The following is a 71,919-nucleotide window of genomic DNA, read 5'->3' as shown; positions in this document are numbered from 1 at the left end:
CATGTGGCAGGAAATTCTTAGCAATCTTTTCTGTTTCCCATATATTATTGGTTTATAATTGCTGCTATCCATCATAATTTTTTTTAGCTACTGACTACTGCCCTTGCGTTGTTTTTTTTCCAAAGAGTTTTGCAGGTGTTTAGATGAAACCCAGGCCCAGCAAGCTGAGCTAGTTTTGCATCTGTCTCCGTGGTGAGAGGTTCAACTAGTCATTTAACATTAGCTTAAAGGGACCCTTATTGGAAAAATCCAGTGTAAACAAGGTACTGAATATGAATATCGCATTGCCTCCAGAAGAGTAGCATGCAGCTCCTGACAAGCAATTCTGCCATTTCCCTGAAAACTGATTTAATTAAGGGGAAGATTACTTAGCAATGTTTCAGACATTTTCTTTTGTTTAACCTAAAAGGCTGATTTTTACATGGAAAAGAGGAGGCCTAAGACAGTGTGATAAACAGTATGCAGGACCAAGTGTGTAGCATAATAGGCTCTTTTGGTCCAAGATTAAGCTTAAACATGCACAGCCAGGACTAAGATGCTTTAGCTGTTGGATGAAAATTCACACATGAATTTGTGCGCTTTAGTCTGAGCCACGTGAAAAGCGCACTCAAAAACAAGTGACTACGCCAATGTATATAATAATCATAATAAATAGATGACTCCACATTTTCCAACTTTCATGATTGTATTGCAAGTTTCACAATATTTTGGTGTTTTTTTCATGAGGCCACAGCTGCTGCAATCAAGAGAATCTCACCTTTCATTCAAAAGACTAAGTACATTTCTAGCCCTTGAGGTTGCGGAGACAAGCTTGAAAATGTGAAGCGTGTGCCTCCTGACGTCTCAGAAACCAGAAGGCAAAGAATAACCCCCCCAAAATTTAATATATATTTTAAAAATCTCATGATTTTTCTGCCATCGTCATAATTTCTTTGGTCCAGACTCATGCTTCCTGAGCACTGGGGTTGGCAATGCTGTGACACAATCATTTCACTCAGCCTAATGGAAGGTTTTCGAAATCAAAGCAAAGAACCCCCAAAGAGGTCAGAAAATGAACACAATTCAGGCTTGACTGAACCTACCTGTATTTTTTCCTCAGCTTCTATCTTTGTGAGAAAGTGCCAGCTCTTCAGGGATAAGAAAAGGGAAACTACGAGAGTTAAGGACCAGCTCAAGAAGAAGGAGGGCAATGAAGGAGATGCAGCAAGAAACAGACCTTTGCAAAATGGTGGGTAAGATTCTGTGCTGAATTTCTAAGAACCATCTTTGCACCAATCTAGCCCTGGGAGCTTGCCTTAGTTACAGTAACCTCCCCAAGCTACCGCATGGGCTGCAAAGCTGGGGGGCAGCCTTAAAGCTGTCTTCCACAGTTCCTGTATTGCAGGACTCCTCCCGCCTTTTCTGCAACCTTTACACCACTCCAGCTTTTTTACCAATCAGTATAAAGGGGCCAGAGCAGGAAAGAGGATCTCACCTGGCCACCTGAAAGCTGATGCTACTTGACAATGCTAAATATGGAAGGACAGACCCAGAAATACATGCTGGGAAAATGTCTATATAAGAGGTCAACTATTCACTGAAGAGAGTTGGTAGATGCTAAGCAGCCACAAAGATTGATGCCTCTATGCATTACTGCAATATCGCAATTATTTTGTATAAGATGTATTATGACGCTGCTAGAAGAGATACGGTACAGTGCTAACTTCCTCTCTTTGAAACAAAAATCAATCACAAAGGCTTGAAGTGTTTGGGTCCATGTTATTTTTCTAATCACTTAACTCTAAAGTTCAGTGCTGTATTGACTTGTAATTGAGTCAGTGTAGCTCTTACAAATCATTCTCAGTCAACTGATTTGGCTAAAAAGTGAATTAGGCAATTGGGAGTGTTTTTAAACTTGCCAGAATCTTTAGTCCTTCAAGTCCTTGGAGTTTTGTGTGATTTATTGCTTATAGTCAAAGTTTCTCCCTCATCAGATTAGTGGTGATGACTACTTGATATTGATTTTTTTTTCTCATCTACCTCATCTGCTTTATGGACACTTTGCAGAGGCCAAGTTAGGTGTGACAATAACAATTTTTTTAATTGAGAATAATTTTAGAGCTCATTCAAATGAGCGACTGTGCACACTAGACAGCAGTAGCTATAGTTGTACTGTACAAATCTGGCTACAAAGCTCTGCTAATGCATCTTATATCTGACTTGTGCAATGGGCCTATTATTCTAGTCTTGGATCTCTCTGAAGCATAGATTGCCAATCATCTTTAACTGTGTGGTGTGTTTGTGATGCACAGAGAGGAGAACTAGGATCATCCATTTAGCTACTTCCACTTTCAATTTCCAGCCACACGGATCAAAATCTCATTAACCTATAGACAATGAGTAATGCTCAACAAAATACTGCTGGTTTCACACCATTTTGGGTTGGAATAAATCTAAACTTTTAAAGAAAACTCAAGTGGTACAAGCCCATGAGAATCAAAATAGACCAAAAAAGTTAATTTCACACTGTAGAAGAACAAAACTAGTAAGATACATGCAGTCCCAGTCTAGCACTCAGTCCCCTGATCTCAATTACTAGCCTTTATCCTCCCTGTATGTATCTCTGTGTGTGAAACTGACAGAGAGTATTCTCCTTTTGTTAGCTGTTTCACATAGCAGATTGTACTTAGCTCAGGAAATGAACAGTATTTTTCAAGAATATATTACAAAAAATTCTACCCTTTCCTTTTCTTAGAAGGCAACTATCACAGCAGGGCCAACATTTAGTGCCACTTTAATAGTCACCGCCATTACCGCCTGACTATCTACTAAGGGTCATATCTGGAAAAAGCCTGCTACATGCAGTGTTATGAATTGTCACTCACACACTGAAGTGTTCATGTTTTTAATAATATTGATTGGTTATAGCAATCAAATAGGATGGCTTCAGGATTTGTCATTTACTCCAACAAAATACATCACCCATAAATTATAAAGAAAAATAAACAAACGTTGGTTGTAAATCTTATTGTGTTCTGGATTTATTGTGTTACTTTCACTGAGTTCAGTCAGTGGTGAGTTATTACAGGAGCTCTCTCTTTGGCTTGAATAATGGGAATGAGTTATAACTTGTGCCTAACATTTAGCAAATCATAAGGAGACTGATAAAGCGGTCAGTTGCCAGCATGCCTCCATTGCCCTTGCTGGTTTCTACAGCTCTAGGAATCCATGTACACAGGATATTCTGCCTGGTGGCAAAGACTACTCTCCTCTTGCTCACAATGGTGTAAATCAGGAGTAACTCCGCTGATGTAAATGGAGCTACAAGGGGGTAAAACTGGTATAAGTGAGGAAATTCTTAATCTTCTCTTAGGCCGTGGCTACACTTGCAAGTTACAGCGCAACTGTGGCTGGCAGCTGGCAGTGTGGACAGACTGCAGCGCTTTTCCCTACTCAGCTGTACAAAGACAGGTTTACCTCACAGCGCTGTACAGCTGCAAGTGTAGCCAAGGTCTCCGCCATCACTCACACATACTTAGCTGTTGCAATCATTGCTCATGAGTCAGTCCTTTCCACCCTGCTCTGATAACTTTGTTGTACTCTCTCCCAGTTGTCAATATCATCCTTGTACCCATCTGGCCAAAGTCAAAGTCTATTACATCTCCCTGTTCTGATCTAATAGCACGGGGAATACTGTGTGTGCAATTTACTAAGCATGCAAATTAGCGTGTGCAAAATTAGAGGCTGCATTCAGAAAATTGGGCCTCAATAAGATGCCAGAAGAAAATCTCTCTCATCTGATAACATCCCCTCTGGCCTAAGCAACCGGTGACTTGCAATAAATAATGTTCCCCAAAGGATTCATGGGGACAATCATTTTCTTTTCATTGTCATTACCACCCTAGGGTGAGCAGCTTGTCTCCTCTTTCTGCCCCTATATTTTCCCTGATAGAAGCTTGTAAAAATAGCTGAATGTTCTGCAAGATGTTTTGCTATTGCTTGTCTTCCCTCTTTATGTCACAGTGCTTTTTATTCAGGGGTTAGAAAGTGTTCCACGTCTTCTTTATATGCTCCACTATGGCCTTTCTCCTTTAACTAACTGCCCAGCACTATTCTTTTGGTGTGGGCCTCAGAAATCTGAGCCCTTCCTTCAGCTGTTCTGTCTGCCACTCTAGTGCTGAGTGCCTCCGCAATGTTGCCCCCGATACCTCTATTCTTTGTCTGCTCTCTCTGCTAGGTTCCACTGCAGCCCTACATGACTAGTCTATCAATACTCAGTACAGTTGGTTCAAGGGTTTACCCACCCACTCTCCCATCTATCAGCTCACAGTTCTTTAATTCACTCACACATTCTCTCATCATTCATCAGGCCATTTACACATTCTCCTATCCATTCACACATTCTCTCTCACTCTTTTTCATTCACTTGCGTATTCCCTTACCACCACCACCACCACCACCACCCCTGTCATTTTTGCATCACTTCCATTTGCTACAGCCTGTCTCTTGTGGGCTCCACAGCGCCAGCTTTCAGAGTACAACACAAAGTATTATTGTATACCATCTTCCACTCAAAAGTACCGTGAAACACTTCACAGCTAATCACAGTACATACCTTCAAATACAAGTGAACTAGATTCATTGGGCCGGTTACCTCACCTTGTTCCTGCTCCCAAGCCCTAACTCCAATTATTGACTTTGGCTTGACCGTTAGTGCAACTCTGACTTTGACTTCAGTTTAACCCTGGGCGTGGCTTCTAACTCTGACTCTGGCTGGACCTTGGGCACGACTACCCATGACCCTGACTCTACTCTGAGCTCTGACTAGTAGGTCACATCACTTGTGTACTGCTCTGACACCACCAGACAGCAAGAAGCACCTCCCAAGCCAGTTGTTTACATGAAACCAACTTCAAGTACTCATCAGCCCAGGAAAGGACAATGGTGGACAACTGAAGTTAATGGAATGACATTGAGACATACCTGCTCCCAAATCAAGAGGGGTTTCCACACTCTGAATAAAAGTGAATCACCATGGGCTAAGGGAAAAGAGAATAAAGCCTTTTAAAGGAAGGCTTGTGTCTGAGGTTTGGCAACAGGAAGCTGAAGGGCAGGTCTTTGTTGTGCAAACCCTCTAACAGTCTGTTGTGCAACTGTGTGGAGTGTGGGTGCAAAACTGAACTGATAACTGGGGGGCTTGTGCAGGGGGAAATGATCTGAGAGTCTGGTACTTAAAAACTCATGGAGAGTGGATTTGGAGAGACTCAGGATTTAAAGAGCTATTGGTGTCACCCTGCAAGCAGTAAATAGGCTGGTGGAAGCCAGGGTGAGAACTTGCGCTTGTAGGGATCTGAACCATAGCAGCATAGCATTAAGGTTACAGGGCGGGCAGTGACAGAATTCCTTATGGATCTGGGTGATCCCCAACACATCACATTGTTGTCAGGTTTTCTGTAGGGATCATGACAAAGCTCAGGTTTAAGGAGAGTTGCGAAGGCAGAAAATGTGGTAGCTTTGCAGATATTTATGCTTGTGGGGATTGGAAGCTGGCCTCATGTCAGAGGTGGGAGTCAATATCTTGATAGTGAAGAAGATATGATAGTTAGGGCAGGGAAAGCTTGAAAGTGAAGACAAGTGACTTATTCTTGGCCGATAGAGAAGAGGTAGCTAGTGGAGGAATTCAAAGAGAGGAATGACATGGTCACAATGCAGCAGCATTCTGAATGGATACGAATGGGGCAAGTTTGCATTTGTCAAGGGCAAAGAAAAGGATGTTGCAGTAATTTAGATAGAAGACGAGAGCCCAGATGAGAACTTTAGCTGTGTGATAGATAGGAAGGCCATACCTTAAACTTGTTAAGCAGAAAGAATTGCAAGACTTAGACATGGCCTGGATGTGGGGACCTAGACAGTAGTCTGAATCGAAATGATGGCCCCTGTGATAGGCCTGAGTGACAGGCAGGATCGTGGTGTTGTCTACAATGACCAAAAAAGGAAGTAGTGGGGAGATCTTGGGGGAGGGAAAGATTAAGAGCTCTGTTTTTAGCCTTGTTGAGCTTGTGCTGATGGCTAGAGATCCACAAGAAGATGTCAGAGACACAAAGTGAGATTTTAGTTTGGACAGAAGGAAACAGGTATGGAGTAGAGAGGTAGCTCTGTAAGTCACCAGCATCAAACCCAAACACAGCATGTAACCCTATCCTGAATGGGTCATACCAAGCCTCTGATAGACCTCTGAGAGGTATGTCTTTTTCCTGCACTTTGGCAACACTTGTATAGTTTGTCATGGCGATAAAGTCTCAATGAATTGAAATGAATGAGGGGGAAGCGTGGGGGAACAGAACCAATTCTGTCACGAGTAGTGGAGGGAAAGTCCTCAAAAATAGGAAGAGAGATGAATGAGATCAGATTGGTGAGGAAAGTCAAGCCAGAGAGGGTCCTGAAGACCTGAAAGAATAATGTTTTATACTGGGTTCTGAAATGTCCAGGGAGCCAGTCATTATCACAGAGGATGAGATTTGTGCTTCCAGGATGGACTGAAGTGGGTTGAACTGGCTCTAGTGGGGACCGTTTAGGGTGGGAGGAAGGACAGTGAAGATTTTATGAACCCATGAATCAAAGGAGGAATTGAGAAATGGTCATGGACATTTTCAGTGGGGAAATGTTTTGGAGGTAACGGCGGGTAGATTTACAGATCATGGAAGAGGTGAGAGGCATAGGAGTTCAAAGAGACAAGTCTAAAAAGCCTCGCTTACTCTGCCATTCATTCCTGACCTCTAGAATACTTGGGGTTTATGATAAAAGCACTGACACAAACTTTGCTGTAAACATGTTAATTAATTAGTTATCTAAGGCCACTGTCATAACAAGACATATATAAATTGCATTCAGAATAGATTATCACTTACCAAATCAAGTTACAGTCAAGGGAAAATATTTTTGTGGGCTTTTCCTCCCCTTTTTCAGGCTATTGCAGAATTATGATGATGTGTTAATGGGTCAAAAGTACCTTTGGCAAGTTGGTACAAGGCTCAGATTTCATTGATAATCAACAGATGAATGAGCCTGTAATAATCCTTCAGAGTCAATTTTCAGTGGTTGAGTTCCTTTACACTCTCCAGAGCATTCATGTGGTTTTGATGTCATTGCTAGCTACCTTGACCAGAAAAGATTACTGATAGCTGTGGGGTTTTTTTCATTTACATTTCTAGGGGATAGTTGGTTGGATTTAACATCTTGGAAGCTTGTATTTCCTTTAAACTACAACCAAAATGACTTGGGTTCTAAAGGAACTGTGACCACTATGGAAAGAGACCTGCATGATAATGGATATACATCTGTTCACTGTGTACTCATGGTCAAAAAAAGCTAGCAAAATATTAGGTTACATAAGGAGTAGGCTGGAGACTAATACTGAAAATATTATAATACCATTATATACCATCACCTCTCATCTGGAATATTTTGTTCGGTTTTGGTCACCCTATCTCAAAATAGATATAGCAGAAATTAAAAGGGTACTCACAGATGGCTGATGAACTAGTTAGAGCAGGGGTCGGCAACCTTTCAGAAGTGGTGTGCTGAGTCTTCATTTATTCACTCTAATTTAAGGTTTTGCGTGCCAGTAATACATTTTAACATTTTTAGAAGATCTCTTTCTATAAGTCTATAATATGTAACTAAACTATTGTTGTATGTAAAGTAAATAAGGTTTTTAAAATGTTTAAAAAGCTTCATTTAAAATTAAATTAAAATGCAGAGCCCCCTGGACCGCTGGCGAGGACCCGGGCAGTATGAGTGCCACTGAAAATCAGCTCAATTTTGGGAACTGGGTGTCCATTTGCCCTTTGTGCCTTTGGAAGTCTCCTCTGGCCTATCCAAAACATGGGATCCTCCCAAGACACAAAAGCAGCATGGTGGCCACTATACTAACCTTTTTTTGCTGCTGGTGTAGAGGGCTTACTCTCCTGCAACTAGCCCTTTGGGCTATTGGTAGCTGGTGTAACTTAGAGCTGCCTGGAACAGAGCTGGCCTAGAATCAAGGGAGAGCAAAGACCATCTTTGCATCCAGACTCCTATGAAGTTTCACAGTGCAGTTCTTGGCCGTAGCCCAGGATCTAGTCCCGTTCTGCTCAGAAAGGAGAGGGACAAGCATGGGAGCAGTATGCCTCATCTTTACCATTCATTATTTTGTAAACGGAGTGCTCCTAGTCACCCTGTCAAAACATGCAAAAAAGGTGCTGCCAGTGACAAAGAAAAGACAAAGTTAAAAGCTATTAAAAGAAAATACTATTTTCCTCAGTGCATAATTAACCATAGAACTCACTGTCACAAGATTACACTGAGTGCAAGAGCTTAGTAGGATTGAAAGAAAGGATTGGCCATTAATATAAACTTACTTCCACAGCTACCCCAGATTTATTTTAAAATTAATTGATAAACTCTCAGGCTTCAGGCCAGGAGCCAACCATTAACCGATGGGGTCAGGAAGAAACTACCCCTATAAGCAGAGTATTCTAAAACTGTCTATGCTGAGGTATCTTACACCTTCCTATGAAGCATCTGGTCCAGGCCACTGTCAGAGAGAGGACAATGGACTAGAAGGTCCAAGGGTAGGCTCTGATATGGCTTTTCTGATGTTTCTTTCAAAATTATAGCCAGAGGGATCATTTTATTGTGAGCCTTCTCTGCAAAATCTTGTAGTGTTCCATCTTGTTGCATCAATTTCATAAGTGGCATGTCATTAGTAATGTTCTTTTGTGCAGTTTTTCATCGGGGCTGCTGTTCCTTTCCCAGAATTATAGTTAAAAGCCAGTCTTAGTTTCAGAGTTCTATAACTCTATGTCACACATGAAATATCAGAGATTAAATGAGGCTGTTGAAATGTTGATTAATGAAAAAGAGCATGAAATCCTGTGAGCTTCTGGCAGAAACCTTAAAGGAGCAATTCTCCAACTTTTCCATATTCTTTCTTCATTTGCATATATGACTTTCTATGGGACTCAGCACTACAGTATCTGAGCACCTCAAAGAAGTTAATGATTTAATCCTCACAGCATTTCATTCAGGAAGAGTGGTAGCTCCAATTTTACACATGGGGAACTGAGGCACAGAAAGTAGAGTTTCAAAAACACTCAGCATTGGCCTAACTCTGCTCTCAGTGAAATCAACAGTGAAATTCACATTGACTTCAATGGGAACAGAATTAGGCCAGTGCTGAGCACTTTTGAAAATCCCCCTCATAGAGACGAAATGACTTGCCCATGGTCACACAGGAAGTCCAGAGCCCAGCCAGGAACAAAACCCAGATCACCTCAGTCACAGGCTGATGCCGTAACCACAAGACCATATTTCTTCATTTGCATATATGACTTTCTATGGGACTCAGCACTACAGTATCTGAGCACCTCAAAGAAGTTAATGATTTAATCCTCACAGCATTTCATTCAGGAAGAGTGGTAGCTCCAATTTTACACATGGGGAACTGAGGCACAGAAAGTAGAGTTTCAAAAACACTCAGCATTGGCCTAACTCTGCTCTCAGTGAAATCAACAGTGAAATTCACATTGACTTCAATGGGAACAGAATTAGGCCAGTGCTGAGCACTTTTGAAAATCCCCCTCATAGAGACGAAATGACTTGCCCATGGTCACACAGGAAGTCCAGAGCCCAGCCAGGAACAAAACCCAGATCACCTCAGTCACAGGCTGATGCCGTAACCACAAGACCATATTTCTTCTGATTTTGTGGCCATTACTTCAGCAAGCCCCTGTCAGCTCTCTTGAAAATTCTGAGTCCAGTCAGAAGCAAAAGAGCTGGTAGTCTCCAAGCTGTTCTAAGGAGACAGCAATCCATTATGCACAAAACTACCAATGCAATTTTTATTATATTGCACTGATAAGCACCTTTGCTGGCAGTGTTAGCACTCACCAAGGACTGGAAGAACAGCATCGAGTCTAACCTGCCTTCTTCCTGGCATTGTCAAAGTACCTTGGTGGAGAAGCGTGTGGAAGAAAGTGCACGGATGTTTCCTCTGTTCTCATTTTCTGTGTCTGTATAGAGGAATTCAGTCTACTAAGCTGCCAGTCCAGCATTTTTTCATAAGTTCTGAATTCATTTAATTCACCCATTAAGCTTGTACTAGGTTTATAGACAACTAGACTTTGAAGGAAAAAACTCTTTCCAAGATCAGCTTCAGTGAGCCAATTCAAATGGGGCAAAGCTTCCAATTACACAAATACTATACGAAGAGTGTGGAACTCTGAACAATTCAGAAAAATGTTTCTTATTGATATGCCATTTCCTACAACAGTCACCAAATATTACACATCTTAGAAATTTGCTAAGAGTTTACTTTTTACAGAAAAGGTTGGAACAAAAGATTTTTCCCCCTCCACAAGATTTCTACAGTATCTAGTGAGAAAGATATCTCTTCTCTCCAAATGTTACTGTGACACAGAAGGTGAAATTCAGCTCAGCTCTTTGGAAGTCAATGTAATTTCAACTGATTATGGTCTTACATTTATTTTAGAACACATTTAGGTTGCAGTCCTGCTACGGGGCCCACAAGTGAGGACACTGACACACTCCCAATGGAGTGCAAACAGAACTTCCTGGAGTGAAATTCTGGCCCCATTCAAGTCAATAGAAGATTTGCCATTGATTTCTATGGGACCAGAATTTCACTCTGTGGGAGCATAACAGTCTACACTAGTAGACTTTATTGTGAGATTGAAGTATTAGTTTTACACCAGAAGCAGTACATGAGTCCCTGTATTTTTAACAGGCCTAAATTTTCAAAAGTGAGTAGTGATTTTTGGGTGCCCCAACCCGAGACACTTCAAAAGGAACTGATATTTTAGAGGGCAGGTGCACAACACTTTCTGACACCAGGCCCCTTTAAAGTGACAGAGTTGGGAGCCCAAGAATTTGGGCAGCCAAAATCCTTAGTCATTCTTGAAAATCTACACCTAATGTTATTCTTTGCTGAGTCATCGAATATTCTTCTAAAGAGACACTGTCCACTTATATATAAGAAAAACCATAGCACAGTGAACAAAACACTGGGATTAGCCAAGATAAAATACACTTGCCAAAAAAATATATTCCACAATTCTTCCCCAATTTACCCATTGTAAAAGATAGAATTTCAAAGCCATTTCTCTGTAAGACAGTGATTATTTTGGGAGAGATGGTCACATCTGTTAACTTCAAATAGGAGTCCATGGGCACAAATGCAGGGTATTTTGGTGAAACAGACACAGATTCTCTCTTTCACTTGTCTTTACCTTGTTATCAGCCACATTAGGATTTTCCTACCTTATGCTAAGAGACTGATCTATGTCACTTCACCCTATGAACCTTTCTCAAACTGCTTTTTATTTCCAAATCAGAGCACTAAGCTGCCTGTCCTGCATTACCATATTTAAACATGTCTCTCTTTTCTTACCCTTGCTTCTCAACAAACATCAACTCCCCCAAGAGGAAGTTTGTCCCAAAGCTGGGAATATTGAACCAATATTTTAAAACATAGGTACTGGCAGGACACAATCACCCTTGTGATACAGGAGGATGACAAGTACTTGATTGTTAACATTTTTATTTTATAAAATAAAGTTTATATCTCCATGAACTACTTGCCACTTCCTTTCCAAACTTGATGTTGTTTATGCTAAACTTCCAGAGGCCATTGCTCAACCCCATGGCTGTTACATAAATTAGAAACTTGTCTGAGTTTAGAATTTAGAGCCCTCTTAACATCCAGAATATACTTAGAATAGTTCTAATAAATCCTTTATGCACTGAAAATCAAAATATAAATAAGGAAATTAAAAAGCCACCTTTAAAATAAAAATAGCGTCAATGCCATGGACTGTACTGAGGCAAAACAAGAGCTACATTTCAGCATTACTGCAACACATTTCCTTAGCCAGACAAGAATAACCCTCTCCCTCACTTGGTGGGATATTACATTTTATAGCTATACCTCTTTTATTTTTAGACAGCCAAAAGCTCTTTGAGTATATAGCTTATGGTTTCCTTAATTTCTTTTGTATGTAATGTGTTTAGATATTTTTTAAGAGTTAAAACAGCTGTAAATTGGCCCGGGCAGTAGAGGTCTTTAAAAATGTTAAACAGTTGAAATCCACAATATCCATAAACATTTTTATTATCCTTTCTAGCTTAGTGGAATGGCTGGCAGCACGCGTTTCTAACTTGGCACCATAACTAGCATAATTTTAGAAGTGAATGAGCATAGTAACATTATCTCAGTTTAGACAGTCTAAATAGGGAGGAGAGTCTAAGTACACTCTTCCTGTAGAGCAAATGTTATTAGTGCTATAAAGTGTTCATGACATAAAACAGCAAAGGAATCTCACAGAATTTGTATATAGAAGAGTCGCTATTGTTTCAGGTTGATTCATGCCGCTGACAGACACATTACTATATACCTATACGCAATACCACTGCTTCTTCTAGCAACCACAGGCATAATGGGGACCTTGCTGAGTGAGTGCTAATACCCTCTGGAAGAGACAGCATCACAGCTCTGATAATGAGTTGGCTGATGATTTTTCAGTTCTATCAACCAGAGAAACTAAAGTTTTTCCAAGTACCAGAGCTGTGATCCATATCCAAGGAGTCAGGCAGGCGCAGTGGGAATGGACAGTTTTCGTAAGATCAAGGATCATAATTTATGGGTGTGTTTTAACTGGGAATGAATTTCTGAATCATTGTAATAGGTAGGATTTCAAAGAAAATTGGTAGCAAGCATCATTAGAGCATTCCAGTGAACTGAAGCCAAGAGCTGGTTTCCTTGATGTCAGTTTTTCCATTGGAGAGAACATAAGTGTAATGTTAGTGTTTGATACCAATACAAGGTGAGTGTCAGTCTCAGCTATGCATTCCACTAAACATTAAGCTTCAGATTTAAAACAGGCTCATACCACAAAAATGTACCTAATTCTTATTCTCATTTGAGGTACGACATATTGCCTTTTTATTACCACTAAACTAAGCTCTGCTCTCATTTTAAAACAAGCTCAGTTCGCTCAAATGGGATACTCTGCAGAATGAATACGTTTGCTAGAAAGATCTCCCAAAGATTATGATCCTAGTCCTCAACCTCTGGTAGGGTCTTTTGGGGCAGTCACAGTAAAAGGAACCTTATATCAGCTTGAAAGGGGCCACTGAAGATTCCCTCGGCATAAAACTTGCTTTGTACCATCTATTCCCTCACCTCTGGCCTGGGGAGCATGTTGAGGTGATAGGACTGCAAGGGGAACCTCTTTGTTATTCCCCAGGACCAGGGGAGCAAGAAGGAGGTTACAGCCACCTTGTTCTCCCATCTTTTCAGTTGTACTGGCTATGAGTAACTGGTCTCTGTGTGTATGTACATATTACAGGCAGGCCTTGTAGCACCACCTATTAAGGTAGCCCAACAACTCTCATTATAAGATCCTGTTCTAAGTTGCTTAACACTTTGCCAAACGTTAACCATTCAAACTGAAATTTTCTATGCAAGGTGACTGCCTCAGACTGACCTTTTCTGGAACATCTCAGCCAAAACTGTTCAGCCATTTCTGAGAATGAGGCTAGGGGGAAATAATGTTGTTTGGCACATGTTAAAAAACTCTGGCAATCCTTTCTTTGAACTATTCTAGTGCCGTCATGCTTTGGAGCAAGGACTTGAAATTTAGCAGGAGAGTGGCCCTTGTGTCTGGCCTTTGGCCACCCCTGTGAAAATCTGCCCAGATTTGGCCATATTACAATCCTTCGACAAATTGTAGTTCCCACATGCTCCATAAAAACTTCTTCAATTTCCAAAGATTCCACCCTCACTGAGCATGTTTGAGCCTTTCACAGCTTCTAGCACTGACTGGTTTGTGCATGCGCCATCCCCACGCAAGTCCTAGTGCTAACCAGGCTGCAAATGAACCGTCCCCACAGAGCAACTGAGCAAGCTCCAGCCCAGGGCTACAGTTGAGAACCTGGACTTTCTCTATCACGGCTGCTCCCAGCTACTCTGGCTAGGATGGGGCCAGGAATCCAAAATAAGAGTTGGAAGCCTGTGTCTCCTGTGCTCTCAATGATCCCCCTGCTAGCAGGCAGTGTGGAAGAGGAACCCATCTGATGTGCATGCAGAGAGGGAAAAAGCTGGGTGAGGTGGGATGGAAAGGAGGATATTGGAACAATTAGTCTAAGATTGGCATTAGTGGGGGGGGAGAGAAACTGGGACTGGTTGGGCATAGAGACTGGGACTGGAACCCAGTGTATGGAACCTGGGAATGGAAGAGTGAAGAAATGCTGGGACTGAGAGCTGGTGAGGGAAACAATGACTGGGAGCCAGTTGACCTCGGGGGAGGGAGAGGGGAATGGAGTAGGATACTGAGATCAGATGAGGAGCTAGGGAGCAGTGGTGAGACTGGAACTTGCTGGACAAGAAGCATGGGTCTAATAACCAGTGAGGGCAGGGAAGGGAGACAGATTGGACAAGGGGCTGGGGTGTGGAGAGAGAACTGGAATTGACTGGACAAAGACTGGAACAAGGATCTTGGGGGAAGGCTTGGGGACAAGGACTTGGGGCAGGAGGGGGGAAGTGGGAGTGCTAGGCAAGGAGACCGGAACTGGGTGTGGGCAGAACGAATGACAGAGAGGGTAGGAGTTTAGAATTTAGACAGAGATCCAGGAGGAAGAGACTAGCACTTGCTGGGCAAGGAGATTGGGTCTAGGATGAGAAACCTGAGGAAGAGGGAGTTGGACTGGGCAGGCATTTCCTGGGTGCCCAACTTGATACTCCAGGGCAGGGGCAGTGGAGCCTTCCCAAAAGTGGGGGACCAGGGACTCCCCACCCCATCCCGCCCCTCCTCTTCCCCTCAAGGCCTTGCCCCCAGCCAAGCCAGAGCAGGCTGGAGAGCCCAGGCCCCTCCAACTGCCCAGGGTAAGGGGGCCCGAGAGCAGCCATCAATCCGTGTCACCGCCCCCCGAGCCCTCTGGCCCACAGCAGGTGGAAGGTCCGCAGCTCCCCACATCTCCCTGTGCAGCTCTTATCCCAACCTGGTTCCAGCCAGGGGATGGAGCCTTGGAGCCGCAGCCTGGCCATGGTAAGAGCCACAGCTGTCGGGAGCCACAGATCCTCCATCTGCCCTGGGCAGGGACACAGGCCAGGAGTTGCTCTCAGGCACCCCCAGGCAGGTGGAGGATGCATGGCTCTCCACTGCTTCCCCGGGCTCCAGCTGCCAGCCTGGCTGTGGGGTGGGGGCTCGGGGGAGAAGAGAAGGGGCAGGGGGCAGGGCCCGTAGCAAAAAGTGGAGGGGCCAAGCCTGTCCAGTTTCAAAAAGTGGGAGGGCCATGGTCCCCTGCTTCCCCCTGTTCCAGCACCCCTGCTCCAGGGTCTGCTTAAAAGTGCTGAGGCCTGCACCTAAAGTCAATGGGATTGTACGCTGAACATAGAACATGCTATATAATGCTTTGTGTTCTGAAAAATCAGTTCCTAGGTGTCTCAGATTGGGCACCCAAAATTATTGGAAACTTTTTATCTTAATCTCTGTGATTACTCCTCATCTGTAAATTGGGGATAATAGGACCCCCTCAGCTCATAGAGTTGTCGTGGAGATAAATGAATTAAAGTTGTGGAGTATTCAGATACAGTAGTGATGAGCATGATGGAAAACTCCATGAGGAAATTAATAATTTTGTCTTCAAAGCAGTGTTTGAATAGTGTGCAGTAGCCAAGGCCTGGGTCCACACATTGAACAATGAAGATAAAGTATTGAATAGCTGCTATTTAAGTGAGCAAAATCCATCCTGTAAACTGAATGAGGCAGGGGTCCTATGAAAAAACAGTATGTGTTCATTTAATTAAAGACTATCATAGTGCATATGTATAAAAGGGTTGAATTAAAGTTGCATAAGCAACATTATTTTGGAATTTCCTAACTTCTGAGTGCTAGACTTTGCAACCTTAATAATATTCATTTAGCAGGCTGAGGTTTTTTGTTTTGTTTTTGTAATATTTTTATATATTCCACTTTCCTTTGTTATCTATTAGACATCACTTGGAGCCACTGAAATCAAGAAAAGACCACAAAGCATAAATGTATCAAAAAGAGAATGCAATCATAATAAATATTTCAGACAAACCACGCACTCCTTCCTCATCACAGAGGTAAAACATCCAAAGGCTGGGGAAAGCAAGCAGGGATAAAAGCAAGTGGGGTTTCTACTCCGTCCATCGACAGAATGCAAACTTGGGTTTAAAAAAAAAAAAATGTAATCATGTTTATGTCGGCTGTTTCAGGCTATCTGGGCAGCAGCAGTGGCCAAGAGCACTTATATACATCTGCCTTGCAAGTAGCTTGAGACCTTTTCTTTTGGAAATCTTGCCACAACTCTCCATACCTTTGTCCTCCATGTTAAATGACAGCAATGCCTTGTATATGAGCCAAGTATTGAAGGGCTCGTAGAAACTTCAGCTAGTGCAGAATGGGGCTGCCTACTTATTAAGTGGATGTTTATGCAGACTCTTACTCCTGGACGAATTCTGTGCCTAAAAATTCTGCAACAAAAAATTAAAAATTCTACACAAAATATTTTAAAATTCTGCAAAATTCTGCATATTTTATTTGCCAAAACAACACAATCTAATCACACCAGTTTCAATTATTGTTGGTCATTTATTTCAAAATACCTGTTAGCAAGTAGGTCTGTAACAATACAGACAACAAAAAAGATTCAGGAAATGTTTTTTGACAAATAGATTCCTTACTAGGTATATTAACACAGAACTATGAGTAATAATTCATTTAAACTACAATACAGAACCGTATTTCCAGCACCCCTCAGAAGCAGTGCAAGGCTTGGGGGAGTTAGGGCTAACAGAGGGAGAGGGAAGTAAATTGCTGGGAAGGAGCCTGGGAATGAACTTGGAGGGTTGTTGGGTGTGGATGGGAAAAGTATGAAACAGGTTTTTGGGGGGGCGGGGAGGGATTGTTAGGGAGCTTCCCCCATGCCGACCCTGGCTGACCTCTAGCCTCTCCCATTCAGTCAGGCACATCTGCCCCTGTCCCCATGTGTTCCTGCACCCCTATGTGTCCCTCCATCTCCACTCAGACACCCACTTCCCCCATCCATCCACTCCCCGTCCCTATGTGTCCCTGTCCCCATGTGTCTCTGTGCCCCCACCCAGCCATTCCCCTGTCCCCCTTCCCAATGTCTCTGTGCCCCCACCCAGCCATTCCCCTGTCCCCCTTCCCAATGTCTCTGTGCCCCCACCCAGCCATTCCCCTGTCCCCCTTCCCAATGTCTCTGTGCCCCCACCCAGCCATTCCCCTGTCCCCCTTCCCAATGTCTCTGTGCCCCCACCCAGCCATTCCCCTGTCCCCCTTCCCAATGTCTCTGTGCCCCCACCCAGCCACTCCCTTGTCCCTACATGTCCCTGCCCCCCTCTCCTTGTCCCCATGTGTCTCTGTGCCCCCCAGCCACTCCCCTGTCCTTACGTGTCCCTGTCCCCCCTCTCCCTGTCCCCTTGTGTCTCTGTGCTCTCACTGAGCCACTCCGATCCCCCTCCCCATCCCCATGTCTCTGTGCCCTCACCCAACCACTCCCCTGTCCCTTTGTGTCCCTGTATCCCTCCCCCTGTCCCTATGTGTCTCTTTGCCCCCATCCATCTACTCCCCTATCCCTATGTGTCCCTGTCTGCCCTCCCCATTCCCATGTGTCTCTGTGCCTCCACCCAGCCACTCCCTTGTCCCTACATGTCCCTGTCCCCACTCTCCTTGTCCCCATGTGTCTCTGTGCCCCCACCCAGGCACTCCCATTCCCCTCCCCGACCCCATGTCTCTGTGCCCCCACCCAGCCACTCCCCTGTCCCTATGTGTCCCACCTTCCCCGTCCCTATGTGTCTCTGTGCCCCCCCGCCACTCCTCTGTCCCTATGTAGCTCTGCACCCCCTTCCCCATCACTATGTGGCCCTGCACCTCCTCCCCCCTATCTCCACAGCAACATTTCAGCAGAAGCTTTTTTCTGCACAAAAAAATTAAAAATATCTGAGACTCATTAATTATGCACATGTGCAGTTGTTCAGAATTTCCCCAGGAGTAACAGACAGAACGTTTACACCAGCCATGCATCCTAGTTAGCTGTGTTTATATATTGGTTTCTTGGTGAAGGCAAAGGTGAAGACTTTGGATTTTAGAGCTGGTCAGGAATTTTCTGATGAAATGTTTCTCCATTGGAAAATGCTGATTTGTCAAAACCAAAACTGTTCACAGATAAGGGCTGGTTTCAACAAATCTCCCAATTTGAAAGAAAAATTAAAAGGTTTTAAAATTTTCAATTTTTAGTTCAAAATGAGTTCTTTTAAAATTCAAAATTCTTTTAAAAGAGCATATTTTGAAGTTTATTGAGATTTCAACTTTTCATCCCAATTCTAGAGAGGAAGAAATTTCAAAATCTTGAAAGCTCTCACGGGATGAGAAAACTGTTTCCTGCCCAGCTCTATAGTGGTCCTGACTATTTGAGGAACCATGTCTCTCCTTAGGGCATACTTTACAGTTGTGATCAGGTAAGGCACTCAAGCAAACAGCCTCAGCTTTAACCAGGCAAAGGCAGGGCATTTTCAGTGATCGTTCCTAAGATCTGACACCTATTCACCAGATCTCAGATTCAATGGGGTTAGACTAGATGACCCTTGCAGTCCCTTCTAACTCTATGATTCAAGCCCTTAAAGAGGCACCATCACAGTTGTTAGCCCTTACCCCTGTCAAATTCTTTCAGTTGTTCCATATTCCAGACTTCAGTGATTCTGTAATGGAGCTGGTACTTTACAGAAAATATCAAGCACTTATTTAGGTCATTACATTTTCAAAGAACGTGGCAAACATTAACTAATCTTCACAGCATCCCCATAGGTCTTGTAACTATTATTATAGATGCAGGAGTCAAAGATACTTGCCCAAGACCACATGGTGTCAATATAAGTGTCCAGGTTAAAATTCAGATTCTCCTAGTTCCTAGTTCTGTGTTCAGGTCACTTGAAAAGGACAGTTGTACTAGTAAACTCAAACTGAGCCTGATTCTCCACTACCTTTCATAGAATCGAAGTCCAGAAAGGACCATTCTTATTACCTAGTCTGACTTCCTATATAGGCACAGGCCATAGAACTTCCCCAAAATAATTCCTATTCCATCAATACCAAGGCAAAGTATCAAATATGAATTTCCCCCTCATTTTCAACCAGTGATAACCTTTTTACATATATATTAATGAGTGCACATGGTGTATGGCAGTGAAGTATCCAATCTACTATTGCATCACCTTTTATAGTGCACCAGTTTATTTACTAACTGATGCAAGGTATGTTGGACATTTGAGAGATTTCTTACTCACTGCAGCCAGGACTGTTTTTAAAAATTAAGCAATAATTGCAATGCTTTGCATAAAAACTGAAACACAGACAATTCTCAAGGTAACAGCAGAGTAGGAGATGCTATTTTTTTTTTTTTTGCCCTAGCAACTTCAGCCCTCCCTCTAAATTAGATAAATCAAGGATTTGAATCCAGATTTGATGTAGGCCAGAGTTTATGAGTCAAACCAGAGCTAATGTTTTGCCTTGAGTATCCAAACAAGGGCTAATGTCAGATTCAATGACACCAAACTCTTTATTCTCTCAAGCTATTTCTTTGATATTTTAACACCAAACGATGGAAATCTTATAAGATTAGCTGTTTTCATCAGCTTTCTGATCTCTTGGGTTACATCTGACCCATATTCAGAAGTAAGAGAGCTGTAAGATTTAGATCCTCTCTGGACTCAAAACAGGATAACATTTGAAACCCCAGGACAGTGTAAGATACTCCAGTAACCATCCTAAGAATTTCTCTATTCTATAATGTCAGTGCTATTATGGATGCACAGGTTTATTAGCATATATAAGACACTATGTAATAGGATGATTTGAGATCTAAATGACCGGATTAAGGTCCCCACTCCACACTGTATTTGCAATTCATGCTGAATGAATTTGCTGTCAAACTGTCATTTTATATTAGAAGTGAATTTTCCTGCTCTTGATTCTCTTTCTGCTTATGCTTTCCCCATTCTTCACTGCCTCAGGATTTTGGAAGAATAATAAAAACTGAAATATAACAAACTACTTGAGTCACTGAATACATTTTGCATGGTATTCATTTCCATCACCATCAACTTCAAGATGTGCCTAAGAATGACATAAAACAACTTGATGAAAATTACCATTAATACAGCAGTGCATTTGAATAACGAGTCTTTGTTTATAATAAATAAATAAATAAATAAATAAAGGTCTCTTGCTGTCATGTTACAGTGTAACTGAAACTGAATAAAGCTATTCAGCCAGGAGGTGTATATACACAATAGCAGTTGGTAAGCAAAGCACACAACTTCTGAAAACAAAAAGTCGGCACACAAATATGGCCAAGAAATTAGGTCTTGGATTTCAGGAATGAATTGATAGAGTATATCAGAGTTAAATGGCATTAGATAGCTTATTGTTTAAAAAAGAACAGTGATGGGTACAACAACTGCCCTTGATGCATTCAGGCTAGATTCTACCCCTATTAGTATGCCCCATAAATATGGATTTTCCCATGAGTTGGCTGAGACTGCCATATGAACAGTCATTCAGTAAACCTTCCCAAATATGTTACTCTCTTATACGGACATGCACACATTCCAAAAGTGCCTCAAACAGTTAACCTAGCTGCCTGTTTCTTCTGAGACCCACGAAGCAGAGTAGCATGTTAAGGTGCGTATCTAGCTCATCTTCCCCTTTTCATAAATGGGCAGCAGCGCTGGGCTATCCGCTGGAGAAAGTGACAGAAATCGGGGTTGACTCTGAGAAGGGGAAAGTTGAAGCCAGACAGGCATGAAGGTGAGTTGGGATTTTTAGATCTAGAATGATGCTGCACAGGCCCATCTCTGGTACTACTGGCAAAGAGACGGGTGAATACAGATGTACGATGTAAGATACAGATGTAGGATCAAAATTCTGCAAATTCGTAAAGCAAATGTATAGTTATCTGAAGTGAAAAGCCAATCTATTGTAGGATTTGGAGGTAGCAGCAATTCATATCACAGTGGTGAAGTCATAATATCAGTCTGAAGAGCCTGCTGAGTTTTTTGATTCTGTATTATGAAATGTACCATTTTCGGTGGCCCAGATAACACAGGGGAACTTCCAAGTTACCCAAGTTATTGAAGAAATGCCACGAAGTACAATGGAGAAATGTCATGATGCCTACCAATCTGTATTGCCAATGTCTAGCTACTGTAGCTGCCTCCTGAATACTCAGTATTATGAATAGTCATCAGTCACTTCAAGATGATTTAAGGTGATAAAAATAAGATGTATATATAAACTATATTGCATCCTCACGTCACCACCACAGCCCTTCCCGCTGCATAAATAACTCGTTAACCCATCACTTCCTAGGACAGTTTTTTAGCCAGGGCAGCTGGTGGTTTTATGTACTCTGAGCTGAATGTAAATGTCAGCAGCTTCAGAACACTAGCAACAGATATGAAAATTGAATGTGTGTTTTCTTTGCGTACAAACAGGACCATCCATGAACTAGGTAGAATTGCAATGCGTTTACTACAGCACATAAGGCCGAGCTTATCAAAAGTAACTAGAGATTTTGGATGTGTCCATTTTTTGAGAGCCAATTTGAGACTCCTTAAAGAGCTCTGATTTTCAGAGGGGAGCGGGTTCAGCCCTTTCAGAAAATCAGCCCATTTTACAATGTCTCCAGTTGAACATCCAAAAACCAAAGCACCCAGAAGCACTAGTGACTAGGCAATACTTTAGGGTCAGATTCAATATGTGTTACTGTTCGTGAATAGTCTCTTACTCATGCAATATCTCGATTGATTTCAATAGAACTATTTAAGGAGTAAGGTATGACTCAGCATGAGCAGGGGTATCAGAACAGAGCCCTTAGCAAGCATAATAAACAGTTGTATGCAGTATTCATTCTAACTTAATAACTGAGCCCAGTTAAAAGGACAGCTGGGCAAATCATGCAACCACTTCTCCCCCTCAGAAAACCAACCAACCAACCAAAAATCTCATCCCTAACCCCTCTGAATTTTCATTCAAATATTTTAATTAATCAAATTTTACTGGCAAGAATATTGATAGATAGAAAATTACTAAAGAGTGCTTGATTTGGATCTTACACCAGTGCAAATCTAGAGTCACTTTGTTGACATCGATTGATGTCAGTGGAGTTACAACTGCTGTACAAGGTGGCCATGAGAGAGAAAAAAATCAGGCTTCTTATGTGTAAGTATTCATAGAAATGAAATTTTAAATGTATTTGAGCTACAAGTATTTCCATGCTCACTCAATTAGTGAACAGGAAAAAAATCATGTGATTTATCAGACCCATCACAATTAACACAGCTCAAATATCAAGTATTCATGATCAGGTTCTAGTGCAAAAATATTCAAAGATATGTTCAATAAATAAATAACAAAAAATTAAGGGAATCATGCCTTGCTAACACACATTCCAGGAGCAAAAGAGGTTTAATTCATGAAATAAATTGTGAATTATTTTCTCAATTCTAAATAAAACCTTACAAAAGAGGGTGTCTGATCCCATTATTTGAATGCCCTCTTCCTAAATTTGGAAACAAATGTTACTTTGAATCATTTCTGAGTGAAACAGAAGTTTTTTGCTTGTCTGCACAGCCCCTCTGTTTATTAGGCAGGACTTGTCATCAATAAACATTAAAATAGCCCAGATTACAATGTACAGCTGATTTCTTTGTTTAAAAACCTGTGGTGCCTCTTCTTCCCCAGGGCTTTCAGCAAATTAAATTTTGTATCTTCTAGGGCTATCGTCTCCTGACCATTTGTAATGAATGAATTACATTTGCATTTGTGCAAATTCATCAAGTCACGGCTGTGAAAACTCTTTACTGGATGACTATAAAAGGTGATGTGAAAAAATCAATATCACATTGTGAGTGGACAAACCTTCCAGGGAAAAGAAGAGCAAGGCTTATGTATTACCTGGTGTCAATGACCAGGGCAGTATGTGACAGAACAGTAAATACCCGAATGGTTGTAGCATTTGAAACTGAAGGAATTGTCCAGCACTGGGATCCCTGATGAATAGTATGACCTAGAATAAGCTTTATTTCCATTGGCAACAATGTCTTGAGGAAACACCTGGGGAATTCTTCCTATACCCTGAGGTAATTGGCTGCTACTTCCATACATGAAGAATGACAGGAGAATCTCACTGCTGAATTTCTAACCAGGACATTGCTGACCAATATCTTAATTTAATGCTGCTACAGCAGAGGTGGGGGAGAGTCCCAGCTCACTGATGTAAATTTCATTTGACACAGTTAATATATTTCCCCTATTTGGTAACTTCTATTCTGACTGCAGCCTTCATGATCTATGACATGTCTCTAATACAATACAAATGATCAAACCTAAGGAGACTCTCTCAGCATGCAACTTAATTTAGAAACAGTCAGTAAAGGTTTAGAGCAGCGGTGTACAGATCAGCCCTATCTTTGATCAAAAACGGTTTTATTCCTCACTATTTAAGGAGCATTCAGTCACTGTTCCCTTCAGGGCATGAAAGAAAATAGTGGGGACAGGTATTCTAGCCCTGAGGAAATCTGCTGGGAGAATTTCAACAGCTGTGTCACACAATTATGTTCATTGCCTGAGGCAAATTGGAACACATTCCCCCCCTCCACATCATTCGCTCATTAACTAGTCACCTGGGACAGAGCACCACCGCACATCGAGTAGTACCTTACACTGCCGGTAGCTCCACTGAAACCAACATTTCCACATTCTTATTCAATTAGCCTGGCCTGATGATGGTTCCTTACAGCGATATGACACACATACAATGTTGAATGACCTCAGAGCAGAAGTGAGATTTACAATGGAGTGTCATATACATTAAAGGCCTGATGCAATGTCCATGGAAATCAAGGGGAGGCTTTCCATGGACTTCAAAGAGCTTTGAATAAGGCTCTAGCTGAAAATAAACAAGTTTTATAGCAGCATAGTTATGTGTTATAGCACCCCGCAATGGGTCAGGTGGTCCCTGCCCTGAGGAACTTACCCTGGAGGTAGATACACCATACAAATGCAGGGAGAAGGAAGAAGACAACAGAAAGTGAATGAACAGGGGAGTGTGCCACACTTTTTGTAGTTTCAGTATATTTTCATAATGATGTAAATGGGAGGTTATGAGCATTTCCCTAAGGGCTAATCTAGTAAATTGATGAGCCGTTTGGTCAATTGTGTTAAGGATGGAGATAACTGACATCCCTCCCCACCAAAAATCTCACATCTTTCACCTTTTCAGTCCAGCAGAATGCAAATTATGGCTGATCACTTTAAAGCTGTTGCTGTGTTCCATGGACAGGGCATTGGACCAGGATTCAGGTGACCGGGGGTCTAGTCTTGGCTCTTGTCTGACCTGAGGCAAGTCATTCCATGCCTGTTTCCATCCTGCCCTTGTCGGTCTTGCCTATGGGGCAAGGATTTTTCCCACTGTGCATACCTACCCTGTCTAGCACAATTGTGCCCCATCTCACTTGAAGCCTCTAGGCCATAATGAAATACAACAACCAAAAAAATTTTTTTTAAAACAATATGAAAAGAAATGGAACTACAATCATCGAATTTGCCATTATATTCGCTGTACCTATGTAAGAAACAGTCAGTCTAGGATACTTGGATACAAAAATGTATGAATCATTTGGAGGAATTTTTAAAGCAGTCTTTAATGCCATGGGCCTAATATAGAGCATAAACCTATAGTCTAGGCCTTGAGAGTTCTGTGCTGTATTACATTAACACAGCAGCAGCAGAATATTTGTAAATTGCTGTAAATATTATGATGAACACGTGCCTAAAAATAAAATCATTCATGTCTCCTAGTTCAGATGCACCATCAGTTACAAATTGGATTCTTAAAGGAGGAGTTCTTCAAAAGCAGAAGAGTTTGTAGGACTCCAGTTCTCCACCAGCCAGCTCTCCCATTCTATAGCCTGCTGATATGGATTAGTGCCTGACCTGCTTGGGGTCACAAAAAATGGGACTGATTTTCAAATGTGAAATTTATTGCATTTTTGATCATTTTCAATTTCACTGAAATACTTTGCACCCCTCTGATATTAGCTGTCTGCAGAGGAGTGTTTTCTCTCAAAATGGAGGATCAACAATCTGATGAGTACTTCCTCTTAATGGGGCTCCAGCAAAGAGGATCTGTTTCTTAGTTCACTATAAAGATGATGATGAAGGGAGATGATTCCTTCCCAATTCCTGTGCATCTTACCGGTCCCAGCTACTGGGGCTTATAGTTTATCCCTAAATGAATGGCATTAGGATTCTGCATTCAAGCAATTAATTATTTTTGCGATCAACTCTGGATCAATGTATAGTATATAACAGCATACTTGTGACCTAAGTTTCATTATTAAATAAAGTTAGTACAACTGAATACAAAAAACAAAAATTCCAAAGTAATTCATATAGCAGTACATCAGTTAATGTTACCATGCTGGCCATACAGGGAGAATGATCATCTTAGATTTCTGAAGGATCTCAAAAGAGCTTTGCAAAGGCACCAAAATGCTATACAAACTATACATGTTATGTCATCTTTTATCTCTGAGGAGAATCCTAGCATCTGTTTAACAGTGCACCGCAATACTACACAGCAGTAGGGCAGGAAGTAGAGAATAGCTTGTTATATTGAAACTGCAGGGGGACTTGAGACAGAAGAAATGTAATTATTCAGTCTGGAATATAGCCAGAACACTGGGGTTACCATCCCTTTCACTGCTTTGTCTAAAATCAGAAAAACTTCAGTTAATATACCACTTTTTCTTGGGTGGCTTGTATTTTGAAGTGACATCTATGTAGTGTCTGGAGTGGCAAATACGGGAGCTATAATTCACCACCACTATGGCCCCACTGGTAAGAGCTATAGCGTAGATGGAGTTCAGGTGCTTCTATCTATATGGAATCTAACCCTGTACTGAACAGGGCTACACAACACAATGGTGAAGATGCCTGAGCTCTCTCTACACTACCACTTCCACCAGTGCTCTCACTCATGATGGATTGTAGGTCCCATTTTTGCTAGTGTAGATACAGTACTAAAGTTTCCAGAAAATGTCCTGACTCCTTTAGAGCTGATTATTTATGTGTACTATTCTTCCTTCAAGTTGCATTGCCCCAGTTGTTGGAATGACTTGGGACTAAACAGTCTGCTTCTCTTTAAATCATTGACTAGAGTAGCAATGAATATAATGGTGGAAACACTTAACTGCACCATATTCCTGGGCAAAAGTTAATCACAGCGATGGCAGAAGGTAAGAATTTAAAATGGTAACTATGTGCCAGATTCAGATACCCTTATGTTGAATAGCACTTTACTTCACACGTAGTCCCATTGACATCATTGGAGCGCCTTCAGGAGCAGGTACTGTTGGTGTAAGTGACAGTCAGCACTTCTACACTGCAAAAGAAGCCATGTGACAGCAAGTCTCAGGGACCAGGTCAACTGACTCGGGCTCGTGCTATAGGCATTTGGGCTCAGGCTGAACCCCAGGTTCTGGAACCTGATGTGGCAGGTGGATCTCAGAGCCTGGGATCCAGCCCGAGCCTGAAGGTCTAAACTGCTATTCTTAGCCCTGTAGTGCGAGCCTGAGTCAGTTGTCCTGGGCTCTGAGGATGTGTCTACGATGCAATTAAAAACCCATAGCTGGTCCATGCCAGCTGACTCAGGTTCACGTGGCTTGGGCTAAAGGGCTGTTAGATTGCGGTGTAGATGTTCAGGCTTGGGATGGAGCCTGGGCTTTAGGACCCTGCAAGGTGGGAGGATGCCAGGGCTGAGGTTGCAGCCCGAGGCCAAATCCCTATGCTGCAATAAAAGAGCCCCTTAGCCTGAGCCCCGTGAGACCGAGTCAGCTGGCACAGGCCAGCCCTGGGTGTCTAACTGCAGTGTAGACATACCGTGAGACTTGCTGCGATTTATTTATTTTTGCAGGGTAGACATACCCAGTATCATAGCAAAGCCTGAAGAAAGCCAAAATCTGAGACACAGGAAGACAAAGAGCACTAACTTTTCAAAAACTTGCATGCAATTCAGTCACATGACCACCATTAATCTTTATGTGAACTGTATTGATAAATCCCATGCAACTCTGGAAAATTAGACCAACATTTTAAAAATGTCAGTGGCTACAGTTAGACATTTAAATACATATGAAGCACCTAAATAAATGGCATGTTTGTCAGAGATGCTGAATACCATAAGTTCCTATTGACTTGTTCTGAAATTCAGGACACTTATTAAGGTGCTTAAATATGGATTAAGGAGCATAACTTTAAGCAGCCAAGTTTGAAAATGTTGGCCCTAAAGTTTAAACTTTTATAAATTGAAGCCTACCAGTATTTCCTGAACTTGAGCTTTCTTTAAGACAGCACCCAAAACCTTATCTAGTATCTGTGGATCCTTTTCTGGGGAGACTATAGCCTACCTTTCAAGGGAAGTGGACTTCGTCAAGGGAAGTGGACTTCGTTACAATAAATAGCTTCCTGATAGGGGCAACTGCAGCTGAATTATGTATAGAAACTTCACAAACTCTGCTCGCAGAAGGTGCTTGATGAGACAGAACAGTATATATGAAGGAAGGATTAAAGGCCAAGCATTGCACTCTCTTGATCCTCTCTCAGTGCTTACACACTGAACAGAGTTGATGATTTAATAGTTTGGTTTCTCCATCTCTAACTATGTGCATCCTGTTACAAAATATGTGGTTGTGTGTGCGCATTCGCACAAGCACACACTAAGACACAGGCAGTGTTTGGATTTGTGAGAATGCCAGACCTTGGAATGGTTACACCTCCTAAAAAACCCCTCACCTCTTCAGCATACATTTATGTTCTTAGTATACAGACTGCACTTTTAAAAAGATCAGTCATGAAAGGGGTAAGGTTTGATCAAGCATGCATCAAGCACGCCTAGATTCTATGTCTGGAGATCACCTCTTGTATGCATTTTACTAAAGCAACCTGAGCTGTCACTGACTTAACAGGAAATATTTCAATCTCTTTGGAGGGAAAGAAAGAAAGAAAGAAATGAAAAGTAGCAGATCCAGACAGTATATATTATTCCCTTTGGAGATTTTTTGGCAGGAACCCAGGGAAGAAATCTACATTTGCAAACTCCTCTGGGTATTGAGGTTGCAGAGAAACCACAGCCCTGCCAAGTTCTGTGGCTCAGTTTTGACAGATGAAAAGTCATCATATAGTTGTACCTGACTCACACTTCTCCATGTCGGAAACTTTGAAGAAGAAGCTGTACACTTTTGAAATGCTTAAGTGCTTTGCCAGGAGACTCTCATGAAAATAATCCAGCAGTGTTTTACACAACAGATATTAGAAATGTAGGACCTGAATCCCTTATTGCACTGTAAAAATATCTCAGTTTATAAAAGCTGAGACACTCATGGTACCAGGAAATGCAGTCTTCTCTTTATTTTACGTCAGATTAAACTGCACACAGTACCCCATGATATAGACATAAACCTGGCACTGAGATCTAGAAATTTTGTTTAGAGTGTCCTTAAAATGAATGAAAACCAAAGAAATTTGGCAGAATTGCCATAACCATCAGTATTTACATACATATTTTTTACTCTTAGCTATTGACAGATAAAAGGGCTGGTTGAAAATTTTTGGTCCAAATTCTATTTCCAAAAGAAAATTGGAGAGAGAGAGAGAGAGAGAGTGTAGCATGTGAAGTGTCTGCTTCCCTCAAAAGCGTTTTTAATTTTTGGCCCAAAATGTTGGGTTTTTCAAGAAAAAATGTACATGTTCCACAGGGGAAAATAATCTTTTCTGACCAGCTCTTCTAGGACTATATTTTAGGGAAGTGGGTCCATTGAATTAACTTCCTTCAACATTCAGACATTTTAGGTAATATGTTTGTAACCCTTCTGCCAGGTGGAGCTAGCAGCAACAAGGGCCGGGTTCAGTATCTAGGGGTTCCTTTTCAATAATACAACACAAAACCGGCTTGAGCCCCCACCCAGTGACCTGGGACAATTACACAACACCCCCCGGGTGCCTCTAAGAGGCAATACTTCCCCTCTCGCAAGCACAGAGTCTGAGTGTAGCAAAAACTTTTAATAAAAGGAGGGAATTAACTCAGCATTAATTTGTGAAAACACTGCAACTAGGGTTCATAAAGACAAACCATGAGCAAAAGACCCACCCCCAAGTAAGTTGGGCCGTGTCCTTTTCCCCTCAGGGTCTGAAGTCCAGCAACCCAAGAGTCCCTTTAACGTGCCTGTCCCTTCTCTGTACCCCACTCACAGTTGCTGTCCTTGGCCAGTGTAGCCCCAGAGTTCAGAGGTTCATCTGCAGAGTTCACCTTCCACCCTGTGGGGAAGGCGGGGGGGATAAGGAGGTACTTTACACGCTGCACTGCTCGGGTGCTCACTTGTCGCCCCAACAGCCAATTGCCACGCCTCGGTGGGGCTCTGCTCTGGCCCTCTCCACCAGCTTCTCTGCTGGCTGCTTGACGCGTCTTTCCGCCAGCCGCCCTGCTGGCCACTTGCCACGCCTCTCCATCAGCCACCCTGCTGGCCACTTGCCACACCTCTCCGCCAGCCACCCTGCTGGCTGCTTGCCATGCCTCTCCGCCAGCTGCCTGCTTGCCAAGATGTCTTCAGCCCCCCCCCCCCCCACACACACACATTTAACACAGCTCTCAGTGATTTCAGCTGTTAGTGGGGGAGCCTCACTGCTGCTGCACACTGGGCAGTCTCTTGCAATAGAGACACTGTCCCAAAGTAGGTCTAGTCTTTAGACCCAGGTATCAGTGATTTCAGCTCTGCAGCATGTAGCAAGACTCTCTATTGAAATTAGCTCTTTTATTATACCATGGAGAGAGGAAGGGTCAAATGGTGTCTAGGACCCTTAAACACAGCCCACACAACCAAGTTCAAGTACCTATGCCCACCCTCTCTCAACTTACTGGGCTTCAGAACCCATGTCCCCTGCTTAGAGAGTGCTGTTTAGTTGAGGGTGAATCCCTCCACTGGGGTATGCCAGGTACAGTTCCGCTGCCCTCAGTTCACACAGTAAGGATAACAACTCTTTATTACTCCTGCCCCAATAGCAAGGAGACTGGAGATCCAACACCAGCCACAAGTGATCATTTGGGCAAGCAGGGTGGGTGTGTCCATGCAAACAAGATCAGCTTCTGAAGTCTTTTTTCACAGCTCACCACTAGATGTCAGGGGAGAGCTCATCCAGACTCTGCTTACATGTTAATGGCATTTGTATCAACACTGTGTGAAAGAAGCAGTTGTGGATCACAGGCGTTCATGCATGCAAACAAGTTCCAGGTCTGTGTGGGTTTATGTAAACAGAGCTCCACTTTAAGTTTTGGGTTTAAACAAATTCAAATACTCCAAGTAAAACAAACAAAACTAGCAATGTTTGCTGCCCAAAGGTACGGGCCAGCTCCTCAGATGGTATAAATTAACCTAGTTCCATTGATATTTAATTCCTTTGGTCTTTACTATGCAGGAGCTCAGACTAGATGACCATATGGCTGCTTGCTGGCCTTAAAATATCTGAAATAAATCGAACTACAAAATTCCCCTCTCCCTCCCCAGTGATCTAGCCCAATAAATCAACTCAAATTTGCTTGCCTAGTCTTGGCTTGCCCTTCTGCCCAGACTTGTGCTAACTTTGAAGAACATTTTGGCAAATTTGGTCTGAATTTTATAAGACAAGTATTGTTTCCTCTAGCAATGAAAAGTGTGCAAGAGTGTAAACCTTGTTTGATGGTCATGTTGGACTGGATCTCCCTAGAGGTCTTTCCTAACTTCATCATTCAGTGCTAGTGGAATAATTATATTTCTTGCTGTTACTCAAATTCAGGAAGAAGAGAATGAACTAAACTGTTGATTTAAAATAAGATATTGGGCCACATTCTGCTCTCAGCTACCCTGGTTTACTGTAAATTTAGAATAAATTCACTGGGCCAGATTGTCAGATTGGCAAAAGGAGTTGGATTATTTGCACCAGCTGAGGATCTGGCTCACGGACTTCAGTGGAGTTACTCTGAATTTATGCTGGTGTAAACAGAAAGCAAATTTATTTCCTAAATCAAGGCATTTTGCATTAATTGGTTCATTTGCATAACACTCATTTATATTATCCTTACAATTAATTTCACTAAATACAAAGAGGCAGGAGAGGGGAAGCCTCAAAAGCTCCATAAATTATACTGATTTCCTCTTTCAGCGCTGTACTATTAAAACAATATATGTAAATGTGTTCAGGTGTTTGAAGAGTGAAGAAGTAGCAGCGAGCATTTCAGTGGTAAATGAAAAGCATAAAAGTGAATGAGAGATTTTAAGAAAAGGATCCACATCTCTCTCTCTCTCTCTCTATATATATATATTAGTTAAAAGCATTCAGGGCTAAGAAAATATGACTTGGATTTTAGGCTGATAGAGTAGGATTAGTAATGTGATTTTTAAAGGGCTGCGGCCACCATAGCTACCCTGTATTTTCCTTAAAATATCCTAGGGCAGTCATTTATCAACATTTTTAGAGCCGGGTGAACTATTCACAATGAACCATTTATCCAATGACTCTAGTGCTCTCTTCCTGTTCACAAAGTAATCAAAAACAGATTGACTTTTTTATTATCTGAAAGTATTCAATTAATCGATTGTGTGATATATTTTACCTATGGGTTCCATGCAGCCTATTCCCTTCCTGTGCCTCTTGCTCAGAGTCTTCCCTATCCCTAATTTAGTATCGGGTCACCTAAATTACATGTACTGACATTCCTTCTGCTCCCTGATTGGATGACTTCCTGTTAGCCAACCAGGATGAGGTCAGTCTAGCTTAGTGGGCAGCATGGACATCAGGACCCAAGGACTAGGGTCAGAACCAGAGGCAGTAAGTCAGAAACTGGAGCCAGGGTTAGACCGGGGAAGGAACTTGATACCAGGCCAAGGCTCAAGCCAGGAACTAGAGCAAACAGGGTATCAGGCAAGAGAGGGTTTAAGCAGGAGCACAGAGGCAAGGCTGGGTGAAAGGCAGGAGTAGCAAGAACCAGGTAACACAGAAGCACGCACAGTGGTGGGCAGTGCATTGAGAAGCCAGCATGTACTGCAGGCCAACTGTAGTGATAAGGCAGCCTGGAGACTAGCTCCGCCGCAGGCCCTGATTTGTGACACTTTCAAAACCAAAGACCACATGAATACTTTCAGTAGACAAAGTTGTGCAAATGTGTATGCATATGAGCATTTGCAGACAAACACACATATACTGTAAAAGTACTTGTGAAATTGTCCATTTCAGTCAACCAAAGTTTGCTCATCCAATATTTGTGACAAAGAAAATAAACAGGATTACAAATCCTGCTGAAGTGAATTTGCATGGAGGGGAGATATTTATAATTTGTTATTAATTTTTCCAAATGCAACCAATATACCAAACTGCAAGATTCATCAGACCACACAAGTAAATAGATAGGGTTAGGATAAAGTGAGGGGAGGAGAAGCAACACATCTATCTTCGGGGCCTATGTTAATCATAGATCTCTAAAAAGTCAGCCCAAATTTATTTGCATTTTTTGGGCCTTCCCTTTCCGTGGAATGCCAGGCATTCGTTAGCTGTTAGGTCACCCATATCACCGAGCAAGACATCAATATTTGGTGGGGATCGACTTTGCCATTTTTGGAGGATTAATTTTTTTAGCAACCAAAGCTGCATGTTGGAGCCATGCCACCTTGTTACTAGGTAGTCTCCAAGTATCAGGAATAGATCCAAGAATGAAACTTAAGGAGGAGGGATCCAACTTAGGATTCAATACCAAATTAGTCCTTTGACATACTTCATACCAGAAATGCTTGATACCGGGGTACTCCCAAAACATATGAGCTAATGTAGCACCAAGGGAGTTACATTTCCAACAGTGGTCAGCATTTATGAGGCCAATTAGCCTTAGCCAATATGGGGACCAGTATACTTGAAAAAGTGTCTTTAGTCTCAGGTCTGTAGGTGCTTTTTAAACATTAGACACAGTTGTATTCCATTAGGTCGGAGATTCCAAGCAACTCTCAAATTATCAATCTTTGGCAGATTTCTTTGGGCCAGAGAACCATAAAAGGATACTGCTGGCCAAGAAAATCCAGGATATTTCCTCCAAAATAATAAAAGTTCTGGAGGTTTTGGAGCTCCTAATACATAGGGTCCAAATGCATTCATAAGTAAATGCTTAAACTGGAGATATTTCCATGCTCCGGAGCAGGGCTAGCCAAATTGTTGCTGAAGATCTACTAATAGTTTAAATATATCATGGTCAATTAGATACGACACAGTCACAATTCCTCTGGCCATCAATCCCTCAACATCAACTTTTGCCACTGATTTTAAGGGTAGTATAGCTCCACAGGACCACCTCTACATGGAAGACTAGAGGGAAGCAGAACTTTTTAGGCAAGTTTGATCAAGCTGTCTCACAGCCATTATTGTGGGAGCAGAGCTCTGGAGCTATCAAATCTATAATAATTTGATCCTACAGTTCCTGAAAGGAGGAGAGGCTGTACTAATTCTCATTCAAGCTGAACCCAAGGTAGGGGCTGTGGTGTCATATCTAACAGTCTTTTGGGACAGAAGATTGTTGATGTCAGACCTTATATTGATGAGGGTTCAGAGTTTTTCTGGGGAAGGGGTCAGAAGCATAGTCTACATTCAAGGCCTTAATTTTCTTCACAAAGGTATCAATTCTATACTCTCTCCATTTCTTTTTTAAAGGTGCCATAAGAGATGATATGGCCTATGGGGAAGGCTTTAAAAGTTTCCCGAAGTGTGGCAGCTGGTGAAGTAATGAGGTCATTTGTTCTTTAATAAAAGTTCTAACTCCTGCTGGATAGAGTTAACAAATGATGTTTCAAACATCGGAAAGGTATTTAATCTCCACATTTTAGTGGGGGGGTGCATGCTCTGGGGGTCTAAAAGGAGCACGGTCAGATTGTGGCATTAGTACTAATGCCACAATCAGTGACAGAACTGATCAATTCTTGTGACACAAAAATTAGTCCAATCTTGAATATGTTGAATGAACCGCAGGAAAAAAAAATAGAATCTATAGTCGCTGGCTGTAGTCACCAGACATTTTGGAGTTACCACACATTTCGTCAACCTAAATCACCCACATATGTATGAAGTACCTGATGAATATTCATGTTTTGAGATGGAGATGATTTATCAAGGACTGGGTCTGGAGTTTGATTCAGGTCTCCAGCGATAACAACAGTATGATTGCCCATGTCATGAATCATGGGATCATCCTAGTTTGCCCGGTGCAATTGGCAAAGATGATTATAGAACTTCGAATTACACTCGAGGACAGTAAATCCACTCTCACTGTCAGACCTTGTGCTCAGAATATTAGTATTTAACTTTTTATATATTAGTATAGCAATGACCCTCACTTTAGAATTAAAGCAACTAGAAACTAAGAGGCCTACCCAACGTCTATTCAGTTTACAAGCTTCAAGTTCTGTCAGAGATGTCTCCCGGAGTATGGCAATATCCACACATTTTTTTAAGCATTGAATATTTTTTTTTCTTTTAAGAGGGTTATTAAAACCCTTTATATTCCAGGAGACACATTTAATTTCAGAGCCATCATTGTTAAAATATACTGGATAAAATATAAAGTCTATTTGTGAATAAATGAGAAGTTGCAAATTTTCCTGAGCAGCATACAGTTCGTGCATAACTATGCAGCAAAGTTATATCATCCCTGCTTCCCAGTACATATTCTACAGGAATGGGAAGGAAATTCTCAGCATGGGAGGGTAACAGGAGGAAGGCAGAAAGAGGAATTAAATAACTGAAAATACAAAACAGAAAAAAGAAATACTTAGTAGTACCATATAATCTAAAGGGAGAATCTGTTTAAACAGTCCAAAACCACACATTTGACACCTAGAGGGGGCAGCCGAATCAAGTGAAACTTAAATATCTTCACAGCACCTGAGGCCCCAAACAATACAATTACAGTAATCACCTTTTACCAACAGAACCTTCATATATTAGTTCATAAGAAAGCACCATCTAATACAGCAATGATAATATATAATTACTAATCAAATGATAGATTTTACATTGATGCTTCTTCCCCATGAGTTAAGGCAGTGGTTCTCAACCAGGAGTTCCCTGGGGGTACTTGGTGATCTTCCAGGGGTTACATCAACTCTAGATATTTGCCTAGTTTTACAACAGGCTACATAAAAAGCACTACCGAAGTCAGTACAAATGAAAATTTCACACAGACAATGACTTGTTTATACTGCTCTATATATCATACACAGAAATGTAAGTACAATATTTATATTCCAATTGATTTATTTTATAATTATATGGTAAAAATGAAAACATAAGCAATTTTTCAGTAATAGAGTGTTGTGACATGTCTGTATTTTTATGTCTGATTTTGTAAGCAAGTAATTTTAAAGTGAAGTGAAACCTAGGGATATGCAAGACAAATCAGACTCCTGCAAGGGGTATGGTACTCTGGAAAGGTTGAGAACCACTGAGTTAAGGCAATAGGAAGTAAATTGGTTATAACCCTCCAATCCCAATGAGAGAGAAAAAAGGGAATTAATGTATCAGTATCAATCAGCACCCATCAACTTGTTTAGAGTGACCATCTATAAATTCTATACAGGCAGATTTCATAGCTATCTCCTCTTGCCTGGGAGCAGTTTGCAGATTTTTGAGGTATTTTTCTGCCTCCTGAGGGCAACTGAATGATATTATTGTCTCACCATTCTTAATATGGAGTGTTGCTGGGTATTTAATAAAAATACTTCAAATTCCTCTTCCTGGCCAATTGTTTCGCTTTTTAAAAAGCTGAGCTCATTGAAACCAAACCACAGACAATCTTGAAGAGCAATATTTTAATTATTGCTTCTCCCCATAATAGCTTTTTTCCTTGCGATTTCTGCAATATTAGTTCCTTAGTGATAAACTTCAGGAACTTCACAATCAATGCTCTAGGCCAATGGATATGGGGTCATGGGCACAGTGTGCGCCTGTTCGGTATCAAACCAAAAATCTATTGGCATATCAAACAACTTAGTTCTCAGTTTCGGGACAAATTCAGAGGGTTTACCTTTCTCTTTTCCCTCAGGATGTTACATCATCTTGAGCGGCTTTCAGATCTATTAGCTTGGTCTTAATAGTCTTGATATTATTACAGTTCTTCACAACCTGGAAGTTGTTCTCTTTGAAAGCCTCTTCCACTTCAGAAATTCTATGTTCTGCTTCACCCATCCATCTGCACGGAGATTCAGAGGGCACTACAAGCTCTGTCATGGTGGTCTGTAAGGTTGAAACTATAGGTATAATTTCAACAGCAGCTGCGCCACTTGTTTCAGCACAGCCATCAGCTGATTCTATCAGGCTCAGGCACCATTCTGTTTGTGGAAGAGAGGAAGGCAGATCTCCCTTGGTTTTGGGGGCTTTCTGACTTAGAGAGGAAGTTGCAGAGCTAAAGGTCACCTTGGGGGCTTCAGTAATTGGGTGGAATATTTATTGGGGTTAGATGATGTTTGGGGATTCTCCGTAAGATGCTTTAGGACTCAAGAAAGCTGAATCCACCTCATCTGCACCACCCTCTGGTGTCCCAAATTTGCAGTTTTTAATCAAACAAATAGTCACAAATAGTTTTTACAGTTTTCACTAGAGGCATCTGTTCAATGTTGACAGAATCTTTTAATTAAACTCTAAAATGTTTTACTAACACAGGGGTGGCCAACCTGTGGCTCCAGAGCCACATGTGGCTCTTCAGAGGTTAATATGCTGCTCCTTGCATAGGTGCTGACTCCGGGGCTGGAGCTACAGACATCAACTTTCCAATGTGCTGGGAAGTGCTCACTGCTCAACCCCTTGCTCTGCCCCGGCCCTGCCCCCACTCCACCCCTTCCTCCAAAGCCCCCGCTCCTTCCCCCAAATGTGCTGTGCCCTCCTTCCTCCCTCCCACCCCCCAGAGCTTCCTGCGTATGCAAAACAGCTGATCATGGCAGGCGGGAGGTATGGGGGGGGAGGGGGAGGCACTGGGGACTGGAGGGGGCGGAGCTGATGGGGGGCTGCTAACGTATTACTGTGGCTCTTCGGCAACGTACATTGGTAAATTCTGGCTTCTTCTCAGGCTCAGGTTGGCCATCCCTGTACTAACATGTTCATACTTAATAATAATCACGGCTAGTCTGATCTTAAGTTTAAGACAGATATTTTCCAATGATGTACTGCTCACAAGTCACTACTCAACAGAACTCATGCACTGAGAGTCATCTCAGTGGAGTCATCTTTGGACCAAGAGGGAAGGGTAGGTGGTGTTCACACTATTGCCCTTCTTTGAGAGTTTTGCCCAGGTAAACCAGCTTTAATATTCAGTCTAGAATCCCATTGGTGGAGCCTGCCAGGGGAGTGCACTGAATCAAGTACATGACTCAGCTGGCTTGGCTATCCCATCTCCCAGCAAGCACTACTCAGGTTTGGGGCTGAACTTGCCAGCTCTGGACCCTCTGACACAGCAGGGCTTGCTTTGTTTGCACCTTCTCTTGTTGCTTCCCATTTTGGATGGACTCAATCCTGCTCTGATTGACTCATATTATCTTTGAAAAAAAATCATACGAACAATCATTCAGTTCTCTTAAATTACATTATACTGGAAGATGTTTCCCATGTTTCAAGGTTTACTTGAAACTTCCCCAGGATCTGTCTACCTCCAGTGAACCTTCTAAATCCTGCCCCAACCTGGGCTTTGTAGTCAGGACCCCACGTAGCAAAGCACACCTTTTATAACCCTTCCATGTTTCCTACAAGGGTACATTTCCTCCCCACATATATATCCCCAAATTAGACCAATTCACTATAGCTCAGGACAAGGGAATCTTGTTATATGCTTTCATAAGGATGGATACACAGTGCAGTTGTCTAGATGTTTGAGAATGCCTTGTCTGTTTAGATTGAAATTCTTGCTTCCTCTCATTCTAATGACAGAGGCTGACATTCTGACCACGAAATAGACATCTTTGCTGGCAGTGGACAAAATGCTTTTAGTCTCAGGTACTGATGAGTGTGTAACTTTTGTAATTCTCTACCATGAGGCATTAAACCTTCATGATTTCTTTGTTTTCTGTCCTACCTTGTGCAACTTGACTTATGTTGTATTAAGTGGCTATTTTACAAAGTCACTGTGGTTGGTCTTGACCACAAGAGGGAGCTCTTCACCTTTCTCCACTCCACAAGAAGGTGGCTTTGGAAGTCTGAGGAGGAGGAATGTAATATTAACTCCTTCTTTAAAAAACAATCTTTCCCCAAGCTGACAAAATGACATAAAACATACTGTACTGCAGACAGCAATTTTTTCAAGTTGCACAAAGTACAGCTGTGTGACGTGTGCATACACATGTACACCGAGATTCTCCAGCCTGCCCAACTGGAGCTGGGGCAAAGTTGAGGGGGTTCAATAATGGCAAAGTTCTTGGTTCAGGCTTGTAGCAGTGATAGAATAAACTGCAGGTTCAAATCAAGTCTCTGGAGTACATCCACAGCTGGGATAGGTCATTCAGTCCTTTGTATAGAGCTTCCTTTTATAGCAAAGTCCCTCCAGAAGTATGAAGCAGGATTGAAGACAAGATGGAGATGAGGCATCAGCCTTTTATAGTCTCTTGCTGTGTGGTCTTTGCTTTCTTTGTCCCAAGGACACTCTATCCAGCATGTGGCATAGAAAAACCTTAGAGTTCTGTCCATAGGCAGGTCCCTGCATGCCTTGCTGAGTCACAAGGTGTATCTACCTTCTCTCAATGGATCAAGTGTGTAGCTCATGGTCCTCAGTGGGCCATCAAGCAGGCTAGGCAGAACTAACACCAACTTGTCTGGGGTGTTCCCCGGAAGCATAGCACAAGTTTGAAATATGGACAGTATAGAGCCAATATTCATAACGTCAACTACAAAACTGATACACATATACAGATAGCATAATTATAATCAGCCAATCAGAACCTCTCCATAGACCCCTTCCACGACAACCTTTATACAATATTGGCTGCAAATATATAACAGTGGTCACAACGGTGATCTATACAGTTACAGATTATGTCAATAGCATCACAGGAGGTGACACGGCATCAGTGAGACTGAGATTGGAATACTGCATCCAGTTTTGGTGTCCTCCTTTGAAAAAGATATTGTGAAATTGGAGCTGGGGCAGCAAAGAGCCACCAAATGTTCTGAGGGCTGGAGAAAAATGCCTTCTAGTGAGCGATTGAAAGAGCTCAACCTCTTTAGCTTATCAAAAGAAGATTGAAAGGTGACTTCATTGAAGTGTTGAAGTGCCTTAATGGAGAGAAAAGATTGGGTATTAAAGGGCTCTTTAATCGAGCAGAGAAAGGCAGAACAAGACCCAGTGGCTGGAAGGTGAAAAGAGACAAATTCATATTACAAATAAAGCACAGATATTCAACAGCGAGAATGATTCACCACAGGAACAAGCTACCAAGGAAAGTGGTGGATTCGCCCTCTCTTGCTGTCATTTAATGAAGACTAGATGCCTTTCTGGAATGTGTTTGCCCCCAAAGTAGCTATTGTATCATACAGGAGGCCTGTGACATGCAGGGGGTCAGATTAGATGCTCTAATGGTCTCTTCTGGCCATCAAGTCTACTAATTTCTGAAAAACTGAGTGTAGCATTGGGAGCAGTGTCTGAGGTTTTACTGTCTAGTCGGCTTCCTTCCTAGAATGAACACGCCTTGAGTGGGGTGATCCACAGGGAGTAGCTCAAAGCTCCCAGGTGCCTGGCCAGGGGCAGGACATTAGCACAGCAAGGGAGGGGCGTGGCAGTGACATCACAAAGGCCTTTTGCAGGACCTCAGACTATTGGTCAAAGGTGGTGACCTCACAGAGAGATGCTGACATCAGCCAGGCAGGACAGAGGCAAGTGGCCCAGGAAAGCTCAGAGACCCCTGTGGCTTTGCTTCAGCAAGTCTCTGTCTCGAGGTCTCTCTTTGAGGACTGAGAGAACATTTGGGTTCACATACGTGAGCAGCAGGAGGAACTTCTGTCGAGTTTTCTCCTTCCCTTTTAGTGATTGTACTAGAAAGCAGACGTCCCTGTGTAGAAGGTAAGAGCCTCCTCGAGGTTTGAAACCTGTTCAGTCTGATCCATCGGGTGAGAGTTGAATTCTAGGCATGGAAAACACGAGCTTGAGGAGGCAGAATTTTATTCCGCACCTGGGATTTTGTCCCTTAGAATCACTGGGGACATTGGGGTTTGTCCTTTTTGTTTCACCTTTTCCTCCAGCCCTCCCTCCTTTCTTTTCTTCTCTTGCTTCTTTTGTCCTTTCCCCTGTTCCCCTCCCAACACCAGGGTGTGTGTGTTTGTGTGTCGCGGGAGAGTGCTCTGCAGCTCCCACTGTGGGAGGTCCACCCAAAAATGTGGGGCTGAAATAGTGCCCCGGCAGTGATCCCCACCAGTAGCGTAGCTGGGGGGAAGGAGGGGGTGCAGGGGAAGCAGCCACTTCCCCTCAGCACATTTTCCAAAAGTGGCACCTTAGTCAGGGGTTACCATGGCGCCAGCGGGCGAGGCCCACGCTCGGCTCTGAAGCTTGGCCTGCCCGGCCGGCGCTGACCTCCTGCACGCAAATTCAAGATCCGATGGTTAGTTTGAAAATCAGGGCTCTTGGGTCCTATTCCCAACTCTGCCACTGACTGGCTGTGTGACCTAAGACAAATCAATTCTCCTTTCTCAACCTTAGCTTCTACGTCTTTCAAGTAGGGATAATAATGATCCGCTCCTACTTACCTCACGGTGGGTGGAGGATGGAGATCCATTGGAGAGTGTCACTAGGAGGAGTGCATAATATGAGGTGTCCTATCTCATTTACTCAGATCAGATTGTGACATAATAGAATAGCTGAAATAGTTTATTTTATTTGTATTTTTTTATTTTGAAATTGATAAGAGCAGCAACTACTTAGCTCAGACTGAAGCATCTTATCTAATTTTCGAGATCTAAGGGTCTCCTCTTGGTGTGCGAGGAGACAATTTAACACACTGTGACAAACAGGAGATGCTTTTGTTTTGCAACAAAATATTTTTGCAAAGAACTTTCATCCCACTTGTTATGAGTTCAAGAAACAAACTGGTTTAGTCTGAATGGGATTTTCTGACAGAAACGGTTTCAATGAAATTTCGAGTTTCATCTCGATTCCTGGGCTCTATCCCTGCCCAGGGGTGAAAGGAACTTAAAGGATTTACCATTATGCCGGAGTCCTGAGCGGGGCCTTTCAAGATTTAAAGGCCCGGGGCTCCGGCTGTGGCTGGGAGCCCCAGGGTCTTTAAATCACTCCAGACCTACCAGCTGCAGAGGCGGCTGGGAGCCCCGGGGCTCAGGGGCGAATTAAAGGGCCCAGGGCTCCAGCCACCGCGGAGCTCTGGGCCCTTTAAATCACCGCGGGAGCCTGGCTGCTGGAGCTCTGGCAGTGCTTTAAAGGGCCCGGGGCTCCCCGCAGCGGCTGGAGCCCTGGGCCCTTTAAATCACTGCCACGGAAGCCGGTCCAGTCCGGCATGGCGTACTGGCTCTTGCTGGTACGCTGTACCGGACCGGATTGGCTTACTTTCCCCTCTGCCGTACTTCTGCGGGGTTTGTTGTCCATTAGAACAGGAGTCAGGACTGGTGGCTTCTCTTTCTGGCCCTGCCACCGCCTTGCTGTCTAGGCGCGGTGCTCGGCAGGGGCTGGGGCCGGGGGCGCGGGGCCGGGGCCGGCGCAGTGCTGGGCCGGCGGTACGGGCACTTGGCCGGGGGCCAGTGCGGTGCTCGGCCGGGGGCCGGGGGCCGGCGCGGTGCTCGGCCGGGGGCCGGGGCCGGGGGTGCGGCCACTTGACCGGGGGCTGGTGTGGTGCTCGGCCAGGGCCGGGGGCTGGTGCGGTGCTCGGCCGGGGCCCGGGGCCGGCGCGGTGCTGGGTGGGGGCCAGGCCGGGGGCCGGCGCGGTGCTCGGCCGGCGGTGCAGGCACTTGGCCAGGGGCCGGCGCGGTGCTGGGCGGGGGACAGTGCGGTGCTGGGCCGGGGGCCGGGGCCGGCGCGGTGCTTGACCAGGGGCCGTGCCGGGGGCTGGCGCGGTGCTGGCCTGGGGCCTGCGCGGTCCTGGGCCTGGTGCCGTGCCAGGGGCCGGCGCGGGGCACTTGGCCGGGGGCCGGCGCGGGCACTTGGCCGGGGGCCGGCGCGGTGCTGGGCCGGGGACCGGCGCGTTGCTCGGCCGGGGGCTGGCGCAGTGCTCGGCCAGGGGCGGGGGCACTTGGCGCCCCAGGGGCCGAGCCGGGCAGGAGACGCCGGGGCCAGAGCCTCTTGGCCTGGGTCGGCCAGCCATCGGAGGGAGCCGCTCGGCCAGTGGGGCCGGAGTGGGCCGCGCTGCACCCCGCCCCAGACTACCTGCTGCCTCCCTGTTTCAGGCTTCCCGCGAACATTTGATTCGCGGGAAGCAGGGGAGGGGGAGGAGCAGGGGTCGGAGCGTTCAGGGGAGGGGGCAGAGTTGGGGCGGGGCTGGAGGTGGGGCCCCATGGAGTGTCCTCCTTTTTAAAAATTAAAATATGGTAACCCTACTAGTGAGCATGGACTTGTCAAGAACAAATCATTCCAAACCAATCCTAGCTCCTTCTTTGGCAGGGTTATAGCCCTAGGGGAGGTGGGTAAACAGTAGATGTGATCTCTTGGTGTTTCTAAGGCTTTTGACACAGTCCCATGGGACATTCTCACAAGCGAACGAGGGAAATGTGGTCTAGATGTAATCAGTGAAATGTGAGTGCAGAGTGAAAGCCCAGACTCGAAGAGCCCTTCTCCATGTCTGGCTGTCCAACGGCGAGGGTGTACCTAGTGGGTCCGGCCGGGATCAGTCCGGGGGCCGGTAGTATTCAATATTTTCCTTCAGGATTTGGAAAATGGAGTGGAGAGCATGCTTCTACAATTTGCAAATGACACCAAGCACTTTGGAGCACAGGATTGGAATTCAAAACGCCCTTAACAAATTGGAGACTTGGTCTTCTTGAGCCAGATTCCTTGGCTGGGCCCCTCTCTCTAGACTGGGCTGAAGTGAAACCCCAGAGCCAAACCCTCCTCCTCCTGGGCAGTGCGCTCCCACCTTCAATGGGCAGATGCTGCTTAGCGCTGTCAGAGCAGCTTTTGCTGGGGGCTTCTCCCAGCACTTTCCAATAGTGGGAAAGTATGAAATCCCCGTTTGACTGCTGGGGACAGAGCCAGAGACGGGGGAACAGGAACAGGAAAAGGAAAACACCCAGCAGTCGAACCAACAGGAAACCCAGCAATGGAACTCAGGAGTCCTGGTTCCCAGTCCCCTGGTTCAGTCACTCGAGCGGAGCACACTCCCTCTCAAAGGCAGAGGGAGTGGACATGGGGGCCTGGTTGAAATTGCCAGCTGTGGGAGGGAGTGTGCAGCAGTGGTTAGCGAAGGGGCCTGGAAAGAAGACCTGCTGGGTCCCATCCATTCTTCTGACACTTGGTGTGACCCTGTGCCAGTAGCTTCCCCTTCCAGGCCTGGTTCTCATCAGTAGGGTTGGGGTCGCAGTCCCAACAGCCCAGGGGGGTTGGGAGGCTCCAGGAAGGTGTGTAAAGTGCTGGGATGTCGGGATCCCGGACACGCTGTCACCCCTGCACTAGGGCGGTGATCTGCACCCCCTGCTGCTGGCCGAGTTTCTCTGTCCCTTGGCAATAAGACAGACTCTTGTTTTCACAGCCAGCCGATCGCCCCGTGCCATCACCCTGCCTGCTTCCTGGGCAGGGTAACTCCTCAGCTCACCACCACCCTCTCCAGCCTGCCTTGGGCTTGGAGAGTGAGGAGAAGGGCGAGGGACGACCCTGAACATCCTCCATCCATCTCTCCGTCACCAGAGCAAGTGAGTGGCATTAGGGTTCCTCGGGGGCATCCCCTGTCTGTCTGGGGAGAGGCAGAAAAAGGGGGAGAGAATCTCTCCCAAAGGAGATTGGATTTGCAAACAGTCCCCAGGACCCCCTCGCTCTCAGACCGGGAAGGGGCTTCTCCAGAGCCGTCTCCAGTGTGTTTGGCAAGGTCCCAGCAATGGGGCTCCCAGCCCTTCCCTTGTGGGAGACTGTTCCCCAGGCTGAGAGTCTGTGAGCTGGGCCAGACCCAGTGAGCTGCTGAGCATGGAAATCAATGGGAACTGAGGGGGCCCTGGCCTTGCTATGCCTAGGGACTTTGAAGTGGGGAATGGTTTCCCAGGAGAAGTCCGGACTCCTGGGTTCAGGGCCGGCTTTAGCAAGTGCGGGGCCCGATTCCTGGGGCGGCACTTCGGATTGACGGCTGGGGGAGGTGGCCCTGCGGGGCTGCCGCGCTCCGGATGGTGCTCTGGCCAGGAATGTAGGGCCACGGGTTGCCGCGGTCCAGCCGACGGTCTGGCCGGGGTCGTGGAGCTGCAGGGCTGCTGCGGTCTGGCTGGGGCTGCGGTGCCGCGGGGCTGGCCGGAGCTCCAGCTGGGGTCGCGGAGCTGCCGTGGTCCGGCCGGAGCTCCAGCCAGGAGAGCGGGACTGCAGGGCTGGCCGCGCTCCGCCGGAGCTCCAGCCGGGGTCACGGGGTCACAGGGCTGCCGCGCTCCGGCCTGGGTCGCGGGGCCACGGGGCTGCCACGCTCTGCTGGAGCTCCAGCCGGGAGAGTGGGGCCGCGGGGCTGCCGCGCTCCAGCCGGCGCTCTGGCCAGGGGAGCGGGGCCCCCGAAGACGACTGCTGCCGTGGTGAGTGCGCGGGGCCATCTTATGCGCGGGGCCCGATTCTGGGGAATTGGGCGAATCGGCCTAAAGACGGCCCTGCCTGGGTTCTGTTCTTTCTCTAGCCTGGGCGGGAGGTGGGGGGGTGTGAGTGTGGTCTGGGGTCGCAGGAGGGAGCTGCTTGTCCAAAGTGACCAGTGTCTTTGTGACTGACCCCAGTGTTTGAAAAGGACGAGACTCCCCAGTTCTTGCAGCCCCAGGGATGACGAGGGGGAGCGTTGAGGGGGAGCAGATCATGCAATGAACTCCTGCCAGTGGGGGTAGCTTGCCCTCCCTGCACCCCTGATGGGGGAGGAGGAGCTGCTCTGGCTGGGGCAGGGATCGGGAGGGACCAAACAGGCTGGTTAGTGAGAGGCTGCCTTGACCCCAGACTCACGCCTGCTCCCCGCCGGGTTCCAGGATGGCCAGGCTCCTGAGGATGTTCAGGAAGAAGGCTCTGCAGGTGGCCCCAGAGCCTGAGGGAAGCAGCCACCATCTTCCCCAGGAGCAAAGCGGCCCCTCCGTCCCCGCTGGAGGGGAAGAAGCTCCCGGCCGCGCCAGGAGGTGGAAGTGCAAAGCCTTCTGGCGGAGGAAACCCACTCCCGGCGCAGGCGCCGAGGTGGGAGCATCACCTCCCAGGCCAAAATGGAGCTGGGCCAGGCTGCGGCTGGGCAGGCAGGACCCAGCCCAGGGGCGGAACCGGGCAGGGTGGCTCTGGGGCTTGTTGTTGTGTGGGCAGCAGCGGCCCCAGGAGCCCAGCCCCAACTTCCAGCACGGGGCATCGCCCTGCTCGGTCCGTGAGGACCTTCCAGCCTCCCCAGGGCAGGAGGTGGAGGATCCCTCTGCCAGCCCCAGCAGCTCGGGCCGCTCCCCATCCGACAACAGCAGCGCCTGCGACTCGGACAGCAGCCTGGCCGACGGACGCTTCTGCTTTGTTCCAGGTGAGGAGCCAGGCTGGGCTCGGGGAGGGGTGAGGAGGGGGCTGTGAACAGCCAGGGCCCAGGCCCTCGAGCAGTGCTATGGGGGTGGGTCTCCAGCCCAGGTGTCTGCCCTGAGCCATGTGAACCCCACGGGCACTAGATGCTGCCACTTTGGTCCTTGGTGCTCCATTGGGCGGGGGTGGAGGGAGGCACCTCCAAGGGAGTCCAGGACAGTGGCGAGGGTCTCTTTGCTATGAGCTCCTGAAGGAGTTGGGGGCTGATGCCATCACTGAGAGGGGGGAGTGTGGGGCCCAATCTGCCCTATGTCCCGGAGGTGGGAAGGGGACACATTGTCCCACCATGCCCCTGTCCTTCCCCCGAGTGGCAGCAGGAGTCACCTTGTCCCCTTCTCTCCCTGGTGCAGCGTCCGCCAGGGACTCCGAGGACGACGAGGAGAAAGAAGAACGGGTAGACTTGGTAACAGAGGAGGCTGCTCTCATGAACATCCGAGAGCAGCTCTATGCCCGAGAAAAGGTACAAAGTTCCCCAACGGTGCTAGAACTGAGATTGTCCTGCTCCTTCCCAGCATCCTGACCCCCTGCAGAAGGTCTTGGCCCTAATGGGGACCTTTCTCCTTCATGATCTGGGACCCCCAAGATGGGGGTGTTTGTCACACACCAGCCGGGGTCTCCTCCCCCCACAGGCACTGTCCCAGTTCCTGACCCTGATTGTGGAGGAGTCGTGGGTGATTTGAACAATAGGCAGGTCCCTACTATCCCCCATTCAGGCCTAAGTCCTGCAGCTGGTGTGGCTGGGGCAGGGAGGTCCCTGGCTAACTGGCTCTCTCTCCCCTAACCCCACTCCTGGTGGGCACAGGACGAGGCGCAGCAGCTCGAGTTCCTGCACGCCATCTACCCCGCGTGCCTCGCTGCCCAGCAGAGAGGGGACTACACATTGGAGCCACACTGCTCGAAGGCAGCTGTGGCGGAGAGGATTGTGGTGAGTGAGACACGGCGCCCGGCAGCTGGAGGGTGGACAGAGATATGGGAGGGGCAGGGGTCTCCCCGGGCCGAGGGTTGGGGGATGGCTGGTGCTGGAGGGCAGCTAAGGGCAGGGATTGCTGGGGCTGAAGATTGGGGAGAAGAGACGGGAGAACTAGTGGGCAGGAATCGGAGGAGCGGGAGGCAGCTGGGGGGATCCTGCTGGCTGTGTAATCTCCTCCTTGGGGAGTGTCAGTGAGGCCCGAATCTCACACGCTCCCTTGTCTCCTTTGCGTCTCACAGGAGCTCATTGAGGAGCTTCCTCCTAACTCTCCACCCGGCGCCGTCCTGGCCAACTCCCTCATTGCTGTGGCCAACCTCAGGTACCGAGACCCTCCCGCCCGGTTCCCCTAACCCCGGTGCTGCTCAGGCCCGTGGCTGGGAGTCACTGCCCCTCCCACTCCCAGCTCACCTCCCAAGGGTGGCTCCTCTGGCAGAGGTGGCAGGAAGGGTCACTCCCTCTCCTGGCTGCTCTGTTCTTTTCACTCCAGTCACATTGCAATGGCTTTGGGGAGAGGCTGACTCCCAGGATCAGATACAGGAGGGGCAGCAGGGTCCAGGGAACAGGCGCCATTCCTGCCCTGCCACTGTCGGTCTGGGAAACCTCGGCCTTATCATTCCCTGGCTCGGTGCCTCAGTTTCCATTCTCGCCAGCCTCTGCCTATTTCCCTGCAGTTTCACGTCCGTGTTGGTGCCAGTCCCACCCCCGCACTGCACAGTCTAATACCGGCTCCTCTCTCTTGCCAGCACCATGACACCTGCCCTGGAGCCGGAGCTGGAGACCCACCTCCTCCAAGCCACCCTGCACGCAGTCTTCACCCTGGGCACGCAGACGGACACCAACCAAGTCCAGGTACATCAGCCAGCTGTTATCCTGCCCGAATCCTTGCTAATTGCCTGCAGTGGGATGTGAATGAGAGAGGCCAGGATATGTGTTTGGGGGTCTCACCAGTGCTTCCCAGAGACCCCTCTTCCCATCCTGTGGCAGGTGTAGCCCCAGTTTCCCTAACTCTGACCCAGGACTCTCCCTTGCTTTGCAGGATCTGCATAGGGTCATACCAGACCTCCTGGACGCCATGCTGGGGAACCTGCTGGCAAAGACCCCAGACACGGACAAGCTCCACTACATCTTGGAGGTGAGCCCGATGTGGGGGTGGGGGCAATTTTACCTTAACTCTTAGATCCATTTTCCAGTCTGTCCTCCTAGCTGGGCCCCCAGTGGCCATCCTTGGTCAGGGCAGTCAGTGCAATGCAGGGTCAGGCCTTTCCTCCTTGAAGGACAGAGGAAGGAGCTGGGACTTCAAGCCAGAGCTCTGCCTGCTTGTGTTGAGCACTAACCACAGGGCCCCCAGCTGGCTTGGGGAGTGAGAGTCTGAACCCCTCTTGGGAGATCCAGAAGATGGTCCTCAGAGAAGAGCCACAGCCTCATTCCTAGAGAAACTGGAGGGCCCCAGAGAATCAGCCCTTGTCTCTGACGGGCCCCGAGATTCCTGGGGGGATTGTGCTCATACTCAGTCCCTTCACCCAGCCAAGGACTTGAGAGCCAGGGAAGGGGGAGGGGTCTGTCTCCTTCCTGGGGAGCTGTTCAGGAATCAGGAGTTCAGGGAGGATGGGACCAGCCCCGACACCAAGCATTGTGCCAATCTAGAGAGACAATGACAAGTTGTGACCTGCAGGATACAAGCATCATCCTGGGGGCAAGAGTCCCCTTCTAAAGCTCTGCGGTCAATGAATCAGATATTCCACCCCCACCGCATGCAATGTCTCAGCCCCCTTGGGATGGGGGGGGGGCATAGCACTACACATGCACCCTCTCATCAATCCTGAGCTGCCTCCTTTCCCCACAGCACATTAACTACTGGACCATGTCCAGGGTGCCACGAGAGAGAGCCAGGCCCATCAGGAGCAGCGCGGCCCTGCTCACGTCCATCATCACCCTCCCTGACTTTGACGTAAGTGGCCTCTGAGCCCAGCTTCCTGACTCCAGGCGTAGGGGGGCCGGCTCCAACGGGTTGGAGGATCTGCTGCTGCAGGGGCTGTGGGCTAGGAGTGTTCCTCTTGGGGAGGCAGAGTCAGAGCAGAGAATGAGCCTGGCTTGAGTCAAGTTCTTCTTGTCCTGGTTAAGTGGCGACTCTCGCTTGTAAGGAGAGTATGCTCCAGGTTCTTGGCTTCCTGTCATCCTGGAGCAGCTGGGGAAGCAAATCCTCCTGGAGGGCCCTGCCCACATCCCTGTTCTCCGGGCTCCCTTGCAGGCAGAGATAACTAAGGATCCAGCTCTAGCTCCTATCCTCTAGCATCTCCTGCAGAGGGGCTGAGGGGAAGGAGAGTCCTGGCCCAGGCGGGGACTGGGAGCTGACAGGAAAATGCTGATGGAGTCCCCTCTCCCTCTCCCTTCCATTAGAACTCAGCCGAATTCCCCAGGATGGGTCACCACGTGGCACAGCTGGCTCTGTTCATCGGTGACCCAGATGAGGACATCAGCCGGCAGGCCAGGGAGGGGGTTTACCGGCTCTACCAGCTCCTGCTGCGCCAGAGGGGTAAGGAACCCGGCTAGACGAGTGAGACTGGGACCCCAGCCAATTTCTCTCCGAGTGACCCCGGCTGGTGGATCAGTCTCTCTCTATCTCTTTCTGTGTTCTCCACCACCCCCGCAGTTCTGTTGAGCTCCGCCCACTGTGCAGCCACCATGGGATTGGAAGGACACAAGCCCTGCAACCAGAATGACCAATGTGTATGTGTCTCTCTCTTTTCCAGACCTGAACATCCATGCGGTCGAAGACCTTTGGTGCTGGGACTGGCACCAGGACAGCAGGCTCCTCGGCTATAAGAACACCGCCAGGGTGGGGGAGGTAAGGACGCTCTGCCAGGGCATGGCACAGCTCTGCAGGGCAGGTGGCTGCCTCCTGGAGCCATGCGACGGAGTTGCCATTCTAGGCCAGGATTTGGAGCCTGGTTCGGGGCAATCTGCTGAAGCCTCACATCTGGTTGGTTTCAGGTTTTTGCCAAATTTTTCTCGGAGGGGCAGAGAAGATTCTTCCTGCAGACAGCAGTGCTGGCCATGCACGACCCCCTGCTGCGTGTCAGCCAGGCTGGGCTGCTCCTTACTTACTCCCTCCTGGGGCAAGCCGAGCAGCTGATGGGGAGCAAGGTGAGCAACTGCATTAGACTCAGGAGATTGGGGCGGGGCCCAGGCCTCATTCCCATCCTCTGGCCATTCGCCGGCCTGGCAGCAAGGCGACTGGTGGGGAATGAGAGTAAGAGCAGGTGCTCCTGGGAAGGGAGATGAATTCACCTCCATGAGCAGGAGGGAGCCAGCTTGTCCCCGGAGCAGCTCCAGCCCAGCTCTTTAGCAAGGCTAATGAATGACAAGCATTGCCTCAGCACGGACTTCTGTTCTTGGGAAGGGCAGCAGAGTCTTCTACGTGCCCTCTGCGAGCCTCTCCTGTCACCCATGCCACCACCCAGAGTTGTTCCCATCACTGGCAGCCTGGGAGGCCAAGGACTGAGGGGTGATGGCAACTGACCGGGCAGTTCTGAAGCACATGGGCGGGGGAAGCTCGTCCTGCTGCCGGCAGGGCTGGACTCGCTCTAGAGAGAACGGGAGGATTCAGTCAGCAGGGGCTGCTGATCTGCCCCATTCACCAGGGCTGCCATCCTGCGGCTTCAGCCTCAGTGGCTGGGATGACTTGGGGAAAGGTCTCAAGCTTCCCACATCCCACTTCACTGCTGCCAGAATCCCTCCGCCCCCCGCCCCGCTAGAGCCCCCTCCCTGCCCAACCTGGGTGGGGGTGGAGGAGAGGGGTCAGAGAACTTGAGCTGTGGATTGGAGGTGGAACAGCTGTCAGGGGCACTGGGTGGGAGGTGGCAGGAGCTCCCCCTACAAGGAGGTTGTTGGCACTGGAGGTCCCTTGAAAGGAAAACAAGACTCCATTCTGGGGGTCAGGAGGGGGACTTCATCCCTCACAGGTGCGCGGGTGCTGGGTGGAATTGCTGCTGGTCCCATGTGCCCTTAATTCCCCCTGATTCCACGGAGGCATCTGAGTCTCTGACAGGTCCTCGTTCCCTTGCAGCAGGAGGTCGTCACGGCCAGCATAATGAACCAACTTCACATCATCCGGCACGTGCGCCAAGTGCCGGAGGCGCTGCAGGAATTCTGCCTCCAAGGCCACCAGCAACTCCTGCTCCCTCTAAACGGGGAGTGTAGTGAGACTGAGTGGCCTCCCTCCGAGCAGGAGAGCGAGGGCCCCTCTACACGCCCCTTGGATGGCAGAGCCTATATTGCCCCACCCCCCTTGCCTGTTGGCTGGCCACCAGGGCCTCTGGTAGACTCTGTTGCAACTGAACAGCCTCCCTCCGAGCGGGAGAGCGAGGGCCCCCCTACACGCCCCTTGGAGGGCGGAGTCTATATCGCCCCGCCCCCCTCGCCATAAGGACCGGGGCATGGGGTCGGAAATATAAAAGGCCAGCCCTTCACCACAGTTGGGGGACAGCCTGCAACAGAGGAGGACACTTGGCCTGTTCTCCAGAGTCCCCTAACCCTAACCCCAGACATGGACGAGAACTGGCCCGGAGTACCCGCTGTGGTTTACCCCAAGGAGCCGGAAGAGGCCTGGAGGCCGCAGGTACCAAACCCCGGGGAGGCAGGAAGTAGCCCAGGGGCAGCCCGGGAGCTGCTGGCTGCAGAGCCCGGCGCGGCTCAGTCGGCGTGTTGCGGCTGGATCCCCGCCGACGCAGGGGCAACCAATCCTGCCCCTGCCAGCGCCTTGGGCTGGGACGCGGGGGAGGAGGGTGGGACCGCGTCCCCCTGCCACCCCACCCCGGGTGGCTGACCCCCTACACGGTGCAAGGAGGCTCTAGCCCAGGACAGGAACTGTTTGTTGGCTGGCCACCGGGGCCCCGCCCAGGCGAGAGCCAGCCCTGTCAAGTCTGTCTGTTTGCTGGCTGCCAGGGTTCCACCCAGGCCAAGGCCCGCCCTCGAAGTCTGGTTGTTTGTGGGGTGCTTGGGCCCCGCCCAGGCCTGAGCCACCCCCGATACAGTGTGTTGAGGGGCTGACCACTTGAGCGACCTCAGCCCAGCAGCGCCGGCTCTACCATTTTTGCTGCCCCAAGCAAAAAAAAAAAAGACAACAGCGCTTGGACTGCCAAAGTGAGCAAAAAGAAAACCAAAAAACCCCCAACCACTTGGACTGCTTCCACCCGAACTGCCAAAGCAGAAGAAAAACCAACAACAACGCTCGGACTGCCGCCGCCTGAACTGCTGAAGTGCAAAAAACAAAAAAGTCGCCCGGCCTGTGCTGCCCCAAGAATGGACGGAATGCCGCCCCAGGCATGTGCTTCCTCCGCTGGTGCCTGGAGCCAGCCCCGCAGCCCAGGCCACAGCCTGGTTGCGACAGCTGATCGCTGAGGTGGGGCGGCTGCTCTACCCCCATGCAAGAGGGCGCTAGAGTAGGCGAGAGCGGCTGCAGAGGCTGGTAGCCAATCAGAGAAGGGCCAACTGAGAGCCAATCAGGGCCAAGATTAGAGCCAGCCAATCAGGACTAAGCTAGGCCCTATATAAAGGCTGCCCAGGCGAGCAGCAGGCAGTATCCCCCAGACCTTGATGGGAGAAGGTCTGTCTTCAGAGCAGGAGACCAGCATCTCTGAAAGAGCAGTGCTGGGCAGGCTCAAGGGAGCATACTACAGCTCTGGCCCAAGACCTGCCAGACTGCGGGCCCTGATAGAAAGGGCCTAGAGGGCCCAGAGGAGAAGTGGCCTAGAGACAGTTGGACAAGGGGAGAGCAGGAAGACTGCCACTAGAGGATCCCTGGGTTTGGACCCAGGATAGTTGGTGGGCCTGGGTCCCCCCGTTCCCTCTTGTACTGCACCTGGCCATGTGGTGGCTGAGTCAAACTGCAACCGGGCCTTGAGACAAGGGGCTAGACTTTGGGGGTTTTGGTTGGCCACTGAGGCATGTGCAAGGACTGTTGCTAACCTGCTTCCCCCCTCCCTGCCGGAAGGAGATGAGGATGGATTAGGGGGCACTGCTGGAGGGAAGTGGCCTGAAGAAGGACGCCGTCAAGCGGACTAGGCAGATTGTGCCACATGGAGAGACCAAAATGGTGGAGAAAAGAGACTTCTATTGGAGAGCCTGGGTGGCTCGGCTTGCCGAACAGCAGAGGGAGTTGTTCTGGCTGCTGTGGAGGTCGGCACCCAGACCAAACAAGAGATCCGGCACCGAGGGCGAGAGGCCAGGAACGCTGAACTGCTTCGCCTGTAGGTGACAGGGACACTAAAGGAGGGAGTGTCCCTCCTGGGAGGGGGCAGGGAGGCCCCACCCAGAAAAGGCACCCCCTGTGAGAGTAACAGGGGGGCCCCCAGCTTGTTGGGTCTGTGGGGAGCCAGGGCACCTGAAGAGAGAGTGCCCCTACAGGACTCCCAAGGCCCGGGCCAGCCCAGAAGGAAGGGTTAGGGCCCAAACAAGCAGGAGTAGGGATGTGGCAGGGGGAAGACCCAGAAAGTGCTTCCACTGCCACCAACGGGGACATCTAAAGAGGCACTGCCCCCTGAGGCAGAAAGGGGGAGTGTCTGAGACAAGGGCTCGGTCAGAGACTAGCCACAGAGAAGAGGTGGTGAAGACGGAGGCCCCTAGAGAGAAAGGGGCTGGGGCAGAGAGGCCCCACCGAAATGAGGGAACCCACATAGGAGCCAGGAGGGCCCATGGGGGAACCCAAACAGAAGTAGGAACCCACGTAGGACCATGGCGTTCAACAGTGGGAACCCAGACCCTACAGCTGGGAAGCAGCTGGCTCCAGACTTTGGAGGGCCTGCGAGAGGAAAGGGATGCCCTGCAGGCCCCACTACGAAGGAAGCTGGGGTGATAGGGACCCCTTTCCTCCCCTCCCCCGTGAGCATTTTTTAAGGGGGAGGGTTTGTGGTGGGACGGCTGCCCCACCCCCATGTGAGAGGGAACTAGAGTAGGCCAGAATGGCTGTGCAAGCCATCAGCCAATCAGGAAAGGGCCTACTGAGATCCAATCAGGGCCGAGATTAGAGCCAGCCAATCAGGGCTAGGCTAGGCCCTATATAATGGCTGCCCAGGAGAGCAGCAGGTACTCTGTCCCAGAATTTCATGGGGGAAGGTCTGTCTCCAGAGCAGGAGACCAGCATCTCGGGCTGGGCAGTACTGCATCTGGCCATCCGATGGCCGAGACAAATTGTAACCGGCCCTTGAGACAAGGGGCTAGACTTTGGGGGTTGCAGTCGGCCACCGAGGCAGGTGCAAGGACTGTTGCTAACCCCCACCCGGAATGGGGTGAGGATGGACTAGTGGGCACTGCTGGAGGGGCAGTGGCCTGCAGGGCAGTGTCAAGCGGTGAGCAACGTGGCTCCAGATGCCAACGGAGGACAAGAGACGGATGGGATGCTGCCAGCAGAGGGCGTTCCCCATGGACTGAGCTAATTCCCAGAGCGACCAGCGGGAGGCGCCATGCTGGTGAGTCCCAACCCTGTCAAAACCGCCCAGTCCTATTGTGGGCCCACTGCTACCCTGCAGACTCTGGTCAGGACCAGACTGGGCCAGCTGGAGTGGCCTCCCTCTGATTGGGAGAGCGAGAAGGGGAAATGGAGCCCCCTGGCACTCACAGAAACTCTCTCCCCTCTCTGTGGAGCAGGGTTCTTCCCTCTGCCCCCCAAATTCCTTCATATGGGGCAGGACCTCTTTCCCTTGCACCCACTCCCCTCCCCCCTTTCCTTGGTCTACCCCACCTCATTCCCGCTGCGCCCAGGCAGAGCTCTCCCTGCCCCATATGGTGCAGAAAAGCCCTTGTGTCAGGGCCACAGCCCCACTGGAGCTTGGAAAGCTCCACTTTTGAGGAAGTGGCGGTGGGACAGAGACTCAGGGCTAGCTTCACTTTCTGCCCTTTATTCTCCCCTTGGCCCTTCTATGGGGTCTCTGGGTGTGACAGGAATAGGAGCCTCCTTCCAGTTGTCTTTCAGGCCCTGGGATCTGGCACAGCCTCCCAGACGGACGCTTCCTGTAGCTGAGTCACGTCAGGGAGCAGTGGGAACAGGTCACCTCATCCCAGCAATGCTGGCTCTCAAAGAGGCTTAGATGGAAGACCCCAATCCCTCATTGAGGTAAGAGCCATTTACTTCTTGGGGCGTGTGGGTCTCTTGGGGGAGAAATGGCATCCCCGATGCATAGCCTGTCTGGGAGCTTTCCCTGTCCCTGGATCCCAGCCCTGGTACAGAGCCCTATTTCTCATCATGATATCCTCATTTTATTCTCCAGGATCCTGGAGACTGTTTCCTGCTGCAGGAGGTTTGAGTGGGGAGAGATCACTCACTGTCACGACCCAGGGGTCTCCAACCCGGGTCTGCAGGGTTCATGGGAGCAGCCACACTCCAACCCTCCACCTCGAAGCCTGCTGAAAATTGCTTACCTCGGACCCATGAAGTTCAGCCCCAGTTTGAGGCTCCACTCATGAGGTCTATTGGAGGAGTCCCAGGAAAGCTCACTGGCCCCCTGGCCTTGCGTAAGACAGCAGCAGGAACACGAAGCTGATTGAACACCCGGTTCTGGACCGTGCGCTGCCTAGTTCTGCTCCCGCTCCCCGGGCTTGATTTCCTAGCATCTGAGTTGTGGTGGTGATAGCAAGTTTGTCTTTTGCTGCTGATCTTCCAGTATCCTGACCTGGCTGACTCTCCACTCCTGTCATGTGAGTGTGGACTCTGGCTCTGACCAGTAGGTCTGGCTGCACTTAACCCAGCCGTGACATTGACTTTGGTACAATTTCTCCATTGCCCCTTTCTGATCTCCAGCAAGATACACCAGTCCCTTGGCTCCCAAAGTCCCAGTTTCCCGCTATTCAAGGGCTGAGGGGTAGTGCTTGTATCGCCCCACCCCAGCTGCTTTTCCTAGGGGAATCTCCCTAGGGCAGAGGAGAAATCTGCTCTTTTTTTAGGATCAGTCCCACCCTGGCCTCAGCTTGGCTACTTTGTTTACCTGGGGTCAGGCACCACTTTTGAAGCCCTTAGCGTGGGGGTGGAGGTGGGAGCAGAGGCTGAAGCTCCAGCAGTTTCCACCAAAGAACACCCCCCTGTCTTTCTATGGTCCGGCTAGGGCTCCCCATCCATCCTGGAGCTGAACACCAGATGGGAGCTGATGGATTGTCCTTGGTGGGCCATGTTCTTGTGTGTGATGAGGGCCAGGAGCAGATGCACCACGCCTGGCCAGGACCGGGCTAAACAGCCTGTAATGCTAGGTGAGTCAAACCAGGGCCACAATGTAGACACCCTGGGCATCCATGGGGACTGAATCTCCTTCACTACCAAGAGCACAACTGGTTCCAACTTGAGTCATGACGCTGGTGACCCCTGCCAGCCCCTCTGAGGTGGGTCAGTATTATCCCTGTTCCCTGGGGCATAGGGATAGAAAGCAACTGGCTGCAAGGTCACACACGACGTCCCTGACAGAGGCAGGAAGGAAGCGTGGGACTGATACCGGTCCAGCTCCAACCGCTAGACTCCACCCACTTCCAAAGTCCGAGAACCCAGGAGCCCTGACTCTGACACTAGGCCTTAAATGACAAGACCAACCTCCCTCCCACTCAGGAAGCCATAGAAGGGACCATGTGCTGAGCTCCCCTTGGCAATGCCGCTGTCAGAGACCATTGCTAGTGGGTGCCAAGTGCCTGAGCAGGGAACTGCTTGAGAGCCTCCTAGAGACTCGCAGGTGTTTGACTGTGACCCTCAGGGAGCCATGGCAAGAGACTCTCCGGCTCTAACCAAGGGTTTCTGTTCTCCTAGACAGTCAGCCAGTGAGGCCAGTTTGCAGAATGTGGAAGAGCCCTTTGGCGAGGCATTGAAGGATTCACCATGAAGGTGGCAGCAGCGGCAGTGCCTGGGGTCCCTATGGGCCAAGCCTCAACTCCTGCCCATCCAGGCTAATCTCCCCCTGCTTTCAGCAGCGCTTGGCTTTAGCTGCTGGGCCTGTGAGCCTAGACCAGGGGTCTCAAACTCAAATGACCACGAGGGCCGGCTGAGGACTAGTTCATTGGCCCGACGGCCGCATCACTGACACCCCCCCCCTCGCTGCCCCCAGTCCTACCCCTAGAGGGGGCAGGAGGAGTGTGGCAGGGGCTCAGGGTGGGAGTTGAGGTGCAGGGGGCTCAGGGCAGGGAGAGGTGAGGTAGGGGGTTGGGGTGCAGTAGGGGGCTCTGGGCAGGGGGTTGGGGTGCAGGAGGGAGTGTGGTGTGTGGCAGGGGGTTGGGGTTCAGACAGGGGGCTTAGGGCAGGGGGTGGAGGATGCAGAAGGGGGCTCAGGATAGGAAGTTGGGGTGCAGGAAGGGTGTAGGATGGGGCAGGAGGTTGAGGGCAGGGAGTTGGGGTGCAGCAGGGGGTTGAGGTGCAGGCAGGGGGCTCAGGGCAGGGAGTTGGAGGGGTGAGGTAGGGGGTTGGGGTGCAGTCGGGGGGCTCTAGGCAGGGGGTTGGGGTGCAGGGGGCAGGAGGGAGTACGAGGTGTGGCAGAGGGTTGGGGTGCAGGCAGGAGGCTCACGGCAGGGGGTTGGGGTGCAGGATGGCATTGGCCTGTGGCCTGGAGCCGCTTACCTAGAGAAATAGCCCCGCAGGCCGCGTGTTGGAGATCCCTGGCCTAGACAGAGCACTCAGGTATTTCCATCAGCCTGCTCAATGGCAAATGCAGCCACCCAAAGAAGTGAAGAAGAATGGAAGTGAAAGAGTAAAGCTGGACCATCCACTGAGCTGCTGCAATCAAGTGAGCAGAGCCGGGGAGAGAAGGAGAACTTGAAGGGGGCTGGCGGCAGTAGGGAGGAGAAGCAGTTTGGGAGCCATGAGAGGAGAAATAAATAGTTAATGACAAATGCTGCCGGCTTTCTCTTGTGTGGTGAAGGGTTGAAAAGGGGTCTCTTTACTATCAGGCTAAACTTTAAAATAGCTGTGTATGGGCGGGGGGGGAGCTATAAAGGTAAGAGGTCACTCTAGGGGCTTGAAGTCCCAGATTCTGGGGCTATTGCAACTCCCTCAGGTGGTAGCAGGAGTGAGCGCTTGTCCTCCTTTTCTGGACTAGCCACCAGATAAAGGACACGATACATGTGGCCAAGGAAAGAGAGGCAGTGTTGCCTGTTAACATGGCTCTTGTGGGGGAGCACGGCAGGTTACTTTGCACTAGGTAGGAGCCACATGTCTCCAAACCTGCACCTCGCGAGGCTCCAGAGACTTCGCTCCCGATTCCAGAGCGTCCTCAGAGTCCTACAGCGCCAGCTGGAATCTGGCCTCTCCCCCCACCTTAGCAGTCCAGAAAAAGTTATTTGTAGACATGTTCTGTGTCCTCTCCTGCCCCACTCCCCTGTTGGCGACTAATGCAGTCACAGAGTGCAGGCTCGGATATTAGGAAACACTATTTCATTAGGAGGGTGGTGAAGCACTGGAATGGGTTACCTAGGGAGGTGGTGGAATCTCCAGCCTTAGAGGTTTTTAAGGTCAGGCCTGACAAAGCCCTGGCTGGGATGATTTAGTTGGGGATTGGTCCTGCTTTGAGCAGGGGGTTGGACTAAATGACCTCCTGAGGTCTCTTCCAACCCTGATATTCTATGATGTCTGTCCCTCTTTTATACTCTCTTTCAGTTGCTAGAAAGATGGTTGCTGTGTCATGGGGGTCAGGCAAGCCCATTGGTCAGGCAGTACCCCACTGACTAAGTGCCCTCTCCAAGGAGTCTCTCAGAGAGTGGATTCTTCCTGATGGGCCATCAACACCTTTCTGGCCCTCCTTTGTTTCTACTGTAAAGCTGGCTGTGGGCATCTCCCAACCTCACAACATATTTCAGAAATGCACAGAGAGCATAACTTCCCATACAATGACAGCACATCCAATCCAACAGGTTATTAATGTTCAACAGATCCAGACATTTTACATACCACCTCACAAGGCATGCATAATACAAAACATCTCATAATCATATCACAGTGGTGAATACTGTGTGCTACTGAGGGATACAGGGTTCCAGAGTGTCAGTGTATCATGGCCATGGCAGTAAAAGCCCAAAGGAGATGCTCTCCTGGAACAGCCTTTGGTGAGCCTCAGCAAGGTCCCCACTGAGAACTTCAGTGCGACTCCGCAGCTGTTACCCACATGTCCCACCCCAGCATCAGCTGCAACTCAGTGCTTTTTGAGTGGCTTCATGCTGGCTGCATGCCAAGACAGCAGATAAAATCTGCTAAATCTTTTCTTTCCCAGAAAGAGACATTCCCATATTTCTTTCGATTTCCACCCGCGTCAGACAGGAAACAAACCCAATGCAGAGTGGAAGGTGTCACGGCCGTGATGCACTCTGAGAAAACCCAACAGCATTCACAGCTGGCTGTGTAGTGGCTTGCCATTAGTAGGGCTCAGAGTTAGCACCACATTGAGATGGACTGAGGCCAGCTCGCCCCCCCCCTCCGATAGCTGTTGTGTGAGGCCCACTACAGACTCAGGCAGAAGTTAGTTTGTTCTAGAACATCCTTCTAAGAGGAGCAGTGAGGGCAAAAAACCTAACTGGCTTCAAGACTGAGCTTGATAAGTTTAGGGAGGGGATGGTATGACGAGACTGCCTACCATGGCATGTAGCCGATCTGTAACTGCTAGCAGCAAAAATCTCCAACAGGCGGTGATGGGACACTAGATGGGGAGGGCTCTGAGTTACGATAGAGAATTCTTTCTCAAGTGTCTGGCTGCTGGGTCTCCCCCACAAGCTCAGGGTCTAACTGATCGCCATATTTGGGACTAGGAAGGAATTTCCCCCAGGTCAGATTGGCAGAGACCTGAGGGGAGGGGTCGCCTTCCTCTGCAGCACGCGGCACAGGTCACTTGCAGGTTTAAACTAGTGTCAATGGTGGATTCTCTGTAACTTGAAGTCCTTAAACCACGACTGGAGGACTTCAGTAACTCAGCCAGAGGTTCGGGGTCTATTACAGCAGTGGGTGGTGAGGTTCTGTGGCCTTCAATGTACAGGAGGTCAGACTAGATGACCTTCTGACCTTAACGTCTATGAGTCTTATTGAGTGGTTCACCCTTAATCTAAAGAACCAAAACCTGGGAAATACCAGACAGGATACCATCAAACAGGAGTAAAAAGCAGTAGAAAGCCTCAGCAAAGAGCTCCAGGATACATAGCAGGGCTCATGTGGCAGTGAGTTCCAAAGACAAAAGGACCCATTCATAAGATCACGTTATCTGAAGAAGCCACCCCAGAGACAGCTGCATCTCAGCGCTGGGCGAGCTATCTCCAGGTGACCATTACCCAGCAGTGGAAAGAGTTCAATATTTGCTAAGGGTTTTTGTTTTCAGTTCTAAGAAATGCCTCATTTCTGAGAAGAGGCAGTTGGGGATGCCATTTCTGGACGGAGAGGCAGTGGTAACATCCAGAAATTCACTAGGGGGTGTATCTCTGGCCAAGCTGTCCGGCCCCCCAAGTTGATCACAGTTCCTGGCACTTTCAATGCCTTTTAAAGCACGTGAACTTCCAGACCCTGCTGCTCCAAAGAGCCCGTGGGGGGATCTGGGGAATGAAGATTCTCTGCACTCTCCAGTCTCTGTCACTTGCTTTTCCAGCCTGGCCCCACCTCTCCGGGCCTCTCTGTGCTCCCCTCCCACACCCACTCTGCCTCCCACCACCTCGCACTACAATGTGAGAGCAGGGCTGCCCCCACCCACCTTCAAACTCCCGCCAGCTGGGCTGCTGGAAGGATAAGACACACGGAGTTACGCTTTTGTTTCTCAGACAAAATTTTGCCTGCACGGAGAGAAGCGGAGATTTGGCGGGGTAAGAGCAGGAGGCGGAGGGCGTGTGGAGCCCATCCCCCCCCAAGGAGCAGGATTGTCCCCCCCACTCTATTCCCCTTCCCCCTCCCCCGCCAAGGGACAGGATCGTCCCCTGTGCTCTATTCCCCCAGGTTGCAGGATTGTCCCCCACAGTCTATTTCCCACCCATGGGGCAGGATCGTCCCTGCTTGTTCCCCATGTTTCACCCTCCCTAACTGTGCTAGGGCATTGCCAAGTCACATGATAAGTCCTGGCTCTCTGTGGGGCAGAAATTCCCTGCAGCTGGGGGTGGGACAGGGTCAGTTCGGCCCTTGCCCTCTGTCCAGCAGAAAGATAGGCTCAGACAGCGGCTAATCTACCCCTAACGCTGGGTCTGGCTCATGGCGTGATTTGAAACACTGTCAAACTCTGACAAGTTCAACCAGCTAAAACCCGGGCAAACCCTTGGGCCTGTGGAATCACCCAGAACAGTGGCTTGTCTTGCGTTAGCCGTGATCGGGACATTTACAGGCACAAGCTAATCTATGGAAGGAGAGCCGGCCCCTCAGATGTTCACCCCCCACACACACACAAAAACGAGGGGTTCTATATATTTGCTTGCCGGTCTTTGGAGCCGCTTTTCCAGCCCTTGCCACTGGAGGGAGAAGCTGGAAAAGGGGCTCCAAAGACCAGCAAGCAAATATATAGAACCCCTCTTTTTTAGGGGGCTGGCTCTTTCCGTGGGTTAGTTTGTGCCTGTGATGCACATTGCTTTGCCTTATCACAGTGCAGCAATCCCATGCCTCCAGCAACTGGGGATTGCAGGAAAACCCCAACTGCCCTGTGAATCTGGCAACTTTTTGGTGGATGAAATCCTGATAGATTTCGTCCAAAGAGGGAGGGAAACAAAATTCCCATCTTCTAGCTTGACGCGGGGGGGAGAAAGGGGTGTCCACTTAGGATGAAAAAACGAATTGGGCTGGCCCTGGTGCTTGCTCAGGAGACATCACTGATGGTAGGACAGATAGAGCCGGTCCCCTTTGGGGCCCATCGATGGCTGGGAGGGATCCCAGGGTAGGAAACTGAAGAGTCTCCAGCAGAAAAAGAGGAGACTTTGGTGCTCCAGGACCAGAGCCCAGCGTTAGGGGAGTGGGGTTGGGCCAGGGCATGTTCTTTCCCTTTTATGTGCCTCAGTTTCCCCCACCCAATGCCCAGGGCTCTGTGGGGGTGAGAGGGTGAATTTGCTCTCATGCCAGCTGGAGGAAAGCTCGGCCAGTCAGCACCCAGCTCACTGCATGATGGGAAGGAAGCTATTTCCTTGTTAGGCCCTGAGCGTGGCCTTTCCTAAGGCCGAGCTCGGTGCCTCCCGGACTCGGCTCCAGGAGCCCCTGTGTCTCCTCAGCTGCCCTCGGCAGCGAGTCTGACTGAGATCAAACTCCTCTCAGAGGCTTGTGCCCCTGCCGGGCGTGGCACTGCCAGTGATTAACCCGTGGCACATGGTGTCTGCCAGGCCGTAGGCAGCAGAGAAAAGTCCAGTGTCACCAATAGCCCCAGCGCTAGGGTAGGCTGGGCACAAGCCAACAACACGTGCTGTGATACAGCCAAAGAGCGTCGGCCATGCTCCCAGCCCGGTGGTGGGTGGAGGGGTGGGTGTCTCTCCAGGGACGCAGAGACGCTGACAGAGTGTAAGGGAACATGGGGGATAATCAGCTGGACGTGAGTCCCCGTGCGACAGTGTGGCCAAAGGCGCTAAGGATGCCCAAACAGGGGAATTGCGCTTAGGAGCAAAGAGGTCAGTTTACCTCTGGATTCTGCGCTGGTGCGACCACTGCTGGGGTCCTGTGTCCAGATCCGGAGCAGTCCAAGAAGGATGTGAATATATTGGAGAGGGGGCAGAGGGGGGCCAAGCGAATGGTTAAAGGATTACAAAACATGGCCTGGAGTGATAGACCCCAGGAGCTCAAGCTGTTTAGCTTAGCAAAGAGAAGCTCCCACCTCCCGGGGTGACTTGACTCCAGTCTAGAAGCACCTACGCGGGGATCAAATATTTAATAATGGGCTCTTCAGGCTAGCAGAGAAAGTTCTAACGTGACCACATGGCTGGAAGTTGAAGCTGGACACATTCAGCCTGGAAAGAAGATATCCGTGTTTACCAGGGAGGGGAATTAACCATGGGAACAATGTACCAAGGAGTGCGGTGGATTCTCCCTCGAGGTGGGATGTGTTTCTAAGAGATCTGCTCTCGTTCAAACAGGAATTAACTGGGGGCAGTTCTCTGGCCTGTTATCCAGGAGCTCAGCCTTGGTCCCTCCTGGCCTGGGAATCTACCAATCTCCGCCATGACTTCTTGGAATCTGTCTACTCTCTCTGGTGCTGCCCGGTGGACAGGAACACAAAGTGGGCAGGTAAACTGAGTCACACAGCTTGTTCACAGAAATATTCCCATGTTCTCTCACTCCTCCCCAGACTCCTGCTGCCAGGAAGGGGCACACCTGGGCTAGAGATCAGCCGTCCTCCAGCAGAGCCCTACTGCTCCGGGTGCCAGGTCCTGACCCAGTAGGTTCCCCCCACTCAGCGGGTCTAGAGAGATGGATCAACTCAGGGAGGACGTCACCTGCTCCATCGGCCTGGATGTCTTGGACGACCCCGTCTCCATCGAGTGCAACCACAACTTCTGCCAGGGCTGCCTCGTGGCTCACTGGCGCGGGGTCTCGGCCCAGGGCTACCAGTGCCCCGAGTGCCGGACTCCCTGCTCCAGGGACAGGATGACCCCAGACACGCGGCTGAGAGCCCTGGTGAAGAAATTCACGAGCCCTGCGGGAAGAGATGGAGCTGGTGAGACCAGACAGGCTGAATCAGGGGAAAGGGGCGCATGCTCTCACAGGCCCCAGGGCGGGGACTGGCTCGATCAGGGGGTGGGGAATGGGACACGGGGCCTCTCCTCTCTAGGGGGCGCAACCTCTGATTTGGAGGGCAGGGGACTGGATGGCTCACGGGGGGTGGAAATGGCTCAAGAGGATCTGATCTGAGGGGCAGGGACTAGTTGGTTCAGGGGATGGGAATGGGGCACGGGGCTCTCATCCAGAAGCAGGGACTGGCTGGCTCTGGGATGGGGTCCGAGCTCTGACCCTGCTCTGTCCCTGCAGCAGGGGCCAGGGGCTAAGCCAGAGCCGGGGCACCCTGTGCAGCTGGTTCGTCTGGATGACAAAGGCAGCCTGATCCTGTACGAGGAGGCCCTGAGCCTCTGCCTGGAGCAGGGTGGGGTGGGGGACGCCCCCGTCTGCCTGGTGTCCATCATCGGGGAGCAGCGCCGGGGAAAATCCTTCCTGATGAACTGCCTGCTGCGCCGGCTCCATAGCCCGGTGAGTGGGGACAGGAGCCCCAGCTATGGCCCCATCGCCTGAACCAGAGACCCCACCCACCCCAGCCAGGGCCCTGCCCCTTGCAACACAAACTCCACCCACCTCGGCAAGGGCCCCCTCCTCCTCCACGACTGGCCATGCCCCTTACAGCAAAGGTCCCCTCTCCCCAGGCAGGGCCCTCCCGCTGTACCAGGCCCAGGGCAGAGCAACTGAGGCCCCACCCTGCAGCCATGGCCCCTCCCCGTGCACCAAAGGCCCCACCCTCTGGTCGTGGCCCCTCCCCCTGCACCACAGGCCCCACCCTCTGGTCGTGGCCCCTCCCCCTGCAGCACAGGCCCCACCCTCCAGCCATGGCCCCTCCCCATGTACCACTGGTCCCATCCTCCAGCTGTAACCCCACCCCCAGACCCTTAGAACTCCACCTCCTCCCCCAGTGTCCCACCACCCTGCCCCCTGAGAATGCCAGACCCAATCCCCGTTCCCTTCTGACCTTGCCCTGGTCACCCCCTACAGGAGGCTGTGGATGCGTCATGGATGGGCCGAGAGGACGAGGCCCTGGGGGGGGGGTTGAGTGTTGCAATGGGACAGCGACCATGACGAGGGGCGTGTGGATGTGGGACCAGCCCCTCTGGGTCCAGGCCCAGGGGAGGAGGGTGAGTGGGGCAGGGAAGCAGGCAGGGGAATGGGGGATGGGGCAGTAGGGGAGGAGAAAGAGAGTGGTGTGGGGAGAAGATTCTAAGGGGAGCAGGGGACTGGAGTAGTGGGGGGGGGAATGGGGGAGTCTGGAGGGAGTAAAGTCCTGTGCAGGGGCAGGGGGACGGGAGGGGCTGGAGCAGTGGGAAAGAAATGGGCAGATGGGGATAAGGTCCCAGCTCTGTAGTTCCCTACAGGCTCCCTGGACCTGCAGCGCCGCATGGAGACCAGCATCAAGCTCTCCATGTTGGGAATATTGCTCAGCTCCTACTGGGTGGGGGAGCCGTGCTGCGGGGGACGGGACTGCGGGCTCTGCAGGGGGTGCCGTGCTGTGGGGAGCGGGGTGAGGGGGCCAGCAGGGGGGCTGTGCTGCGGTGGGGTGAGGTGTGGGGTTGGCAGGGGGGCTCACCTTTTCTTATTATTATTTTCCAGATCTTTAACATTTCCAGTACGTTTAAGCAGACGGAGGCAGATTATTTGGAGGTGGGTGGGGCAGAGGATACACACAGCTCTACTGACACGGACCTGCCAGCCAGGTCTCTGCTGGGAGGACCCAAGACCCTGGGTGATGTAGGGATTGGAGGGGGGCAGTCTAGAGGCTGTTATTGATGTTTAGAAAGTCCCAGAGATCTTGCCCCAGGCTGGGATTCGAGCAATGAGTCTGAACAGTAATACGTGAGCAGTAATTAATCAAATATTAGTGACTGTCATATTTCTGGTTCTTTATCATTACCTGGTGGCTATTTGTCATTAACCAATTAGCTCTGGTTCTCACTGTTGAGTGCTGGACCTGCTGGGGGGCTGGTGGAGAAGAGACTTTTGTGTCCCGGTTCACTCCCGGGATCTGAAGTGATCTGAAATGCGCCTGCAGACTCAGGTTTCCGAGAGGGTCAGGTAGCCTTGTGGTAGCTTTGGTGACCAAGAGCTGAGGTGGGTGGAACCAGGGCTGACGAGGGCGGGGAACCGGTACAAATTACCGGGACCTGGCGGTTCGAAAGGGGGCCCGGGGCCCAGCGGTCTGGAAGGGGGTCTGGAGCCCAGCTTTCCCCCCCTCGTCGGCCCTGTTTAGCCGGTCCGCCCTTTCTGGGGGGCCCGAACCCGCTCTCGGTGGCCCTGGCACCGTGCCACCATGGAGCAAGGGGTAGCCCAGATACAGGTGCCCCCAGAAATCAGCATTTCTCACAGAACGTGCCCTGCCAGAATGTCATGCTCAGCCAAGCCAGGGCCAGCAGAGTTAAGGGAAATGCCCGCCCAACCGTACCTCGGCCTTCTTGGGCTGGTGATCCAATATACCTGTGGCACCCAGCCCTACTCTCTGTCTGTGCCCCATATGGGGCAGGAGCCACCTGCACATGCCCTGCACCCAGACACTGAGTCTGGATGGGCAGGAGCCAGCCCTGGGCACCCTGCATCGCTCTGAGTTAGTTAAGGGTTTGTGATGGGAAAAATGTTCCATTGGAATCTTCCCAACCAGCCCTAACCCTAAACCTATGTCCCATCCCCCAGCTCCACCTCTGTGTGTGCTTCATTCCCCCTCCCCCCGTGCCAGGGGTCTATGTGCCCCCCATTCTCCCTGCTCAGCACCCAGAAGTCCCTGCTACCTTCCTTCCCCAGAGTGATTGGCTCATTGGCTGCTAATGCTACTCACCAGATCTAAATGGAAATTGGGCTTTCCCGTTTTCCAATTTCCCCCGCCCCCAAGTCAGTAGTGTTCTTTCAACTGTTGCCCAGCGTGTCCCCTGAAATTTGGGAATTGATCAGATGTGGTCTCAAAAAGTGATCACGATACAGACAGACAAAGAGAAATGCCATCCGGTTGTCTTTTAGGCCTTTTACTTCACTTAGCCAATTAACTAACTTGTATAATTGGTTCTTTTATATTCATTAATAGCTGCCAGTTATTGATTATTTGTGAGTCACTACTGGCTATTAGCTGTTTGTTATTTCGTACCCACCATTAGTTGTCAGTTGATTTCATAGTGACCATGTGGGGAAATGGAAAATAAAAGTTTTGTTGAAAAATGGAAAGCTGACAAAATCAGAATGTTTTCATGCCAATTTCCACTTTCAAAGAACAGCCAAATGTTAGCATTTCTTGGGTTTCTCTCTGCACGTTTTTGGGTTCCACTCATTGTTTCTCAGGTTTCGATCTATGATTTTCAGCCTTTGGTTTTCAGTTCTCGTTCATTGTGTTTTGGTCCATGCTTGTCAGTTTTGTGGCTTTAGTTATCACCACTCCCATTTCATTTATTAGGTTTCATTCTTTGATTGTCAGATTTTGATCTCACTGGTTTGAGGGGAGCGGTTCATTATTGGTTTTCTGCTTTTTGTTTATTGGTTACAAGATTTCAGTGTTTGTTTACAGAGCTTCATTTATTAGTGTCTCTCTACTGATTACCGGCTTTTATTTTTTCTTTATATATTTGGAGTGTTTAAACTTTTTTTTTCATTTCTGCTGTTCACTTATTGCTTCTTTATACTATTGGTTTCTGTCTTTGACTATTCATTTTCTAACTTTGACTTGGTTTTGTGACCTTGATCTGGTTTTCATACTTCAATTATTGGTTTTCTGTTTTGGCTATTGGTTTTCTGATTTTCATTACTACTTTTCTGGCTTTGATGATTGGACTTCTGCATTCAGTTATTGCTTTTCTGATATTGATTACTGGTTTTCTGTATTTCACTTTGGGGTACAGTATTTTGACTTTGATATCTGGTTTTCTGACTTGCATTGCTGGTTTTGACTCTGACTACTGGTTTTCTTATTTCAAATACTTATTTTTTATTGTTGGCTTTCAGACGTTAATTCCCGATAACTTGCTTTGATTACTGTTTTTCTGACTTTGATAAATGCTGGTTTTCTATTTTTGACCATTGGTTTTCTGGCATTAATTATTAGTGTATTGATTTTGTTAAGTGATTGTGTGATTTATTTCACTGCTTTTCTGGTTTCAATCATTGGTTTTCTGATTCCAATGACTAGTTTTCTTCTTTTCATTATTTCTTTTTGGTCTCCAATTGTTGGCTTGATGAGTTTGATTTTTGGCTTTCTGTGTCTTCTGTGACTGCTTTTCTAGAACCAACTATTGGGTTTTCTGAATTCAGTTATTGCTTTTATATCCTTGATTACTGGTGTTGAGTTATTGTTGTTTGAAATTATGTTTTCTCTCTTCATTTTGTCAATTTTTCTCTCTTCAATGATCAGTTTCCACTGAATGTTGACTGGGATCCCTTTAGTTTCAGTGGCATTTATTTCACTCATTTATTTTGTGTTGCCAATCTTGATTGGTCACATGTGCGGGGATGGTTTGTTCAAGATGGAAAAATGTTGCCCTCTCTCTCTCTCTCTCTTTCTGCATCTCAGATGTTCATTCAGGTTGCGAAGGAGGTTGGAGGGACCTGCAATCTGGTCCCAATCCAGGTGGGTCCTTGTTTCCCATCACCCCCCATATGAGGATATAATGCTTGTTCCACCCCACACCAGTCCTGTTATCCCACCTGATTCTTACTATTCCTATTTACTGTCTCTATTGCCAGAGCACCTCAGAGCCCCCATCCTAGACCCAGACCCCATTGTGCCAGATGCTGGACAAACCCCGAAGAAACAGCCAGTCCATTGTTCTCCCTCCACGCCCATGTCATGCCCAGGGTCTCAGTGTCCGTGGCTGGGTTGGACAACAGCCTCCAGCTCTGGTCTCCTCTCCGTGCCCCCAGCCCCAGTGTGACCCTTCTCCTGTGCTCTCTGTTGCAGCGCCTGGACCTGTTGGTGCGAGATTGGCAGCTCTCTGGAGCCTACGGCGCGGACGCGGGGCAGGAGTATCTTGGAGAAATCACACAGGTAATGATCAGATACCACGTGTGTTCATGGAAACAGCAAACTTTGGGGCGGAGCTGAATGTTTCCACAGCGGGTCTGATTCCCTGCTGACGGCCACAAATGTTGCTTTGACTCCCGCAGGACCTGGAGGTCTCTGCTGAGCAGCCCCTGGTGTTGGAAGCCCTGAGGGCGAGCGGCACCCAGTGCTACCTATTGCCCCACCCTGGCACTCAGTTCACCAGGAGCAGGGCAGGGATGCCAGATGGTAAGAGACCCTCATCTTCTCCCCTCTCACCCCCTGCTCTGCTCCCCCAGTCCCCACCCCTCCTGCACTGCCCCCACCCTCTTCCCTGCCCCCATCCCCACCCTCTCTCCTCTGCTGCCCCTTTCTTCCCCTCTTGTACTTCCCCCACCCCAAAATCCCAGTGCCCAGCTCACCCCCCTTGACTTAGAATTGACTCTACTGCCCACTGCACAGGGGCACTTGCTGGGTCACAGCATCTGTGTGGGAGGGGAGAGGGACATGGGGGGTGTCACTACTGGGATCCTGGTCTGCTAGGGGAATGCTGCTGGTGTCCCCCTTTTGGGTCTTCATGGGTCCCCTGGCACCACCCAGTGGAGACTGCTGTCTCCCCACTGCAGCCTCTCCTTGCCCCCTCATGCCTCTCCCACATTTTCCCCCAGGCAGTGGGGTGGGGGGTGTTAAGCAGCTGTTGCCCAGAGATGGAATCTCATTTCCTGTGGCACAAACTAGCCCACCCAATCGCATTTAACATGTGTCCTGCCCTGGACACCTGGATCCCTCTGCAGACATGGACGAGGATTTCCGGCAGTGCCTGTGTGAGTACGTCACCAGTGTGGTGCACTCAGCAGGGACACATGTCCGGACGGACCGAGCCGGGAGGTGCTGACGGGGGCTCAGCTGGCTGCCAGGATCAAGGTGGGAGAGTGGGGGCTGTTAAAGGGGGGGCCTGGATGGGAGACAGCAAAATGGGCCGCAAGGCGGGGACAGGGATTCAATACGGGGTGCCATTCTGCAGGGAGCGGGAAGGGGCTCAGCGGGGGCAAAGGGGCTGAGCCGTCCCTGATCCCACTTCCCCCGGGCGTTATTCCCTGCAGGGCGTTTCCCGATATTGGAAGACCCAATGCTACGACTTCTCCTCACCCATGAAGGTACCAGGTCACCCCTCCCTCCGCCTCTCTCTTTCCAGCCTGGATTTGGGGCGGGGGCTGGTTCTATTGACCCCAACCCCAGGTCCTCCTAACATTGGCCAATCATACTAGCCCAGAAGGGGGCACCACAACAGCTCCACCAAATGTCCTGATCGAGGACTCCTAGCACCCAAGAGATAAGGGGACCTGCAGGAAGCCCTGCCAGAGAACCAGCCCCTCCACTGGGGTGGCAGCAACGTGGTCATGGCTGTGGGATTGAAGTGCTGCCCTCTGGTTCTATTGAAATGTGGGGGGTTGGGGACCAGTTCGGAGGTGATAGCGAGGAGCAGGTCCCCTGTACGAATGTGGGGAAGGTGGTGACCGTGGGAGGGCTCCCAGTTCAGAGATGGGCCCATCCCATCCGCACCCCCAACCCCGTTCCCTCTCCCCACACAGATGGCTGAGGCGTTTGCAGTGATGAGACAGGAGTTAAACAGGAGAGCAGTAGAAGCCACCAGGAGGGAATATGACCAATTTGTGCAGGAGCTGGTGAGTGCAGATGGGCTGCGGATTGGGAGTGAGGGGCACCAGCATCCCTCGGGGGAGGCAAGGCTGAGGTAGCAGGGGGCTGTAGGTTGGAGTTGAGGGGGCTACAGGTGTGTGAGGCAGAAGTTCCCCTGTGGCTGGGTAATGCTAGTTCCCGTCCCTCATGGACGATCTCGCCCCCCTCCCGGCAGGACCGTGGCCACCAGAGCATGAGCAGCTGTCTGAGAGTGAAGCCCCTGGAGATGCAGCGACACCAGGAGGGGAAACGCCAGGAGCTGCTGAAACGCTGCCGGGGGGAGCTGCAGGGCGAGGACCCCCAGAAACAGGCGGCCCTGGAGGAGCTGAAGCAGGAGCTGGACAAGCAGATGGACGAGTTCCTGTTGGCCTAAGGGCAGCGCTTTAAAGTGAAGAAGGCCGAGTGGTTGGGCCTGTACATTGGGCCATCACCAGCTGCCAGCGAGCGCCGGGCACGGGCTCGCCCCCACTGGCCCGCGCACCTGCCAATCAGAAACGGCTCCGGCCCATTGGCTGCCCCTTCAGGAGGTGGGATGGGGGAAGCAAGGGATTCTGGGACTTGTAGTTTTATGTACCCAGTGGAGGAGAAGGGGGAGCTATGGCGCTTATGGGGTGGGGGTCTAGTGGTTGGAATAGAGCCCTGGGGTAGCAGGGGGCTCCGGGGGCTATTTAAAGTGCCGGGGCTCCAGCTACCTCTGCTGCCTCGGTCCTCTAAATAGCCATGAGAGCCCCACAGCTTCCCCAGGGCTCCGGCAGCTATTTAAAGGGCCAAGGTGGTAGAAGCAGGGGGGCCCCTGCCCTACCTGCAGCCAGCCCCTGCTGCACCCCCTGCCCCCACCAGCCTGTCTCCAGCCAGCCCCTGCCTGCAGCCAACCCTTGCTGCACCCCCTGCCTGCAGCCAGCCCCTGCTGCATCCCCTGCCCTGCCTCCAGCCCCGCACCCCCTGCCCCCACCAGCCTGTCTCCAGCCAGCCCCGCACCCCCTGCCTGTAGCCAGCCCCTGCTGCATCCCCTGCCCTGCCTCCAGCCCCACACCCCCTGCCCCCACCAGCCCGTCTCCAGCCAGCCCCTGCCTGCAGCCACCCCCTGCTGCACCCCCTGCCCGCATCAGCCCTGCACCACCTGTCTGCAGCCAGCCCCTGTCTCCAGCCAGCCCCGCACCCCCTGCCTGCAGCCAGCTCCTGCTGCACCCCGTGCCCTGCCTCCAGCCCCACACCCCCTGCCCCCACCAGCCCATCTCCAGCCAGCCCCTGCCTGCAGCCAGCCCCGCACCCCCTGCCTGCAGCCAGCCCCTGCTGCACCCCCTGCCCGCACCAGGCCTGCACCCCCTGCCCTGCCTCCAGCGCCACACCCCCTGCCCTGCCCGCAGCCAGCCCCACACCCCTTGCCCTGCCTCCAGGCAGACCCTACCTCCAGTCAGCCCCTGCCCTGCCTCCAGCTAGCAATGTATGTAATATACAATTTTATTTTATTTATATAGTTATGGAAAGTAAATAATACATGGAAGAAATAAAAGGGCATTTTTTACGTGTTTTTTTTTTTTTAGTCATCCCTGTCGGGGCCCCGCCTAAAGTGTTCAAATTGGGCCCCGCACTTCCTAAAGCCAGCCGTGGGGGGTTGCATAGGAAGCTAGTTGTACTCCCTGATCCTGAGCTGCCCAGGCCAGGTGCAAGTTAGTTACTTCTCTATAGCTCTAACTTAGG

At 49.2% G+C, this 71,919-nt stretch overlaps 1 pseudogene; it reads left to right on the top strand.

Moving 5' to 3' along the window:
* The first annotated feature begins 63,221 nt into the window (after nucleotides 1–63,221).
* LOC128843764 (RING finger protein 112-like) lies at nucleotides 63,222–65,297 on the top strand (annotated as a pseudogene).
* The last annotated feature ends 6,622 nt before the right edge of the window (nucleotides 65,298–71,919 follow it).

The sequence above is a fragment of the Malaclemys terrapin genome, chromosome 9, assembly GCF_027887155.1.
Source record: "Malaclemys terrapin pileata isolate rMalTer1 chromosome 9, rMalTer1.hap1, whole genome shotgun sequence".
In the NCBI taxonomy this organism is placed as follows: domain Eukaryota; kingdom Metazoa; phylum Chordata; order Testudines; family Emydidae; genus Malaclemys; species Malaclemys terrapin.
This window is presented reverse-complemented; position numbering and strand designations above follow the sequence as displayed.